At 34.9% G+C, this 72,089-nt stretch overlaps 1 protein-coding gene and 3 pseudogenes across 1 annotated transcript; 1 reads left to right on the top strand and 3 right to left on the bottom strand.

Annotated features, from left to right (window-relative positions):
- Positions 1 to 2,797: 2,797 nt before the first annotated feature.
- Positions 2,798 to 3,797, bottom strand: LOC150032605 (uncharacterized; annotated as a pseudogene).
- Positions 3,798 to 21,729: 17,932 nt separating this feature from the next.
- Positions 21,730 to 23,008, bottom strand: LOC150032606 (uncharacterized; annotated as a pseudogene).
- Positions 23,009 to 23,697: 689 nt separating this feature from the next.
- Positions 23,698 to 25,134, bottom strand: LOC150032607 (uncharacterized; annotated as a pseudogene).
- Positions 25,135 to 44,819: 19,685 nt separating this feature from the next.
- On the top strand, positions 44,820 to 50,195 carry LOC120091136 (2-oxoglutarate-dependent dioxygenase 19-like). Its single transcript, XM_039049001.2, has 5 exons — positions 44,820 to 45,528; positions 47,064 to 47,333; positions 47,479 to 47,714; positions 48,898 to 49,225; positions 49,842 to 50,195. Exons 2-5 carry the CDS (start codon positions 47,100 to 47,102, stop codon positions 50,094 to 50,096), a joined length of 1,053 nt encoding a protein of 350 aa, XP_038904929.1. The 5' UTR covers positions 44,820 to 45,528; positions 47,064 to 47,099; the 3' UTR covers positions 50,097 to 50,195.
- The last annotated feature ends 21,894 nt before the right edge of the window (positions 50,196 to 72,089 follow it).

Consider the following 72,089-nt stretch of genomic DNA (forward strand, 5'->3'; position numbering starts at 1 on the left):
TCCGACATCTGTTGAATACCATGTTTGTTTTGTAAGAATATTTTTACATATATCTGAGAATATTTTGATAACTGTGTTTGTTTCATAATATTTCAACTCCGAAATATCTTAAATTTACATAAAGTTTCAAGAATGCTCTTACGACTATTTATTAACGTATAATTAATTTGATATAATTTGAATTTATATAACATATATATATTTTGTCAATTTGAATTTCTTTTAAAATTAATATACTTATATTATTTTTATATGTTATTTTTCTCAACAAAATAATGTATTATAATTTAAGATTTTTTATAAAATAAATATTAATTTAAATATAAATTTGAATATATTACAAAAAAAAATAATTAGAATTACAATGGAACTAAAAATATATGATATTCAGTGTTGACAATATTTATTTTGGTCATATAATGTAAATGAAGATTAATATATATATATGTAAAATAAAATAAAAGGAATGACAAAAATATAAAATGAGAATGCCCTCAACTTGGAAATTTGAAAAACCCATATTTGCATCTAAAACTGTTCATGCCATCCGTCCAGGCATCTTAGGATATCCGAGAATATTCAGATGTCGGAGCATCATACAATGCAGTAAAATAAATACATTAATTCAGATGTCTACTCCATGAAAATCTAGAATGTCTGAAAACAAACGACCCTATCAAAATGTTTTTTTTTTTTTTTAAATTATTGGGCCTTTTAGGAACGAACCCTTCCATCCCATGACTTCCAACAAGCTTTCGATGGCTCCCACTTTTCTTCTTCTCCCACGTTCCCTTCTTCCTTCCTAATAGTTACATTTTCTCCATTTTCCTTCCTCTTAATCTCCATTTCTATCTTTCCATGATGACGTGAGGAGAAAGTTTTATAATTAACTTCCCTTCCCTTTTTTAATCCCATTAAATTTTTCTTTAATTCCATTCCACTTGCTAAGCCCATCAAATTCCAAACAAACGAACCCAAAGATCCCCAAAAACATGCACTTCAAAATTTTGGTCATAAATTTATTTAGCCTCATCTGTTAATTATTTTATATATTTTTTTTTAACTTTCGAAAATTAAGCCTATAGACATTACTTCTACTTCAAATTTTTTTACTTTTTTATCTACTTTTTACCATTGGTTTATAAAACCAAGCAGAATTTTGAAAACTAAAAAATGTAAGTCCCGTTTGATAACTATTTTCTTCTTTGAAAATTAAGTCTATGAAAACTACTTCTACATCTAAATTTCTTTCTTCCTTTGTTATCTACTTTTCTCCAATAGTTTAAAAAACAAACTAAATTTTAAGAACTAAAAGAAATAGCTTCCAAAAAGTTATTTTTGTGTTTGAAATTTGGTTAAGAATTCAACCATTGTATTTAAGAAAGATATAAATTATCGTAAGAAATGTGGATAAAATAGACTTAATTTTTTTTTAAAAAAAAACCCAAATGGTTACCAAATAGAGTCGTGGCTTTTAAAAAGTTGTTTTTGTTTTTGAAATTTGGCTAAGAATTCAACCATTGTACTTAAAAAAGATGCAAATAATGTAAGAATTTTGGAGGAAATAAGCTTAATTTTTAAAAATAAAAAACAAAAAATGAAATGATTACCAAAACGAGGCCTTATTTATTTGTTTTTCCTTCCCATTTTCTCTTTCTTCTCTTTCAATTTTTTTTTAAAGAAAAAACTCTTTAGAAACTCTACTAGCTTAATTTAACTTTCCATTTAAGTTAGGGAAAAGGAAATTAGGTGTTCACATATTATCATATAATTAAGGTCACGTTTACTAAATCGTAATAAAAATTAGTGTAACTATAATTGAATTCTATTGGAGGATCAATCGTAATGAGCCTATATCGCAAACATAATTGGATTGCTTTTGATTGCGCTTATTTAGAATTATGAATCTATCACATTTACTATTATCACTACTACAAAAACAATGTTTCTTGATGTTTTTTAAATGTCAAGAATGGCTTTTCTTGACGTATTTAAAAATGTCAAGGAAGCAAGTGTCAAAAATGTCGATTTTCTTGACATTTTAAAAACGTCAAGTAAAGTGACACTTGACATCTAAAAAAATCAAGAAACACAGACACTTGACATGTTTGAAATGTCAAGAATATGTGCATTCTTGACAAGGAAAAAACGTCAAGAAATTTTGTGAACTTGACATTTGAAAAACGTTAAGAAACAGAGACACTTTGCATTTTTGAAATGTCAAGAATATGGGTATTCTTGACAAGGAAAAAACGTTAAGAAATTTTATGAACTTGACATTTAAAAAACATCAAGAAATTTTCTTGTGATTTTTTTAGAAAATTCTACAATGTTGACATTTTTACCTATAATTGCTCCTGTATTTTGATCCAACAACCACATTTGGTATATATATGACATACATTCAACAATTAAATAAAAAATATACATGCATTGACAAACTTATATATCAACAAAAAACCACCAATATCTCTTTATAAAACTTAACTTCTTTAACATTGTCAATATATAAACCTAAGAAACATAATTCTAACAGTCAACTCATATGGACACTTCCAAAAAAATATAAGGAACATAATTCTAACAGTCAACCTAATATGAAGTGTTTCAAAAAATATATTTCCAAAACTTCTATCAACAAAACCATCCATCTACCCCCACATGTACCAATCAAAAACTATCCCCCCCTGTCGTGCATATTTGAACAATACCAAAAGATATTTACACCTATATGAATATGTAGTAAATCCAGAAATTGATCAGTCAGAACAAACACATCCAAAATGACCAACCACGATCATATGTAGCAACCTAAAAATTCAGCAAACTCTATTCGCACCTCATCTAACTCAATTTGTGAGTACGGTTTCCTTGTATCAATCTCTAAACATGGAAGCCAAATATTATAATGGATTCTATTTTTCTCTATGCTATTTGAAATGTCGAAATAACGATAACGTACCAAATCTGAGATGACAATGCTTCTTTTAGTCACAATATCCCTCATGTATCTCGTGACGTAGTATCTACATTCGATGCTCCCAACTTGTAGAGGACACTATAGAGAAAAAAACCAGTAAATAAGAATGAAGTAATCCTTACGCACTAGATGTCTACTTAATATAATGAATACATAGTCATTGTTAATTTATACTTGCCTTTACTATTCTCCATAAGGTTTATTTCTAACTTTTTTTTTTAATATTCTTTTGAGATTGAAACATCGCAATTGCCCTATTTGTCAAGAAATAACCACAAATTATTCTAAAATAAAGTACACTTTAAAAAAAATACTACAAATGAAAAAGGTTAACTTACGTGTCAGTTATATATCGTATATCTACCTGTGATGTTGTCCTTATTAAGTCTAGGTATTACACAGTATCATCGTATGCATTTATAGCGAATAGTGTCTAATGACCACTAGTTAATAAAATATAATTATTATTTTTATTGCTAATAGAAATTGATAAAAACAAAATGTATTTTAACACACCCAGGATTAAAAGGAGCAAGAACTAATTGGTTTGCTTCTGAGACCATCAGTCTACTACACAGGTTTCGAGTCTTAACTTCCTGAGAGTTATATCCAAAGGAAATGAGAGATGAATCTACAAAAGTGTATTGTGAACTTTCCTTTGAATCAATAAAGAATGAGTGCAAGTACCTACAAAAGATTTATAACATAAATATAGAGGACCAAAATTGGAAAGAAACGTCAAAACTAAAGTTTACAAAAGCAATAACATTACTTACACCATGTAAACCACAAAAGTCATTGTCTTGACTTCATCCATGTTACAGAAGTTAATTATGTCCTCTTGTAGGATACAACTCTTTCGGCTGGTGCCAAAATGTCCAACTGGAAGTTGCAAAGAAATACTAGACTTTTTGGCCATCATCTTTTTAGTGTTTGGAATGTTCTAGAACTCGCAGTTCGTGTTAAACATTATATTCATCAATAATAATAAATTGTTGATTTTGTATTCTATTATGAAAATCCAATAAACCTAGCCATGACTATAGTCTGAATGTTGTAACATAATGTAGTGACATAAACAGGATCATGTTAACAGTATATAGCCTAAATGGACTAGTAAGTATATGGATGAAATTGGGTATCTCATCCTAGTAACACTATTGGATGTGGCCCAATCTGTAGTTGTTACAAGAAGTTGTAAACTACTACAAACGGTGTGATCCACAGTTCGTTCATGTTGGCACATGTGAGTGGGGGCATCCTATGCAATGAGTTTGCATATAGATTAGACCACAAAAATAGTCACTTTTCTTTATAACGACCGTTTACTGTTAAAACTGACTATTTCATTTATTAAACAACCTAGGTTAACTCGATCTTAATCCTGAGCAAGCTATGAACTCCTGTTTGTTTGGAATTATTCTTTGATCTACAAATGGTGAGAGTAGTCCAACAGAACTGCTCAATAAGCCTCCCATTTTGGGCATAAGACCGAATGAATAGCTGGGGACATAGCCCTGGAAGATGGAATTCACTTCTACCTGATTTAGGGTTAGAAGATATGTTGTTCTCTTAAGTACTAATTCTAGGTCTTGAACAATCGGGGCCCCGCCTTCTTATGATAGAGAAAAGACTTGATTCATAAGGATTATGAATCAAAATTATTCATTAGAGGGTCAGTAGGAACTTAAGGAACAAGATGTATTCACAGGGGTAAAACGGTTATCTTAACGCAGCTGTGATTACGAACAACCTATGAAGGATCGACTTACTAATTATGGTTATATAAAGTGGACATAATATATATTCAGTGAGGGGAGTTCAACTATGGGCTATAGTGGAGTGACCCATTAATTAATGAATGGGGGTTAATTCAGTTTAATGAGTTTAGCCGATTAATCTTGGATAATTGGAGCCCATAATCTGTAGGTCCACGAGGTCTCCCTACTAGCTCGTAAATGGATAAGCTTTAGAGTAGCTTGAGAAGTTAATTTGAAACGTTCAAATTAGAATTAAATGGAATAGGAGAATATATATTTAAATATGATTTAAATATATGAAGATGGATTTGTGTAAAAAAAATCCATTTAATACTTGATATTAAATTAATTAGAATTATTTAAACAATTATTAATTTTATTAGAAAATTAATAATGTTTTCAGTTTTAAAATCAAAATTTATTTTGAAATCTTATTTGATTTTGGAAAAATTGAAAAGTTGAAAAGTTGAAAACATGCACAAAATGAAAAAACAGATTTTTCCATTAGCCATTTTCTACTAGCTCACACAAACACCACTCTCTTCTTCACATTTACTCCAAGCATGAGTTGCAACTCATGCAAGGTTCTTCTTTACATGTTCACCTACAATAAATAAAGAAGATTATAGTACATTTGAGGCAGACATTCAAAAGAAATTTTAGAGAAAATTTCGGGTTGAAGAAGAGTTCATCAAGCAGTGTGGTGCAGTGAGCTTCTCCTTGTTTATTCATTGCTTCAAGCTGTTCTTGAGTCCGACAACTCATTCTAAAGCTCCAAGAGGATAGTGAGGAAGATCTTGAGGTGGTTCACGGTGCATTTTGGAGAAGACAACTACTGTTGATCAAGATCTTGAAAAGTTCTACAAAGGTATGACTACAAACTCTTTTATTATATGAGCATGCTTTAGTTTCTATCAAAATTAGTGAATTTGAATGCTTATTCATCCTTGTTTCTTCCACTGGATGTTATACACTCTTACAATTGGTATCAAATCATCATATAAGATTTCAATTCGGTTTAATTTTTGTGTGGTGGGTGTTTATCACGAGATATATGAAACTGATGTACTAATATTATTTTCTGAGTTTTGGCATTTTATTTCTCTTTAATTTCTTAATTAAATTTGTAATTTACTCTTGATTCATGAGTTTATATGTGTTATCAAGAGTATGTAATTTATTTGGAGTCATTAGAGTTGAAATTGAGATGTAATTGAAGAAACAAGTGAAGAAAGTCGAGCTGCTATTTCCAAGTTTTCCAGCTTCTGCTCAAAATCGTAGTTGAGGATGAAATGCTAAACAATCGTTTAGCTCCAGGCATTACACGATGTGAAGAAAAGCTAGATGATCGTATAGCTACTGGCGTTAGTCGTTGTGATGTTGGACGTTAGACGATTGTGTACTTGCGGGAACTAAACGATGCGTTGAAATGCTATACGATAGCAATACGCGATCGTGTAGCTTTGCATGTGAACTAAACGATGCGTTACAAGTGCTATACGATGGCACTACACGATTATGTAGCTACGATGCGAGCTAAATGATGTGATGAAACTAAGTGATCGTGTAGCTACGGTGCTCAATGATGCGATGAAGTTCTATGCGATGGAACTAAGCGATCGTGTAGCTGAGGCGGACAGTAAACGATGACAAGAAAAGCTGGGTGATGGTGTTCGGCGATCGTGCAGTTCTACCCGAAAGCTAAACGATCGCACTATGCAAAAGACAGAATACACGAAGCGATCGTGTACCTCTGTCGAACACTAAGCGATGGTGTTAGACGATAGCCTATAGTGTTACACGATCAGCCTTAGTGAGATCTTGAGTTTGGACCGAGAGCAACCGATTCGACCGATTTTCTCGAGGTCCAATCTGGTTCAGCCTCAAAAGGTTTTTGGTTGGTCTGATTCAGACGTTGTTTTTTCGCTTCAGACTTATTCAGTCCGATTCAAGATGTTTGGGTTCAATTTGGAGCAGTTCGAGCGATTCAAAGACGGTTTTAAAGTTGTTTATAGTAGTTAGGCTTCTGTTTGCTTGTTTATGCCAAAACTAAAACCATATCAGTTAGTATTTAATTGTTTATGCATGTGATGTATGTAATAATTAAATAATTCATGTATATGCATACAGTATGCTATGTAGACTTAAAACTCCATTGTAGGAAGTATGTTACATGCATTGAAAGTATGTTGTAATTGTTATAATATATAGTATGCATGTTAGGATTATATTTAATATAATGGTTATATTAGATATTGAATACCTTTGTTGAATGTTATGGATGTTTAGCATGTTTAAAATTTTGTAAGCTGTTATAAAATTGGGTTAGATGTTTAAATTCCATAACAAAGAACAGTTACATGCTCACCTAGATTAACAACTAAGTTTTAATCGTTAAAATAAATTGTTACCTTATAAAATTTGGTTACAAACTCATATCGGTTCATAAACCTATCTAAGGCTGGGGGTACTTAAGTTGACGGTTTACGGAACACCTCCTACCTGGGGATAATGACCGAAAGATTGAGCATTGTTAACTAATTTTATGAGCTTACATGAGCGATGTGAGGTAATAAAATGGTTTATCACCTAGACATGGTAGGTTAAATCTAATTATAAGAGTTATACTTAGATAAACCACTTAGACTTAGGTTGTTTAAATTTAGCCGTTACACATAAGTAAAATACCCAAACATTTAGAACACTTCAGTGGGAGATTAACAATATTTTTGATATATAGTTATTAGCTATCATGTCCTCAAGAGTTCAAATTGTGAGATCCATGCTCGACTTCATGTCGCTTTTATCGTGGCTGCTCCATTCGAAAAGTGTTTGCATGGGTCAATAACAAGGTGAATGAGGGAGGTAGTTCATAGTAAGTGGGTGAAGGAAATGTGTCAATATTGTCCTATGGTCTCCTCCTTTAGTTTGAACCGTGAGATTCCTATGTTGCGTCGGCTGTCATTTTTAGGTAGGACTAGCTAATCGTTAACCGAAGTGATCCCCTCGGAGGGTTATAACATAGGATTCGAAACAACCCAGGCTTCAGTAAAAATGAATAGGGTCTTATAGTTTCGTCTTGGGTATTGTCTTCTATTTTGGAGGCATATTCATATCGTTCTATAAGATCTGAAAAGGGCAGGTCACACTTACAAGAATTACTAATTGCTAGTAAAGATCTTGACCGAAAACGATAACCAAAAGAACTATCGGAATATGAGTTATTCTAAAGATAGTATTTCGTCAGGAACTGTCTTGCTTATGTGAAGGAATTTTGACTGCCCCTCGGTAGCAATTGTTCTAAATCACTAAAGTATCGTTGCAAACAAATAAAGATATATTGAGTACTTTATTATTTTTGTTAAAAATGGATTTAGGTGCATATTTAATACAGTTTATTTAAAATGTTTCAGCAATGTCGAACTCAATCATACAATTGCTAGCTTCTGATAAATTTAATGGTGAGGGATATTCAAACTAGAAGTCAAACATCAATATGATATTAGTTGTAGATGATTTGAGGTTTTTGTTGGTGGAGGAATGTCCTCCAATTCCCAGTTCAACAGCCAACCGAAATGTTCGGAATGTCTATGATAGGTGGGTAAGGGCAAATGAGAAAGCTCGGGCCTATATCTTAGCGAGTATATCTGATGTACTTAATAAGAAGCATGAGGTCATGCCCACCGCCCGTGAGATAATGGCGTCATTACAAGAGACGTTCAAGCAATCATCATCCTCTATTAGACATGAAGCCATTAAGTATACCTATATTACGTGCATGAAAGATGGAACCAACATAAGAGAACATGTTCTCGGTATGATGGTTCATTTTAATGTTGCGGAGGTACACGGGGCGATGATAGATGAGACGAGTCAAGTAAGTATGATATTAGAATCTCTCTTGGAAAGTTATCTACCGTTTAGAACAAACGTTGTTATGAACAAAATCATTTATAAGTTGACCATGTTGTTGAATGAGTTATAGACTTATTAATCAATGATGAAACTGAAGGAAAAAGAAATAAATGTTGTTATTTCAAAATCTAAATTTTTTTATAAAGGGTCTACGTCCAGTATGAAACCCACTGATGATAAGAAGTCTGGTCCTTCTTTTTCTTATGACAAAACCCTACCAATAAAGAAGAAAGGAAAAGGGAAAAAGAAAGCCACTGCAAAGAAAAACAAAAACAAAACTCCCAAAAGAAAATGTTTCCATTGTGGAGAAGTTGGGCACTAAAAACGAAACTGCCCAAAGTATTTGGCTGAGAAGAAAGCAGAAAAGGAAAAACAAGGTAAATCTGATTTACTAGTTTTTGAAACATGTCTAGTGGAGAATACCCACCTTACCTGGATATTGGATTCAGGTGCCGCTAATCATGCTTGCACTTTTCTACAGGAAACTCGTTCTTGGAGAAGACTTTTTTAACAAGAAATGACTTTTAAAGAGGTTATCAGAACTTCGTTAGTTTTATTGATGATTACTCTAGATATGGCTACATTTACTTAATCAGTCATAAGTCTGAATCTCTTGAAAAGTTCAAAGAATTTAAGGCGGAGCCTTAAAATCTATTAAGTAAAAGAATTAAAACACTTCGATCTAATCGAGGTGGTGAGTATATGGATTTAAAATTCCAAAACTATCTAGTAGATCATGGAATTCAATCTGAACTCACAGCACCTGGAACACCACAACAAAATGGTGTTGCAGAAAGGAGAAATCAAACCTTGTTGGACATGGTTCGGTCTATGATGAGTTATGCTCAGTTACCTCAATCCTTTTGGGGGTATGCAATACATACTGTAGTATTTATTCTAAATGTTGTTCCTTCAAAAAGTATTTAAGAAACACTATATGAATTATGGAATGGACGCAAAACTAGTTTACGTCATTTCCGTATTTGAGGTTGTCTAACACATGTGTTGGTACAAAATCCTAAGAAGTTAGAAACATGTTCGAAATTATGCCTATTTGTAGGATACCCCAAAGAAACGAAAGGAGGATTGTTTTATGATCCCCAAGAAGATAAAGTATTTGTATCGAAAAATTCTACGTTCTTAGAAGAGGATCATATAAAAAACCATCTACCTCGCAGTAAACTAATATTGCAAGAAATGACTAAAGATACTACAGAAACATCAACAAGAGTTGTTGATTAAGCTTGTCCATCAACAACTGTTGTTGTCCTGTCACGTCCATCCCAAAAGTTGAGGATGCCTCGACATAGTGGGAGGGTTATTCAACAATCTGAACGCTATATGGGTTTAATAGAAACTCAAAACATCATACAAGATGATAGTTTAAAGGATTCATTAACCTTTAAGAAGGCAATGGATGATGTTGACAGGGAACAGTGGATAAAAGCCATAGACGATGAAATGGAGTCTATGTACTTCAAATCTGTCTAAGAACTTGTAGATTAACCACATGGGGTTACACTTATAGGTTGCAAATGGATTTACAAGAGGAAACGAGACCAAACTGGAAAGGTGCAAATCGATAAAGCCAATCTTGTGGCAAAAGATTTTACCCAAAGAGAAGGAGTTGATTATGAAGAAAATTTTTCTCCTATTGCCATGATAAAATCAATAAGAATACTTTTTTCCATTGCCACATATTATAACTATGATATATGACAAATGGATGTCAAGATAGCTTTTCTAAATGGCTATCTTGATGAAAGTGTTTTTATGTCTCAACCATAAGGGTTCATCGAAAAAGGATAGGAACAGAAAGTCTGTAAGCTTAAATGAATTGAAAAAAGCATCCAGATCCTAGAATATAAGGTTTGACAGAATGTTGACGAACTTTGTGTGTACAGGAAGATACTCAACAAGACTGTAGCATTCTTAGTTTTTTTATGTTGATGACATCTTGCTCATTAGGAATGAGATAAGTTTCCTTGCTGACGTAAAAAGATGGTTAGCAACATAGTTCCAAATGAAAGATTTGGGTGATGCTCATTATGTTCTAGGAATACAAATCTTAAGAATAGAACATTAGCACTATCTCAGGCATCTTATATTCACAAGATGTTGTCAAGATACAATATGCAAAATTCCAAGAAAGGTATGTTACCTTTTAGACATGGAATTCATTTGTCGAAGGAACAGTGTCCTAAGACACCTCACGATGTTGAGGAAATGACAAGAATTCCATACGCATTTGCAGTTGGGAGTTTGATGTATGCCATGCCATGTTGTGTACACGCCCTGTCAGCACGTTCCAATCCAAACCAGGACATAGTCATTGGATTGCTGTCAAAAACGTCCTCAAGTATCTAAGGATAACAAGGGACTATATGCTTGTGTATGGACCTAAGGATTTGATCCTTACAGGATACACTGATTCTGATTTTTAGACAGACGTAGATTCCAAGAAATCTACTTCAGGATAAGTTTTCACTCTCCATGGAGGAGCTATAGTATGGAGAAGCATTAAGCAAAGTTGTATCGTTGACACCCAATGCAAGTGAAATCCGTGGCTACACGTGAAGCTGTTAAAGAAGCAGTATGGCTACGTTGGCTAATTTGGAAGTAGTTCCAGATATGCACCTGCCTATCATACTATATTGTGACAATAGTGGTGTTGTTGCCAAATCTAAAGAACCAAGGAGTTATAAACGTGGAAAATATATTGAAAGAAAGTACCATCTCATTAAAGAGATAGTACACTGAGAAGATGTGATCGTCACAAAGATTGCCTCTGAAGACAACCTTGCTGATCCATTTACCAAGGCCTTCTCGGCTAAAGTGTTCGAGGGCCACCTAGTTGGACTAGGAATTCGAGTAGTATAAGCTAGGGCAAGTGGGAGAATATCTATGGTATTAGAGATGGCCTAGTTTATTGTATTTTTCCTTTATGTTTCTCAACATTATATTGTATATATTTGTTCTCACTAGAGTTTTAGTCCAAGTGGGAGATTGTTGGGAATGTCCTAGAACTCGCAGTTCGTGTTAAAATTTTTATTCATCAATAATAATAAATTGTTGATTTTGCATTCTATTATGAAAATCCAATAAACGTATCCATAGCCATAGTCTGAATGTTGTAACTTTATGTAGTGACATAAACAGGATCAAGTTAATAGTATATAGCCTAAATAGTCTAATAAATATATGGATGAATTGAGTATCTCATCTAAGTAACACTATTAGATGCGGCCCACTCTGTAGGTTTTACAAGAAGTTGTAAAGTGCTACAAACGATGTGATCCACAAATCATTCATGTTGAGATATATGAGTGGGGGCATCCTATGTAATGAGTTTGCATATAGACTGGACACAAAAATAGTCATTTAGCTGTATGACGATCATTTAATGTAAAACTGATTATTTCATTTATTAAATAACCTAGGTTAACTCGATCTTAATCCTGAGCTAGCTATGAACTCCTGTTTGTTTGGGATTACCCTTTGACCTGCAAACGGTGAGAGTAGTCCAACAGCACTGCTCAATAAGCCTCCCATTTTGTGCACAAGACCGAATGAATAGCTAGGGACATAGCCCTACAAGATGGAATTCACTCCTACCCGTTTTAGGGTTAGAAGATAGGTTGTTCTCTTATGTACTGATTCTAGGTCTTGAACAATCGGGGTCCCGCCTTCACGTGATAGAGAAAGGACTTGATTCATAGGGATTATGAATCAAAATTTTTCATTAGAGGGTTAGTAGGAACTTAAGGAACAAGATGTATTCACATGGGTAAAACAGTTATCTTGACCCAGCTGTGATTACGAACAACCTGTGAAGGATCAACTTACCGAGTATCATTATATAAAGTGGATATAATATATCTACAATGAAGGGAGTTCAACTATGGGTTATAGTTGATTGACCCATTAGTTAACGAATGAGGATTAATTCGGTTTAATGAGTTTAGCCGATTAATCTCGGATCGTTGGAGCCCATGATCTATAGGTCCGCAAGGTCCCCCTACTAGCTCATAAATGGATAAGCTTTAGAATAGCTGAAGAAGTTAATTTGAAACGTTCAAATTAGAATTAAACAAAATAGGAGAATATATATTTAAATATGATTTAAATATATAAAGATGGATTTGTGTAAAAAAATTAATTTAATATTTGATATTAAATTAATTAGAATTATTTAAATAATTATTAATTTTATTAGAAAAATAATAATATTTTCAGTTTTAAAATCAAAATTGATTTTGAAATCTTATTTGACTTTGGAAAAATTGAAAAGTTGAAAACAAGCACAAAAGGGAAAAACAGATTTTTCCATTTCCCATCTTCTACTTGCTCACATAAACACCACTCCCTTCACATTTACTCCAAGCATGAGCTGCAACTCATACAGTGTTCTTCTTTGCATGTTCAGCTGCAATAAATAAAGAAGATTGGAGTGAATTTAAGGCAAGCATTCAAAAGAAATTTTAGAGAAAATTTAGGGTTGAAGAAGAGTTCTTCAAGTAGTATGGTGCAGTTAGCTTCTCATTGTTTATTCATTACTTCAAGTTATTTTTGAGTCCCACAACTCATTCTAAAGCTCTAGGAGGATAGTGGGGAAGATCTTGAGGTGGTTCACAGTGCGTTTTGGAGAAGACAACTACTATTGATCAAGATCTTGAAGAGTTCTACAAAGGTATGACTACAAACCCTCTTTTATTAGTGTCACTTACCTTAAAGATTTTCAAGTCTTCTGCATTGCAATTTACATTAACCTTTATATTGTCTCTTCGTTTCTCTGGGGACTTATTCTTCTCCACCTTAATCTTCTCTTTTTATTTCTTTTCATATGCAATCTTCATCTTATCTTTTTGTTTATCGTGAGATTCAATCTCATCTGCTAAAAATTTATTGGAGCAACTTCCATGTCCAGAAAATGCTATAGAAGATGACGTTTAAAGACGAGCTTCTAATTCTCTAACACATTGACGAAGTGCTTCATTTTCACTTACAATTTCCTTGTTTTCATCCTTCCTATGTTTTGACTTTCGTTTCACTGTTTGAAAGTAAGTCGTTGGAGTAACAAAACCACCAAACCCACGCACACACCCATACCATTCTTGAGTACCCAAAGTTTATGTTAAGATGTCATTAGAAGAGTGAAGTTTATGGCATAATGGATCTGTATTATTCTTTGAGATCTCATCCTAAAAGGAAATGAAATTTAATATAATTAAGCTATATGTCATATACTTCATGTAAATTTAATACTTGTCTTACTATTTGATTGACGACTTCTTAAACATCTTCATTGTTGTATTCTCCTTTCTTATTAACTCGAGCCTTCTTCCATAGGTTAGCTCGATCAAAATCACTTTCATTTGAAGATAATTTCTTCTACATTCAAATGAAGAAAAAAATTAGATATTGTGATAAATTTAGGAATCATGAGAACATATACTAAATTCTTACCATCTCCTCAAGAAGGTTAGCATAACCTTTTCTTGAAATTCAATGATTATACTTATTCTTAGATTAGCGTTCTTATTGCAAGTATCTTTTTTCCTATACAAATGTAATGGTTATTAGTAGGGAATGACATAACAAATATTTATAAAATTAAATTAATAATTTACCTGAAACTTTACAAACAATCTCGATCTTACAAACTCTTCCCAATCACTTTGATCAATAAAGGAATGCTTTTCTGCTGGATTTATTAGAAGTTGAGATTCATCCTTAAATGGCATAATGTAGTTTGTTGTTAACCAATTCTTAAACTGATGAAAAGCTATGTCTGTAGTTTTCATAATGTTCATTACAAGAATTCTGGGCTTTAATGTCAGTTGGAAAAAACTAAAGCGAATGTACAATGTCGGTTTCTTAAAAAACAAAAAAGAGGATCTTTAATGTCAGTTTTAAACGGACATTAAATATGGGGCTACAATGTCGATTTAAAACCGACATTGTAGCTCTCTATTTATTGTTCTCCGTCAATTTTCACTTCTTGTTTCCCTCCTTCAATTTTTTACTACCCTCTCAAATTTTTGGATTTGGTTATATATAGGAAAACGAAAAAAGAAAGAGAAAACTTCAACTCTAGTCGTACGACTCCCTTCTCCCTCGCGAGTTCACTCACCTACGACCCTCATCGTTTTCATCTCCCTCAACTGCACAAGCACCGTCGGCCACATCTACGCCGCCACCTTCATCGATCATCTGAAGGTCTTCATCCGTCACTACTGTCGATTGCAGTAGATTTTAGTGGGTGTTTTCCTCTCTCCCTCATGAGCTCCCTCACCCAAACCTATGTTCATATGGAACTTCTTCGCTCACCTTCGCCGCTCGTACGCCTCCCATCCGCACCTTCGAACGTTGTGGATTGTCAATCATCGCCTACCTCGAACGATAGGTTTTTGTTTTTCTCTCATTCCCTTGATTATTTTTCTCTCTCTCTTTTAAATCTCCCTCACTACCACACAAATCTATAGATCTGTGGTTGCACCATTCTTTGAGTTGCCACCGATTCTATTGTGGGTGAGAGTTTAGTGAGTTTCTCTTTGACTTTCTTGTTTGCTTTTGAATATCTACTAAAATTTTGGCCTAATCTTGAACTACCTATAATATATGAATTATAGATTTCAGGTTTGGAAGAATTTTGAGTTTAGAAGTAGACTGTTCTACAGTATTAAAAGATTGCTTCATGTATTTTGAAAAGTTCTTACGATTTTATAAACTTTTTGGATTATTTATTAAGGCTAGAAATTGGGTCATGACCTCTAAATATTGTGTTTGGATACACTTGATTGAAGTTGTGTCCTTCCACTGGAAGAAAACACCAGGTACCATCCAGCACCTTAGAGCTCCAACTACTGCAAGTGTTGATCTTTTTTTCTATAGATTTTTGGTTGAATATACCTTGCTTTGTATGTGTTTAATGTAGCTTTGTGTGCATAGGTATTATGAACGCCTATAGTTGGAGACCATAGAAATTGGAAACCATTTCATTCTAATTCCCACAAGAATCAAGGAAAGAAACAATTCCTCCCTTTTGGTACTGAATTTGAAAGTGGAAGTATTGTAGAAAATAACCCTCAACTACACCTTCATTGTAAGCAACTGTCTTTACCAGATGTTTCTTTTGCAATGTTTAATGAATCTAAAAAAATCCTTATACAATTGCAGCTCCTCTATTAGAAAAAAAAAAGTTTTCTTTTGATTTATTTATTTAGTGCATATGAACTATTTGATTGTGGTTTTTTTATAATGTTTTGTTCAAAATTCTATACTACATGTTGTATCTAGTTTTTAGATGGTGCTAAGCTCAAAGCTCTAGTCACTATGCAAAGTTAAAGAATCTTTTGTTGTTCCCTTTCTTATTTTTCACCATTTTTGCATATACTACTTGTTCATTTGCAGGTATTGTGATTGTTTTGCCGTTGGGATATATTGTCCTAAGTCTTGTTCTTGTCAAATGTGCTTTAGCAACCCTGAGGATGTAAATATTGTTTTCCAGACCTTTCTATAATAATAGTTGAATATATAATAGTTTTTCTATCTATTTTTCCTTCATGTCCAAGAAAGCACTCCATATTTCATCTATTGTTCTTGTAGGTTCTTGAATATATGTACTTGAAGAGTTTTATAGGGGAAGGAGAATAATCAAAATGTTTAACATTGTAAGTCTCTATTTTGTTTGTTTGTTTGTTGAGAAGGAGAACGTTTTGGCATTATAAGAATTGAAGAGAATTGTGCCTGTTTCAAGAAAACTCCTGCTTCCTTAGTTATACTCCTACGAGTTTAGGTTTAGTTCATATTGATTGAAGTTGCCTTACATTTGTGTTCTCTCAATCTCTTCCTCTACCATAACATGATATATATTGAAACTCTCCTTGTACGTTGATCTTGGAATTCAAAAGAAAGTAGTTTGTTTATCCATTATGTCATCTCCCTCACCTCCATAATCTATTGATTTCAAAGAAGGTAATTTGGTTATCCATTATGCTGCCAGCAAAATAGATTATATTCATTCTATTGGATATTTAGTGTTGATAGGACCATTTCTTTTTCTACCTGAATGTCTCTTCATTCAGAGTGTGTGCTTGTGATATGACATGTTTTGGATGTTTTGCCTATTAGTTTATTCTACTGTAGGAAAATAGTACCCGTTTGTAGTATCAATTGGGTCTAAAGGGCATTGGACTGGCGTAGTTGGCTAGAGAACAATTCTTAAAGGTGCTTTTCTGCTTGAATGTCTCTTTGTTCTTGTTTTCTATCCCTAAAACTTGCCTGAGGATTTTTTTTTTTTTTTTTTTTTTTTTAAGTTTCTATATTGTTTGATTGTAGAGAAAAGACATCAAGAAAGAGACAAAATAAGTATATTCCTATAGTGGACACTTTGAATAAGTGGAAGAAGAAAGTGCCAAAATGAGTATTTAGGTTTTTTTCCTTGAGTATATTCCTATAGTGGACACTTTGAATGTCTCTTTTCTGCTTGAATGTCTCTTTTGTTCTAGTTTAGTACATGAGTATGCTTATTTCAAGTTATAATTTATAGTTTTGCGATGTTCGTTTAATAATTTTGTGTGTGTATATATAATTTTGGGGGAGGTTTCTTCAGATATTCTTCACATAGGGTAGTGTAAGGATTTGTGGAGTCATTTCGTAATTTTTGAGAAATAGAAGTGTTAAGTAATTGTTTCTATTATTGATTCAGAAGAATTTATGAACTTGAAGAAGCAAAAGATTTAATCTCTCAATATAGATTCTATTTTTATTTTTTCATCAAAATATAGTATTGCTTTATAAATGTATGACGACAATACCTTGAAACTCATAGCGAATACATCCCAAATTATGAATAAAAATGGTTAACTTATAGATTTAGTCTTTAAATCGTAACTCTGAATTTTGGAGAGAAAAGAGGACCCAACTGATCATCTGAGAAGTAAGCAAATAATGAAGAAATGATTGTGTTTTTGTGCTTCTTGCAGAACAAAAAATTGTACTGAGATGTTTGTACTAAAGTAATGACTATTTTCAACTTTACTAATCTATTAAAGGCTAACCACTTTATTTCAAAAGTATACCAATCTTGAGATGTTTTTCATCATAATATGTGGACTACATTCCCCTCTATGTATTTAAACTTCTTATTAGAAAAAAAATTCTTTTTCCAAATACTGTGGGTCTTGAAGAACATCGCTCAGAGAAGAGCAAATGTCAAGAACATCATTTTGATGTTTATGAGAAATGCAAGAAGAAAGAGGTATTTTCTATTCTTAGTTATGTGTAAATCCTGATCTATTGATTGATTGTTGGATGTTTAGATCTTGTTATTGCTCCATAAAACTACATGTTAAATTTGGATGGAGAAGGAACTTAAGTTATTCAAGTCTTGTTCTGTTTGTGGTATTGGCAACCACCAAAGTTTTTCTACATTTGACTTTATCTATGACTCATGTTCATCACAGGTGACTATCAAGAGTTTTTTATCCATTTACAACATTTTATTTCTTTTCTAAACTCTATATTATAGTTTTACTTTTCATCTCTCATACATTAATTTTATGGCCTTACCTAGTTGCAATGCTTCTTCTTCTTTTTCTCTCTCTTAAGCATATGGAGTCTAGGATAACCTCTACCTCTAACCTAGCAGTCTTAGTTCCTGGAAAGAGAAATAAGTTGAATCATTATGTAAATATAGTTTTGTTGAGAGAAGATTGTTGTTTGAAAGTAAAATTTTTTTGTATTGTTGTGGTAGTGCTGTTATGTTGCCGGAATTTTTCTAAAATATAAGAGTTATAAAGATAGTTGTAGGTTAAAATATGGTAATGTTCCTTAGTTTAGCACTAAAATTTGGGATCATTACAATGACGATTGTGCAGCTATGGTAGTTGTTTATGGGTTAAGTTCATTTCTTTCATTATTTATAAATTGCTTACATTAACGTAACTTATATTTGTTTATTTATACACTCTCATATCACATCGCTCGCACGAATACAATAAGGTTCTGGATAGAGGGCATACTTCATGTAAATTATTTTAGTATATGTTGTAGGAAGAAGAATTATTAGGGATGGGGTTGCGCACGCAATCATGCCTTAGACATGGCTTAAACTATTCGTTTACACCCATGCATTAGAGCTCATGCGTTAATCTAGTGTGCAATGACTATGCGTTCCTATCACAAGTTTTCTTATGCTCACGCAAGTATAATGTGAACACAAGTTTCTTGAGTAATCTGAGGTCGAACATAGGGACTTATCACTCAATAATGCGTGTGAAGCAATGCATTTGAGGTGATGAAAAGAAAAATAAAAAGAAGTTTAATGGATTTACACACTATTCCTACTCCTATCTAAACAGATTGCAATAGAAGACTTGCGATGAGAATAGATAGATACACAACAACCATTAACGCATAGTGATGTTTATTATCTTAAATCGCTCGAGTAATCCTAGCTCGTCACACTAATGCATTGCACATCTCTCGATGGTCAGCCGCATGACTATATCTCTATAGTGCATGATTGCATCGAACATAAGATTGTGCCTATCTCTAGGAACAATGCATACTTTGCTTTAGTGCGTTCCATCTCTTACCTTCTCAGGCAGTTAGACGTGGCTATTTAACTTATAGACAAACAATGCAACAAACCATATACAAGCGTTGCTACAGCCTTTCACCAAGCAAAGAGGATTAACTCAATATACTCGCACAACGCACACCTCTCGGTGGGTTGCTACATGTGTCCTATCTCTAGGTTACACGATTAAGTATGCGATCGCCTTTGATAAATAAATGATGAAGGTAAATGATGATAAAGATAAAGATGACGAAGAAGATGGCATTGAAGGAATCAAGAGATGCATTGATTACAAAATGTTTTAATATCTTAAGCTAAAATGTAATACAATACAGAGGGTAGAAGAGAAATGAAGGACTCTGCGTCAAGGCTGCCAGTGGTGCCATGGATGAATGGTGAAGATGTCTCTCTCGAGCTCTATCTCCAGTGAAAGCTACGGTCGTCACTCGGTCTGGTTTGTGAAGGTGAAGAATTCTCACTGAAAATCTTGCTCAAGCTCTCATCTGTGATCGCAAACCTCTGCCTTGAGGCAAAAGTTTAGATGCCTTGAAATGAAGGTCGAATGGGCTATTTATAAGGTTTAAACGCCGATAGCTATCATGATTGCATTATGTCTCACTACTGCCTTTGTCGCGGTATGGACAATGTCACATCGTCTTATCTTGTTGATACTTCCAAGGTATGCGTCCAGCTTGATTCAGCTGAAGTATCAACATGTTCTACCCATCTTGCGATCGTCCTTCTATTATGGTTGTCACTCCATGGCCGCAATCTCCAATTGAACACTGCATTCGCTTGATCACTGCAATTTTCATGCGATGGATGCATTCAATCATCGCAACTTTCATGCGATGGACGCATTCGATCACCGCAACTTCCATGCGATGGACGCATTCGATCACCGCATGCATTCGTCTATGCGATAACTCGGTTTTTAGCGCATGCGTTTGTCTTTGCGGTTGCCTGGCTTCAGCGCATGCGTTTGTCTGCGATTTCTTATTTCCAACGCATGCGTTTGATTCCTGCGATAGCTACAAAAATAGATACTTTGGCACGGAGTAACGTATAATATCGGGGTCAGTGAGGATTTAGGTGCTAATCGACGCAAAACTCAATTTTTCACAAATTCCAAGTATTATCACCGTATTTTCTAGTTATTAGCCCCCATAATTCTAAATAAAAGACTTATAATAACTGGCATTTCAGCCAGTTATCAGTATGATTCATTTATTTTTAAATTATCCTTGATTTTATATACTTAAGCAAGCATGTCTTCTTTGCAGATTTTTTGGGATAGTAATGACACACTAAAGTAGACAACTAGCTCTGTCAATTTTTAGTTAATTTTTTTTATTTGATGAAAGTTAAGTTGTATATACAAAAGCAATTAAGATTTTATTTTGGGAATTTTTTGGTACGTAAGCAGCCAACTATTGCTTTGTAAGTATAAATTTTGTTATTCTCTTTGAGAGTTAACTATTATTCGTACTTTGTAAGCAAGACTTAGATTTAAATTTTTGTGTTTGTTGAGATCTTAATACATAAAAACAATTCTTGTTTGTGTATAAATTATTATAATATCGTTTTTAACTTTTTGACCGACATTAAAAATGAATTCGACAACAGAATTTAAGAAAAAGGGACAATAATTAAAAAAAAAAATGGATAGGGATTTTGGGCTTCAATGTTGATTTAAAACCGACATTAAAGGGCTTTAATGTTGGGTGTCAACCGACATTAAAGATTATGTTATAAAAGGTCTTCGATGTCAGTTGTCTTTAATGTCGGTTTTAAACCAACATTAAAGAGGGTGTACATTAAAGACCTTTTATAATACTATCTTTAATGTTGGTTGTCAACCGACATTAAAGCCCTTTAATGTCGGTTTCCCAGAATTCTTGTAGTGGTTCTTCCTAGATCTTGTATCAATTATAAAGGCAGCCTAAACATTGCAAAGTTAGTGAAAACATTACATATACATCTACAATGTTGTCAAGATAAAAAGTTGAATATATATGCCTCAACTGTACTATATATCTCATCTTTCAACTCAATAGGCACATATTTCCAAGATGTATATATAATAGGTACATGATAATGCGTAGAGGAACCCAATGAAAGATTTTAACTTAGCTCCATTTTCACTAATAGGTACGCCTTCTTCATTATATTCCACAAACATCTTTTCTCCCATCACTCCTAATACGTGTTACATCAAACATAATAGTAGCTCTCTGTTCTATCTTCGTTTGATTGGTGGTTTCATTTTGACCTAACAACTACTATTTCATTGTCACCAAACTCTAAATCTTCGTCACCCACTGTACTATGCTCAATGTTGTATGTAAATTAAAAACTGCATTCAAATTTAAGAAACAATTAGCATTGTATACATATTAAGCAAACAAAAAATCAAATATGATTGATAAAAATTATATATTAAAAAAATCATTATCATATTACACAATATATAACCTACCCATAAAATGTTATGTAGGTATCCATATGCCTTCACAATCTAATCGAATATGTGTTGACATGTTCTCATCTAAGTCATTATGTACATCAACATTCGACATATCATTGGGTATTCCTTGATAGTGTAATATTGTATCTCCAAGTTTGTCATCATTATATCTATTTTCAAAGTCCCTTTGTGGTGGGGTAAGCACAATTGTCCATCTAACATCACTTGGATCCTCAACATAAAATACATGTCTTGCTTGGGTTGTTAGTATAAAAGAATCAGACTTGTGACCTATTCTATTTAATTCAACTAAGACAAAACAGAGCTCATCAATTTTGATACCACTATTGTTCTGAACCCAATTACATCTAAACACAACAAAATTAAACGTATGATAATTTAGTTCCCATATCTCTTGTATCACTCCATAAAAAGACATATCTCGAATGATGAGATTTTTATCTTTTGAACTAGACACTTGCATCGTTTTTGCAACTAATCTAACTCCACTATTTTGTACACTTCGATCCTTATCACAAGATTTTGTGTGATAGCGACATCCATTAATTATGTAACTACCATAAATAATCACAATGGGATGAGGACCATGAGCAATCCACCTCGAGTTATCTGAAATTTCAGTATTTCCCATTTTAAGCTCAGTTGTAACCTACCATGAGAATTTTCATTCCAACTCAAGCATTAAAAAGTGTATGTAAAATAATAGATTGAACATTTTACCTCTTCTCGTAGCCAAGATATAAAATCCTGATTATGTTCCTCTTGAATCCATTTTTTTATTTTTTGACTTATTTCGATGTTGCAATTGCAAAGCCATCATATGTTTTCTTTGAAGTGAACATTGAAACATTGTATAGTTAGATTTATATCATAAAACTAAATGAAAAATTAAAACCAAAATCATTGAAAAACTTACTCTAAATATGGTTGCACGTCAATTGTATTTTCTAAAATATACCGATGAGCTTGGTATAAAAGGTCTTGTTCAGGTTTGAAAGAAACTCTTTTGGACAATGGTCTATCAATATTTGAATTGTCTAAAAAATCTTGTGAATTATGAGTGCCACCCCAATAAGATCTACTCCAGACAAGAAATCAGAACAAAATTCAATGGCTTCTTCTAGTATATAACTTTTAGCAATACAACCTTCTGGACGATATCTATTTCTCATGGAGTTTTTAATGATTTTCATGAATCTTTCAAAGGGATACATCCATCGTAGATATATAAGCCCATAAAGTTTGACTTCCTTAACTATGCGTACCTTGAGATGCACCATAATTGTGAAAAATGAAGGAGGAAAATACTTCTCCAATAAACATAATATAAGCAATATCTTCTTCCAACTTTTCTAATTGCCACACATCTAGGACATTTTTGCATACCGAATTGAAAAATATACACAATCAAGTTATGGCATGCCGAACATGTTTTGGTAGCACTGATCTTATCGCAATAGGAAATAATTGTTGTAAGAGCACATGACAATCGTGAGATTTTAAACTATTAAGCTTTAAATTTGTCATCAACACAAGGTTTTTAACATTTGAAGAGTAACATTCAGGAACCTTTATTCTTGACAATGTTTTTAAAACACAACATTTTTTTTCCTTTATAAGAGTATAACACGCGGAAGGAATGAAGATTTTTTTGTCACGGATAACAGTTGCAAGCTCTATTCGAATTTTTAAATGAACTAAATCACGTCTAGCATTGAATCCATCCCTACTTTTCCTTGGAATATCAAGAAGCGTACCTAAGATATTCATGCAAACATTTTTTTCAATGTGCATCACATCTAAACAATGCCTGATATGGAGATCTTTCCAGTATGGCAGCTGAAAAAAAAAAAAAAAAAAAAAAAAAAAAAAAAAAAAAAAAAACATATTCCAACAAATCTTTGAACTTCCTTTTGTGGTTTTTTTTTATTGTTCTTCTTTCTTTTAGAAAATTCAAGATCTTTGATTTTTAAATATATAGCCTCCCCAGACAGTGGTTCTGGAATTGTACCAAGTTCCTTTTGACCGTTAAACGACTTTTTTGGTGCCGATACAGATGATTTCGTGCTAGAAATCTTCTATGTCCAAGGTATGCCATTTTTTCCCATATTTCAAGTTTATAGAAGACGTATTATCTCCACAAATTGGACACACCTTATACCCTTTCACACAACATCCACTTAGGTTACCATATGCAGGAAAATCATTGATTGTCCATAACAAAACTGACCGTAAGTTGAATAGTTCTTCTCCATAAGCAACATAACATTCAGCACCACTTTCCCATAAAAGTTTTAAATCTTTAATTAGTGGTGCTAAGTATGTGCCAATGTCGTCCCTAGAGGTTTTAGACCTGAAATCAACATTGATAGCATCATGTACTTTCGTTTCATACACAACCATAGTGGAAGATTATAAATAACCATCACTACAGGCCAACAACTACATTTAGAACTCATTTCACCATGTGGATTTACTCCATCGGCTGACAATGCTAAATTAAGATTCCTAGATTCAGAACCGAAGTCTGGCCATTTAGAGTCTACTAACTTCCAAGCCGGAGAGTCTACTGGATGTCATAACTTACCATATACTATTCTTTCATCAACGTGCCAAGTCAAGTTTTTAGCACAATTAATATTTCTAAAAAACCTTTTGAATCGTGGAATTGGTGGAAAGTACCATATCACTTTTGAAGGTATTTGTTTTTCCCACATTTTATATCCTTCTCGTTTTTCCACCTTGATTCACTACATTCAGGACATTCAATTGCAACTGCATATTCTTTTCTATACAAACAACAATCATTAGGGCATGCACGAATCTTCTCATATTCCATTCCTAGTGCACCTAAAGTTTTCTTTGCCTCATATATTGAATTTGGAAGCTCATTGCTAGTGGGCAAAATTTCCTTTAAGGTTTTGAATAGTTCTGAAAAACTATATCACTTCATCCATATCTAACTTTTAAATTATACAATTTGACTAATGTAGACAACTTAGTGTATTTTTTTCACCCTTCGTATAATGGTTTTTCAACATCATTAAGCAATTTCTCAAATCCATTCGGATCTCTTGAATATTCCTCGTAAGCAACTTCAACCATTTATTTTAAACTTCCAACATCAGTCTCTTCATACATATGGGTGTCAAACTTAGAAGATCTCCACAAAATGATGAGTTCGGAAGTTTTTCCCCATGCCAAAACCAAATTTTATAACTTGCATCAATCCCATTGACATATAAATGATCTCTAATATCCTTGCTACAATGTTTTCACAATTCCAACATTTCAAAGAAGGACAACGAATATAGGAGCTATTTGTATTAGAAAATCCAAATTTTATGAAGTTTTTCACACTCAATTCATAATCTTTGGATGATCTACTCTTATGCATCCATGATTTATCAATGATTATAAATCTAGTTAAAAAAAGATGATAAACATTATCAACTTCATAAAACAAGTTGTGGAAAACAAACAAGTTCCCAAGACATACTGTTGAAATATGGTGCATTAGCCTTAAGGGCATATTTGTCTTTTCCTTTATGCCTACTAAAATTAAGGTTTCCCTCATTCTATTTAATCTCAGTTTGGGGTCTCTTGTACGTATGATATTAAAATAATAAAACCTTTTCTATCGTGGTTTTTTCTCCCTGACTTATGGTTTTCCACGTAACCTTGTGTTGTTTCTTTTCCCTTCCCTTCGAATCGACAATCGCGCATCCTCCTGAGTTCGTCTCGCACTAGTTTGCCACCGATCCTTCTGCCAGCACGGTACCTGGACGTGTAGCTTCGAGTAGCAGTGCCGAAGTGTTTAGGTAGTACCCGGTTGAATCGTCTGGCCGGTTTTTTGGTTCCTTCCAGCAACATGGGTCTATCCCAAATGTGTATCTAGTTCAGCCTCGATATCAAGTGGGGTACTCTATGGGTGATAGTTCGATTCCTGATTCTTATAAGCAAAAACAGTCAAGATCAGAGACCCATGGGAAACTCCAATAGCAATTAGCAAGCCTCCAACAATAGATGGTGGTCCTTGGTTCAAAACTGATTGGCCATGAGTCTTCCAACCTTCCAATCTATTCAGAAAACCCAGTAACAATGTTCCCTACTTTACCTACTGCTAATTTGTTAACTGGTAATTTGGGAAACTCTATAGGAATGATCACAGGTGAGAAGTTGAATGGCCAAAACTACTTCTCTTAGTCCCAAACGATTAAAATGATCCTTGAAGGGCACCATAGATTTGGGTACTTAACTAGAGAAATACCGCAATCGAGCCTTGTGGATCCCTAAGTGCGGGTCTGGAACGAAGAAGATTCTTTACTTCGGTCGATGTTGATAAGCAGTATGAAACCTCAAATTGGGAATCCCCTACTATATTCAGCCACTACACGGGATATCTGGGATGTGGTCCGCAGGTTGTATTCTAAAAGACAAAACGCATCTCGCATGTATATTTTACGTAAACAGGTTCATGAGTACAAGCAATGGAGCATGGATGTAACATCCTATTTCAACAGAATGTCTTTGTTATGGCAAGAAATGGATCTATGTTGGGAGATCATCTGGAACTACCCACATGACGGAATTCGGTACTCAAAGATAGAAAAGGTTGATCGTGTATATGATTTTCTTGTAGGACTGCACCCCAAATTTGATACGGTTCAGAGTCGAATACTAGGGTAGAAACCGATACCGTCCCTCATAGAGGTATGTTCAGAGGTTCGATTGGAAGAAGATAGATCAAGTGCAATGAATGGGTCTGGGGTTACTATTGTAGAGTCAGCTGCCTTTGGGGTGAAATCCTCTGGATCTAATGGTGACAAATAGAATAGCAAAACACCTCCAATATGCGTGCATTGCAAAAAACAGTGGCACACGAAGGATCAGTGTTGGAAACCACATGGCCGACCTCCCAATGGTAAACGTCACTCTTCAAATGACAAGTCAAAATTTGGGCATGCTATAGTGAGTAAATCAGTTGAGGGGCCACACTACCTCAGGTACAACCTCAGACACAACCTTCGGTAACCAACCCAAGTGATTGGGTACCATAGGGATCAGAATAGTTGCTCAATCAGGTAACCCTCAATCTTTTAGTTTTCTCGTTGTAGGGAATGAGTTATGGATTCTGGATTCATAAGCGACCGATATTTGACTGGCTCATCGGATCAATTCCTCTCATATTATCCGAGTGTTAGGAATGAGAGGATTCGTATTGCGGATGGGTCATTTGCTTCTGTTGCTGGAAAAGGCAGACTGTCAACATTTCAGGTATTAGTTCTACAAAATGTCCTACATGTGCCAAAAATTTCCTACAATTTGTTATTAATAAGTAAAATAACAAAAGATTTGAATTGTAGAGTTTTCTTCTCACCAGATGCTGCTTTGTTTAAGGACTTGAGCTCGGGGAAGACGATTGGTACTGCCCGATATGACAGGGGCCTCTATTTCCTTTCTGAAGATGCTTCCTCCAGGAATTTGTTTAGGACTAGTTTTTTATCTTCATTTACTATGTCTGAAAAAGATCATCTATTGTGGCATTTTCATCTTGGACATCCAAGTTTTCGATATATGAGATATTTATTTCCACATTTATTCCATAATGTGAATATTTATTCTTTGTCTTGTGATGTTCGTATACATGCTAAACAACCTCGTGTTCTTTTGTCTCTCAGCCTTATAAACCTACCTAGCCCTTCCACTTGATCCATAGTGATGTTTGGGGCCCTTAAAATGTCTCTACCTTGTCTGGTAAATGATGGTTTGTCACTTTCATCGATGATTATACCCGACTTACATGGGTATACCTCCTTGCTGATAAATCTGAGGTTCTGTCTACCTTCCAACAATTCTATACCACCATCTTCACTCAGTTTAATACGAAGATTGTCATCCTTCGAAGTGACAATGGGTGTGAGTTTGTCAATCACACAATCCGAGAATTTCTAACGTAAAAAAGGATCGTCCATCAAAACTCTTGTGCTTATACTCCACAACAAAGCGGGGTGGCTGAACGGAAAAATCGCTATCTTATTGAAGTTTCTCGTTCCTTGATGATCCCTGCGTCTCTCCCATCATACCTATGGGGAGACATGGTCCTCACTGCAACCCATCTCATTAATAGGATGCCTTCACGTGTTCTAAAGTTCCAACCACCCTTTGAATGCTTTAAGGAATCATGCTAGTCTACGCGTCTTATTCCTGAAGTTCTTCTGCGTGTGTTTAGGTGTACAACCTTTGTTCATGATAACTGGTAAAAATACAAGCTATTGTAGCATCTTATTTAGAATTATGAGGGATAACAAGTAGAATATGTAGTGATTTCTTAAGAATTCATGTGAAAAGTGAGCTTGCGACGATCAGCATTGAAAATCACGGCTATCCAAATATTATGTGTTATTCTACGACAAAACGTCTATCTTTTGTAGCTATTGCAGGAATCGATCGCATGCGGTGAACTTCAGACCATCGCAAGGGTGATCGCGTATGCGTCCATCGCATGATTGTTGCAGCTATTGATCGCATGCATTCATCACATGGGTGTTGCGGCTACAAAGTAATAACCATGATAGAAGGGTGATCGCAAGGTTGGTGGAATGCGGCGATACTTCGTCAAAATCGAGCATGAACGCATACCTTGGGTGTACCAAAAAGATGATGTTGACATTTCACCTACCGTGCCGTTAGTGGTAGAGGTTCAAAGCTGGACCATCACGCTGTTAGTGGCAGAGATTCAGAGCGGGACCATTAATGCTGTCGACGATTGAGCTCTATAAATCGAGCCTTAGAGCCCAAATTAATGGCATTTGAGCTTCTGCCTTAAGGTAGATCCTTGTGATCACAGATGAGAGCGTGAGAAGACATTCATTGGAATTCTTCATTCATTCACCCATTTCGAGTGACGATCGGAGCTTTTTCGGAGATAGATCTTGAGAGAAACTACTTCATCGCCCTTCCATGGCACCACCGACAGCCTTGACACACATCTGATGGGAGCAAGCGATTGCCTACATCTAGCCATCCATCTCTCTTCTATCTCTGTATTGTATTACATTTTAGCTTAAGACATTAATACATTTTGTGATTAATGCATCTCTTTATTTCCTTCGACTCCATCTTCATTTACTTCTTCTTCATCATCACTTACTCCCATTGCAACGAACTAAGTAAGATTGCGAGAGTATCGCATACTCAATCATGTGGCATAGACATATGAAGCATGTAGCAAACCACCGAGAGGTGTGCGTTGCGCGAGTATAGTGAGCAAATTCTCTTTGCTTAGTGTGAGGCTGTAGTGACGATTGTCTATGAGCGGTCACAATGTTTTTCTATGAGCTGATCAGCGGCAACTAACTGCCCGAGAGGGTAAGTAGTGGAACTCACTAAGCAAAGTAAGCAGTGTTCCTAGAGATAGGAATAATCTTATGTTCAACCATGCTTTATGTGATCATCTTGTCTTATGAGTGCATCATTCATCATTTGGACATGCTTGGGAGAGTAGTCTAAAGACCAAATCTAGGCTTGGGAGAGTCAAATTGAATGGCATAAGCAAGAGTAGAAGCTTAGGAATAAGTTCTATTTGCTATTTACACAGCGCATGCGCCCTAGAAATAGGATGTGTTGGTATGCGGTCACCTTGTCTTATATGTGTTAGATCGCATAAGCAAGAATAGAGACTTAGACATAAGTTATATTGACATTTTCGCATATGCATCGCATGCGTATATTTGTGTATAGCATGATTGCATAACTTGTCCTGGCTGGGATTACCCTTGCGATCAAGCTTAATGAAGCGGTGAATTTATCCCCTCCATCATTTTATCTATTTTTCCATGCATCTTATTACACGTCAACAGTTGTCGTGTCTCTACCAACTCTCACAGTCACACTTCCATTACTTAATCTGTTTAGTTAGGAGTAGGAGTAGCGCATAGTCCTTTAACTTCATTATTCTTTTATTTTTCGCCGCAAACACATCACTTCGCAACATTTAGTTACAAATCCCTGAGTTCGACCTCGGATCACCCCGAGAAACTTGCGATCTCGTTATACTTGGTGAGAGAGCAAGAAAACTTGTGGCAAGAACACATGGCCATCATATATTCTTAAACGCATGTTGCATATTCCTTATTCCAACGCATGACTATCGACGCATGGAGAACGAACGCATATCATAAGTAGCACGCATATTTACTCTTCATTATCCACCCATCAAGTTTTTAGCACCGTTGCCGAGGACTTGGCAGGTAATAGTTTGTTGAGTTTTGTGTTTTTGCAGGCACCCTTTTTATCTTGGGCGTATTGTAGATTGTGCGACCAAGTTGCAGACAATATTTGAAGTGTAGGCGATACGCCGAAAGCCAGTATTGACCCTGAGATAGAAAGGCTATCTGTCGCATGAGCTGAAAGCAGTTATAGGCATATGTCAACCAATATACGACGAACAATTGCCGTAAGTTCCAATGATCAGGACAAGTCTCTTGACCTAAGCAGTTGAGATGAATCTCCTGCATAGAAGACTCCTTGCGGTGGCTTCACTCCAATTTCTCCAGGGACGTCTTCTACTCTATCTTTACTTTGCTTTCCTAGTTAATTTATTTATTTGATTATTGTCATTTTGGATTTGCGGCTGCTTTTTTGGATGTGGTGTGCATTTGTTCCTTGTAGGTGCGATAATAATTCTCCTCGGTGCGTAGTTTCAACGGAAGAATCCTTTTCATCTTTCAACGCATGGCTATAACCATATAAATTCTAAATTATGGTCGCAAGTGCTATTCTACTTGAAGGTTCTTTTCTTGTTATCTTTTATGCATTATCCTTTTGAAATTCTCTTTTGTCAGCTTGCCTACCTTTGCCTTGATAAATTAGCATCCATGATGATGCTTATAATTCACTACATTCACTAACTAAACATCGTAAGGCTCACCTCACTTTAATAGCTTCTTCAAGGTTTGACAGTTGTATCATGTGTAAATTTCTGCTCAAACATTTGTTACCGCATTCTTGATGATTTTGTTTTTAGCTTTTCGACAAGATCGCTGCCACTTTCTAAGTTTGGGGGTGGCAGTGGTCCGGGCAAATGCGTCCATCACATTGCGATGCTTGAATAAAAAAATATATGGTAATAAAAACTCCACTGTCAACACAGAGAGGAAACCCATGCCGATGAGAGTTAAAGTTGTGAAAGGCACTTACCCATAGTTGGATACTTCGTATGACACCCATGCAGGTAAGCTAAAACGAAAGTAAGTTGTCAAGATCAACGCATAGGAACAACTCCTCTGTTTGACGCAAGCCCAAATCAAGCCAAGGCAAGAGTTGAGTTGAATATGGCACGCAACTGAAGTTGGATGTCCGCATGACACCCGTGGGGGCAAGCCAAAACAAAGATCGTAGTCAGGTTCAACGCTGCACTTTAATAATATATCGCAAAGCTTTGAATTGTTTTAAATGAACACATTGTAAAAAGATAAATGCAAAGTTGCCAGGAATGGGTAAAAAGTTTTTTTAGCAGAGGCTTACCAGATTTAAACTTAGAAAATATCCCTTTGAAAAAGTAGCCAAAGTTGAGGAGAGCGTTGCTGCAAAGGTTAGAGGTAGTGAATTATGTTTTGAGAAGCTGGTCATCGCAAAGGGAAAGCTAGAGGATGAATTTTGAATTTCCTAAGTATAAGGCATTCTTGAGGACAAACATGATTCTAAGTTTGGGGGTGTGATAACTGATAGAAATACAAGCTATTGTAGCCTCTTATTTAGAATTATGAGGGCTAACAAGTAGAATATGTGGTGATTATATTAAGAATTCATGTGAAAAGTGAGCTTGTGTCAATCAGCATTGAAAATCTCGGCTAACCCAATATATGCGTTATTCTACAAAAACACGTCTATCTTTTGTAGCTATCGCAGGAACCGATCGCATGTGGTGAATCCCAGACCATAGCAAGGGTGATCGCATATGCATCCATCACATGGATGTTGCGGCTATTGATCACATGCGTTCATCGCATGGATGTTGCGGCTACAAAGTAATAAACATGATAGAAGGGTGATCGCAAGGTTGGTGGAATGCAGCGGTACTTCGGCAAAAACGAGCATGAACACATACCTTGGGAGTACCGAAAAGATGATGTTGACATTTCACCTACCGCGCCCTTAGTGGTAGAGGTTCAAAGCTGGACCATCACACTGTTAGTTGCAGAGATTCAGAGTGGGACTGTTAGCGATTGAGCTCTATAAATATAGCCTTGGAGCCCAAATTCACGGCATCCGAGCTTCTGCCTTAAGGCAGATCTTTGTGATCACAGATGAGAGCGTGAGAAGACATTCTTTAAAAGTTCTTCATTCATTCACCCATTCTGAGTGTCGACCAGAGCTTTGCCAGAGATAGATCTTGAGAGAGACTACTCCACCACCCTTCCATGGCACCACCGGTAGCCTTGACACACATCTGATGGGAGCAAGAGATTGCCTACATCTAGTCATCCATCTCTCTTCTATCTCTGTATTGTATTAAATTTTGGCTTAAGACATTATTACATTTTGTGATTAATGCATCTCTTTATTTCCTTCGACTCCATCTTCATTTACTTCTTCTTCATCATCATTTACTTTCATTGCAACGAACTAAGTAAGATTGCGAGAGTATCGCATACTCAATCATGCGACATAGACATATGAAGCATGTAACAAACCACCGAAAGGTGTGCGTTGCACGAGTATAGTGAGAAAATCCTCTTTGCTTAGTGTGAGGCTGTAGCGAGATTGTCTATGAGCGATCGAAATACTTATCTATGAGCTGATCAGTGGAAACTAACTTCTCGAAAGGGTAAGTAGTGGAACTCACTAAACAAAGTAAGCAGTATTCCTAGAGATAGGAATAATCTTATGTTCAACTACGCTTTATGTTATCATCTTGTCTTAAGAGTGCATTATTCATCATTTGGACATACTTGAGAGAGTAGTCTAAAGATCAAATCTAGGCTTGAGAGAGTCAGATTGGATCACATAAGCAATAGTAGAAGCTTAGGAATAAGTTCTATTTTCTATTTACACAGCGCATGCACCCTAGAAATAGGATGTGGTGGTATGCGATCACCTTGTGTTATGTGTGTTAGATCGCATAAGCAAGAATAGAGACTTAGACATAAGTTATATCAACATTTTCGCATATGCATCACATGCGTATATTTGTGTATAGCATGATTGCATAACGTGTTGGCTGGGATTACCCTTGCGATCAAGCTTAATGAAGTAGTGAATTTATCCCTGCCACCATTTTATCTATTTTTCCATGCATCTTATTACGCGTCAACAGTTGCCGTGTCTCTACCAACTTTCATAGTCATACTTCCATTGCTTAATCTGTTTAGTTAGGAGTAGGAGTAGTGCATAGTCCTTTTAACTTCATTATTCTTTTATTCTTCGCCGCAAACACATCACTTCACAACATTTACTTACAAATCCCTGAGTTCGACCTTGGATCACCCTGAGAAACTTGCGATCTCGTTGTACTTGGCGAGAGAGCAAGAAAACTTGTGGTAGGAATGCATGGTCATCATATATTCTTAAACGCGTATTGCATATTCCTTAGTCCAATGCATGACCATCGACGCATGGAGAACAAACGCATATCATAAGATGCACGCATATTTACTCTCCATTATCCACCCATCAGTTCACACTCATGGCTCTCATGGAACTAAGTTTGCCCTACGTGCTCAAAAGTGTGTGTTTATAGGGTATCCACTTCATCAATGAGGATATAAATGTTTTCATCCACTTTTTAGAAAGTACTTTGTCACTATGGATGTCACATTCCTTGAAGATAAACCATTCTTTCCTGTTAGTCTTCTTTAGGGGGAGACCACGAGTGAAGAGACTAACGTTCCACGTACTTCGTACCTATTAGCTTCAATCTTGACCCTAGTTCTACTATTCTTGAACCCAGTCCTGAATCCAGCCTACCTAGTCCCGAACCTATCCCTGATATCTCAGTGTCTGTCCTCTCCACAAGATAAATGTCCTGGATAACATACTATAGAAAGAATCTCAGAAAGGAAACCCACGAAATTCCTGTTGTTCCATCAGAAAGTGTCCAAGCATCAAAACTAGCTCAGGTTCAAGATCCTGTTGTTTTAAAGAAGATTCTTGAAGAGAAGCCTGGGTGTATAGAAGGTGGTGAGATAGACTCAGAGAAGGATGAAATAACAGGAGGTAATGAAGTGCTAGAAGACGCTCAGGAAGTTGAAAAAGTGCCTCAGAAGTTTGATACTAGAGAGAAACCGATGAAGATTGGAAATTATGATACCACTCTTGATATGGTAATTGCTCTTAGGAAAGGAACTAGGTCATGTACAAAGTACCCTATGCACAGTTTTCTGACCTATAGTAACTTGTCTCTTGTTTTTAAGGCTTTTACTACTCAACTGGATGCCCTAGCAATACCTACCAGTGTGCCTGCAGCCGTGGAGGTTCCCGGGTGGAGAGCAGCAGTAATGGAAGAAATGAGAGCTCTCGAGGCGAACAAGACTTGGGATTTAGTGACTCTCCCTAGAGGTCACAAGACAGTTGGATGCAAATGGGTATTCACAGTGAAGTATAAGTCTGACGAAACTCTCAAGAAATATAAGGCCAGGTTAGTTGCTAAAGGGTTTACTCAAACTTATGGGATTGATTATTCAGAAACTTTTTCTCCAGTGCTAAGCTCAACATGATCTGAGTTCTTCTGTCTGTTGCAGTGAATAAGGATTGGCCTATACATCAATTGGATGTTAAAAATGCCTTCCTGAATGGTGAGTTAGAATAAGAGGTTTACATGAGTCCCCCTCTAGATTTCGATGCTAAATTCGGAAACCATGTCTGCATGCTTAGAAAGTCCGTATATGGGCCGAAATAGTCTCCAAAAGTATGGTTTGTTAGGTTCACAGTATTCGTTAAGTCTCAAGGGTTTGTTCAAGGGCATTCTGATCATACATTGTTCACGAAAAGATCACTTTCAGAGAAGATTGTTGTTTTGGTAGTGTATGTCGATGATATCATTTTGTCAGGGGATGATACGGCAGAGATTGTTAAACTAAAACAGAGGATGACATGCAAATTTGAGATCAAAGATCTTGGTAGTCTAAGGCATTTTCTCCAGATGGAAGTGGCAAGATCGAAAGCAGGAATCTCAGTATCTCAACAGAAGTACACTCTGGACCTGTTAAAGGAAACAGGAATGACTGGATACAAACCTATTGATACTCCTATTGACATTAATGGCAAACTAAAAAACATTACGGAAGGAGTGCCTGTAAATAAGGAAAGGTATTAACACCTGGTAGGAAAACTGATTTACCTGTCTCATACTAGGCCCGACATCTCCTATGTTATGAGTGTGGTAAGCCAGTTCATGCAGAATTCGTATGAGGAATACATGGAAGCAGTGACTCGAATTCTGAGATATCTGAAGTCTACTCCAGGAAAGGGCTTGATTTTCAGAAAATATGACACAAGAAGCATCGAAGCATGTACTTACTCAAATTGGACAGGTTCAGTGACAGACAAAAAATCGGGATATTACACCTTTGTATGGGGAAATTTGGTGACCTGATGGAGTAAAAAAAGGTGTAGTTGCCAGAAGTAATGCTGAGGCAGAGTATAGAGCTATGAGCCTGGGTGTGTGTGAAGAAATATGGTTATAGAAAGTTTTGGCTAATCTTCACCAGGACAGTCCGGGTCCCATGAAGCTATATTGTGATAACAAGGCTGCCATCAGTATTGCCAACAATCCAGTTCAACGTGATAGAACCAAGCATGTTGAAATTGACAGACACTTTATTAAAGAGAAGTTAGACCACGAGGTTATCTGTATTTCCTATCTTCCTTCAGTCCAACAGGTTGCAGATGTTCTTCCCGAAGGATTACCAAGACAAACGTTTGAAGCTTGTGTTAGCAAGTTGGGTCTTGCTGATGTCTACGCCCCAACTTGAGGGGGAGTGTTGAAATATGATGCATTAGCCCTAAGGGCATATTTGTCTTTTCTTTTATGCCTACTAAAATTAGGGTTTCCCTTATTCTATTTAATCTGAGTTTGGGGTCTCTTGTATGTATGACATTAAAATAATAAAACCTTTTCTATCGTGGTTTTTTCTCCCTGAATTAGGGTTTTCCATGTAAACCTTGTGTTGTTTCTTTTCCCTTTCACTTTCAATACATACAACTTGTCATTTCTAGCTCTACAACATTCCAACCTCAAGAAAGTAAGACAAATCAGAGAACCTCAAGACAAATTAGAGAACAAAGACAAATACATAAAAAAAATTGATCTCAAAGTGTAATCGAACCTCAAAAAATTGAACCCAAGGTGTGCACGTGCTCTAATGTGCTAAACATATATTAATTCCAATAACTAAAAATTGAACCCAAGTTTGGCAAACCTTACTTAGTTTATAAAGCCGTAACAAAATTAGACACATTGACATATCTAACTTTGGCAAGCATTTAATTAAAGAAAAGTGGTAAGTTCTTGCAAGTTCTCTAAAATTAAAGCTCTAACTTTGGCAAAGTGGCAATCCCAACTTTGGCAAGTTCTCTAAAATTCAATCTCATTCAAGATCAATATGAAACAAGAGTTTATATGAGATTCAAGAATACACATGAGAGATTAAATCCTAACTTTGAAAGTTCAAGCCTCAAACCAAAATAATCAAGCCCTAACTTTGAAAGTTCATGCCTTAAACCAAAAAAATCAAGCCCTAACTTTGAAAGTTCATGCCTTAAACAAAGAAAATCAAGCCCTAACTTTGAAACTTCATGCCTTGAACCAAGAAAATCAAGCCCTAACTTTGAAACTTCATGCCTCAAACCAAGAAAATCAAGAACTAAATCTAATCTAAACAAGATTAAACCTAATCTAAACAAGAAAATCAAGATTAAGCCTAATCAAACAAAGAAAATCAAGACTTAAACCCAATCTAAACAAGAAAATCAACATTAAGCTCTAACTTTGAAAGTTCATGCCTCAAATCTACTTACCTCAATGAAGAATCTCTTCAAGATTGATGGAATAACAAAGATACATCAAAGGGAAGTGAAAAACCAAGAAGATTTTAAGTGTATTGCGCAAAAAATCGACTAAAAGCGTTGCAAAGGATAGACTGCTAATCGATTGCTGGAATTTCTTTTAAATCTGTCTGATAGCATCACGGCGCTACTAAAAGAGCGTTGCAATGTTTTCCAAGAGGCGTACAATTTTTCCATCAAAACATGTAGCATTGCAACGCTACGTGCATGAGGCGCGCACGTTTTTTATTTTCTATCAAAATCGTAGCATTGCAACGCTACTTTTTAGCCTTGCAACGCTACCCTGTATATTCTACAATTCTTGACGTTTTAAAAATGTCAAGAATCCATTAATTGAACTTGACATTTTTAAAACGTCAAGTATTGTATTTTCCAGGAAAAATGCACAACCCCTGCTTTTTAAAATCAATTCTTGACGTTTTTTTCTTTAAACTCACCTATTTCTTGACCTTTTTTTTTTGTTTATAAAAACGTCAAGTATTTATAACTGCAAATGTCAAGAAAGGTGGTTTTTCTTGTAGTGTATCGTTATCGTTACCATTATCATTTGACCCTAATGATAACTTTAACAATAACGATAAAAGTAAAGGTAACAATAAATATGATAGATTCACGTGTCTCATATAGTTACAATAACAATATCTATAACAGTAACAGTAAAGGTAATGGGTTTCACATAGTTTTCAAATACAATCCGATTGAGCACCCTTCATTCCTCAATTAGATTGCGCGATTTGATTACAGATTTAGAGGTGGACCCCACAATTCATAAAGATTATGGAAGATAAGTAAACAGGAATAAATGTAAACAGGAATAAATATAATAATCAACTGAGACCCACTTTTCCGTACCATTGTTGGATTACCTTTCATCTAGAGTAAACAAGACCAAAGTTTATTATCTTTCCAATTTTACTATTTCACTTTCTTTTTTTCTCTATCAAGAGCAAATTTCCTTCACTCTTCTTACTTTTCATTCAAAACCAACATTTCTACTTTAGCCTGTAAGTCTTTCCATCTACAATTTTTGCAATTTCCTTATTTTCCTTCTTTCCATCTAGCATTCAACAATTTTGTTCTTTACAAATTCTCTCACATCAACCTCAAACAATAATGGATAACTTTATAAAAGTAATTGGAAATTAAAATAGAAACCCATAACACTTACTATTTCCATGAAATCCATACTTGCCCCATTGTTAATTGAAGTTTAGAAGACAAGTGAACTAACCAATTCATCTCAACGCCTTCAATTTATTAGCTTTCTACTTTTTCACAATTTTGCCTTTTCACTTAAAGCAACTTCTCTGCAAGAACACAACCAATAAAAATCTATAATACTTTTGAGTACCAAGAAATCAAAAACTCACATCAAAGTGTCCAAACTCTCATATATTTCATCTAATTTTTCAAACTTTAGAGAGAGTGTTTTTCGGACTTGAAATATTTGTATACCAACTTCTTCAAGCCATTTTCAGCACTATTGACAACTTTCTTAGTGACCCCCAACGAACTATAACTTCTTCGATAGTTTTTCGGTAGCTTTCCAGTGACCTCCGATCATTTTGCTTCATCAACTCCCTCTTGATCTTAAAATTTGATATTAGTACATTAAAACATGACTTATAAACTCATACGTTTAAATCCTAACCTCACATATTTACTTAACTAAAAGAAAAAAAAAAAATCTGCTTGTCATCTAAAATCTAGATATTGTTGTCCTTGAGTGTTTGCAGTCACATATATAGTTTGGTATATTGTTTAGTTCACACATACAAGGCAATCAACCTAAACCTAATCAATTTCATGCATGTTTGGAATTTATTTTTTTCTTTAATTAGTACAACATGAAATATGAAGATTTGAGTCTCGGTTTAAGGAAAGGAATCTAGACAAATCGTCACTAGGTTGTACTCACTTGGGTGTCCTATCAATTTAAGCTCTTGGATTTGGTTGTTATATACGTGGTTTGTGTAAATATATGAATCCTAATACGAGAGAGTTTTAAGGGACCTTTAATATTAATATTATTGTTTTCAAAACTTATTAGAGAAATATTGTTGTTTTGAAACTTATTAGAGAAATATTGTTGTTTTGGGAGTTCAAGGCTAGAGGTCGAACGTTGAGAACTCGACTAATGTGGAGGTCGAACGTTGAGAACTTGATGAACAAAGAAAAATTTGGAAACAATACATAAGCCGAAACTTCAACCCTCGACAAGGGAAATCTCGCGAATCTCGCTTAGGTTGTCGAAGGTTGAAGTTTCGACACACATCCACCCTCGAGATTGCAAGTTTATTACTTTTCTTTTTCCCTCATAGAGGAAATAAAGTAATGAGATGGTATACTATATGTATCTGTGTACTCGAGCTGCTTCTAACAACCTATACATTTTGTTATCATTTCGAATTAGACAGAGGCTTGTGGGATTGACGTGAGGGGGTGGGGGTGGCTATATTTCTGGGAGCGAACTCCAGGAAAATATGAAGCGCATGGATACAAATTATGCCTTGGAATGAAAGACAATTCCGAATTAACTTTGTCTACGAACAAAATTTTGTATATTAGGTTTTTGAAGGTTACACACATGTCGAAACTTCAAAGCGATTAAGGAGATAAGTGGGCTAAAGCAGATTAAGGAGAGAGCGAGATTCAAAGCAAGATAGTAGGGGAGAGCGAGATGTTGAACGAGATTTTAAGAGAGAGCGAGATTCAAAACGAGAATGTTGGAGAGAGCGAGATTTAGTTTATATTGACTAATCTGACTAATATTGAACTTGGTAAAATGAAATGGTTGAATAATTGAAAATTGAGATTATTCAGGAATACACATTGAATGCTAAGATTACACATTGAGTTTCTGGTAGTAGATCCATAATTAAAAAAGTGTTTGTGATTGTTCCAGAAGAAATGAAAGCTAGTAATCATTAATGGAAAAATAACAATAATAACAGAGAGAACGAGATATTGAGAGAGGGGGAGAGTGGGAGAGCAAGATCTTAGGAGAGAGCGAGAGCGAGATCTTAGGAGAGAGCGAGAGTGAGAGAGCGATACTAAGAAAGCGAGATATTGAGAGAGAGCGAGAGTGAGAGAGCGAGATCTTAGGAGAAAGCGAGAGTGAGAGAGCGGGATCTTAGGAGAGAGAGAGTGAGAGAGCAAGATTAGGAGAGAGCGATACTGAGAGAGCGAGATCTTAGGAGAGAGCGAAAGTGAGAGAGCGAGAGTCTTAATTTTATTTGAACTTTCCATAGAAATATATATAAAAAAAAGAGAAAAAAGAGCTAATAATCATACTATAATTGAATAATCATTAGACTATAATTGAATATATTAGATTATTATACTATAATTGAATAATCATTAGACAACAAATTGAATATATTAGACTATTATACTATAATTGAATAATCATTAGACAACAAATTGAATATATTAGACTATTATACTATAATTGAATAATCATTAGACAATAAATTGAATAAATTGAATATATTAGATTATTATAATGTAAAACTTTATTGATTACAAAAAAAAAAAAATTGAATATACAGTAGATTATTATAAAAAAATTGAATATACAATAAATAATAATAAAAATTGAATATACAATAAAATGAATATATAATAAAAAAAAATTAGTTATTATTCAATCCCTAACTATCTTGAGCCCATCTTAGTAACGAAGGATACTTCCTTCAATTATGTCCTAACTGGTTACAAAATCCACATTGTTGTCGAGTGGCTGGTTCTGTCCAATCCATCTCGTTGTGATAACGTGAACTTTTCGGTCTACCAGGTCTTCTCAACAACGATGGATCAGGATGTAAGACAGGCATATTAGGGTGCATGATTCAGTAATCTTCATGCGGTACAGGTTGAAATTGAGGAGAGTAACATTCAGCATACGTTGACAATTTGTAGTAGTCCTCAATAAAATCTTCGTAGTTCATGTTAAAATGTGAGCAAACGGCCATAAAATGCGAGCATGGAATGCCGAATGCTTGCCACTTGTTACATGAACAGTACCGCTCGGTATGATGGCTTGTTCGAGATCACTAAGTCATTTTGTTCACTTGATGTTCCTGCCACTGTTAGCTTACCTCCATGATGCGGAGCGGTATTCGTGGGGTGGAGCATGCTTGGCATAGTTGTATAGACAACTATGCAAAGCAACAAGACTTGAGGTTCGAGAGATAGCTAGGCCTCTCATACTTTTGCAACTATGGGCTTGGGAGCGATTTCCAACAATGGTTCCACAGCTACATCATGTTAATGACGCTCAGTTAGTTGGACGAGCCTACGGTTCTCGGTATATTGTTTTAATTCAATTTAATTTTTATATCACTAATCTAGTTAATTTAAATTCTAAATTATCAATTTAAAAATTTAGGTGGAGAGACAAATTTCGTGTGACTAAGATAGCTACACATGTAGTCAACCAGTATAGATACATGTTTGATCTACTTCAACCTGAACAGGTACATTACACTAAACCTAATGATTATTTTATTCACATTTTTATTGTATTTGTCTTTAATATTATCTAATATAATATTTTGTGTTTCAGGTTATTTGGGAGTCGTACAAAATTATTGTGCATACTTTGCCTAATTTTTGCCTAACTTTTGTACGAATGGTCAAAACATATGGTGGACAATGAGTCCTCTCATATGTTTTCACATTGGTGAGTGGCATCTTCCTGACAGGGTGATGAGACAATTCGGTTTTCAGCAGGATGTCCCATTGCCTTGTAATACTGAACCCGTACTGCATGATATTGACCTAAGGACTGGAGATTGGTCCGAAAAAGTTGCACATTTGGTAGTTCGATGGCACTATCGTGCAAGGTTTATTGCAGTGGGGGTTTCTCTTGAACAGTTTGACACAAATCACTCCAGAATATATTCATTAGTATAATAATATCACAAGGCACTACGTCACTCGTCCGGGAGCAGCTGTGGGTCATCTGGTAAATTAATGAATATTATCTAATTTTTTTTAATTTAAATTAATTTTAAATGTTGTCTAATTGTTTTATAATTCATAGAGATCGAACAATAGTAGACTCCGTGAGGTTGTGAATGATCCGAACCAGGTTCTTGCTATATGTAGTGACAACCAAAGCTATATGGAGGAAATTCATGATATACCTATTGTTCCTCCATCAGCTCCTAGACGTAGAGGACCTATTCGGGAAGAGGATGAGTTTGATGAGGTTGCACATAATGTGGAAGAGTTGCCCCCTATGACGCAGACGTAGAGTCAAACTGATTATGTTAGTCCGATAATGATGATGCTAGTATTTGGTTCAAGACAATATGACTCAGAGGCTGGTCCTTCATCTTCATACGTGATATGGTCGGGGTCGTGGAGAGCATAATAAATATTTATATTATGAAGCGCCTGCAGAGGTACCAGAGCAACATCAACAAAAACCCAAGCAACCTCAAGTTCGAAGTCGACGACAACAACGACAACCAGCTAGAAATCGACGACGTCCGCCTTGTGAGACACATTGATTTTTGTAATTATTTTTATATAAATGAGATATTTAATTTACATTTTTTTATTTTTATGAGTTATTATTTTTTTTTAATTTATTCTTTTTAGAGTTTAAATAAAATAATAAAATATTTTTAGAAATTGTTTTTATATAATGGAAAATTAAAAAAAAAAAAAAAGAATAGAAAGAAGAAGGTGGAATGTGTAATAATTAAAAAGGAAAAAAAGGGGAAATTTGTATGGTATTCTCGCTCTTTATCAAAATCTCGCTATTTCACTTTCGCTCCCGCTCTCGCTCTCGCTCAAAATCTCGCTCTTGTTCTATCTCATAATCTCGATCTCGAATTTGATTGGGAAGTTCAGTGGCAAAAAGGATCAGACTTGCTGAGATGACAAAATTCGTAAAAATTATTCAACAAGGTTTGGAAGGAATTCCAGGGGGACCTTATGAAAATTTAGAAATACGATCTATTGATAGAGGAAGATCTCCGGAATGATAATTAAACAGACTCGATAATAATGTTAGGAAGGGCAAGGTTGAGGGTTCAAAGTTCGACGTGCAAATAAAAGAAAGGTCGAGAGTTCAAAATTCGACCTATCTAGGTTGAATTTTCAACCCTCGACTTAGGTTGAATTTTCAACCCTCGACTTATTTTTTTTTCAAAAAAAATAATAACAACAACAATATTTTTACAAATAGTTTGAAAACAACAATATTTTCTTAAATAGTTTCTAAAAGTACAATATCCTTTTAATTTTTTCGAGTTTTAAGAATATAATAATTTAAATTAAATTATATTTAATATCTCTAACTTTTAAAGCTTTCAATTATATGTAAAATAAAAGTTGGAAAAAGTATACTTTTAGTCTCTAAGTTTTAAAGAATAGATGCGTTTGGTACCCAAAATTTAAAATTGACCAATTTGATACTTGAATTTTAATAAATAGGTTGTCTCTAGTATAGTAATTATGTATTTCTTTTATTATATTTATAGTAATATTACATTTTTAAAATTATATATATATATATATATATATATATATATATATAAAGAAATGTTTTCTCTCTCCTCCCTCGATCTCTCTCCATCTTTCCCTCTCGTTCAATCCCAACACTCTATTTTCTTCCCATTCTTACTCTTCTTCAAATTAAAATGTCCCTCCTACTCCAATTAGAGCCCCAAATTTAGGTGAAATACTATGAATGCTCACTAACTACATTTCTTGGAACTCAAATCCAAGGTATAGAGCATCCAATACATTATATTTAGCAACAATAGCTAGAGATGTCCCAAGGCGGAGCGAGACTAGGGATGTCATTCCTCGTCCCATCCCCACTCTTCATTTCATTTCTCATTTCTGTGAAATTTTGAGATCAAGATAGGAATTCTCCGCAAAAAATTCACGAGGATCGGGTTACATACGAATAATTTTTTCCCATTAGTTATTTTTTTGGAAAACAAGTTAAATCACTGATGTAAACAAATAATTAACACTATCACTAAATTATTTATTATAATTATTTTACATGACATTCTGAATTTAAAGATAAATTACTCAAATTTTAACTTCAAAAACTAATCACTTGTCTTTATTATAAATAAATAAATATAAATCATATCATTCACATATATAATCTAAATGCAAATATTCAATTTAAACATATTCATTATCTTGACCAATAAATAATCAAACTTGACATTTAAATATAATATTTATATAACAATAATAATAACACAACATCAAATAATTATACTAAATAAATAAAGGTTAATCGGGAATGAACGAGACAAGAGTGTAGATGGGATGGGGAATTTTTCTTCATTCTCCCCCCTATTCCTCGGAGAATTCCCAGGTGAGACCCCATAACTGTGGAAAAATTTGAGATCTCTGACAATAGCAACTACTAAAAGGAAGGAGGGGTGATAAGGGGAAAAGGAAAAAAAAATAAAAATAAAAATAAATTAAATTAAAAACGAAGCTAAAACTCGAGACGACGACCAAAAAAATTGTTCTGCCCCGTTACAAACTCTACAAATTCCAAATGATTCAAATTTTCATGGTGAATTTTGTCGGTAAATCAGTTTTCTACATATTCAAAGAAGAAAAATCCTCTCAATTAAAATCCTCTGCTGGAAAACCCATTCTTCAAAAAGTCCATCACCTCCAAATTACAAACCTCTGTAAATAACGTCGACCAGATCTCACTGGAAAGTTGATTCTCCCATGCTGAAAAAAGCTCAAATCCTTAAGCTTAAATCGGAGGGACAGTGGGATCATATTTGAATTTTGAACAAAAACAAATTGTACTGCAACATCGGACATTTTTTTTTTTTTTTTTTTTAAATCTCAAAACTTATTGTGGGATTGAAGGAGAGGGAAAGATGGAGAGAAACCGAGGGAGGTGAGAGAACATTTTTTTTAATTTTAAAAATGTAATATTAATATAAATATAATAAAAAATATTACTGACCTTTTAAATCTATTTATTAAAATTGAGGGATCAAATTTGGCCCATTTAGAATCTTAAGGACCAAATGTCCGTATTATTTAAAAGGAAAAATTGCAACTTTAATAAGAAATAAATTAAAAATTTTGTGCGTCTTCTTAGATTTTGTTTTTTTTTTTTTTACAAACATGAAAACAAAAATTTCACCTAAAAATTTGATTATCATCTAATTTTTATGTGATTGTCACGTCTGCAATTACAAACAATAAATGAAATCATGACTAATTTTTTAAAATTTATTTATCATACCAAACAATTTCGCTGTTTACAACTTAGCACTAGAAAGATATTTTTTTTAATAAAAGTTTTTTTTTAAATTTGATTATTTTAATCTTTTTTATTCGAGATTATTCTTAATCATATGAAGTCTAATAGGAGTTTTAAAACTAAAGAGAACGGAAAGATTAAAAAGCAAATCAAGGAACTCTATTTTTTCTACCCCTGCACAGCCGCCTAGCCCCTCTCTTCTTATTTCTCCATCTCTTCCGGCGACTGTTCTCCAACAGCGACGAACTTCCGGCAGCTGCAGCTTCAACAACGACCTGATTCCGGCGGCAGAATACTCCTATCCAGAGCGTTTCTTGCTAGCATGACGATCTTCAGCTGTGACCCATACCCCAATCGGCCTCAGATCTGACTACAAAGTTCAGATCTGCAAGTTCCGAACCATTTTGAACACAAAACAAGAATTTTTCCGAGTCTTTTGGAGAAATTTTGAAGGTAACTTTTCGGTTACTCGTTTCAAATTCAATTAAAGTGTTATCATTCAATTCCATGTTGAATTATGACTGCACAGATGTTCTTCATAAAAGTCTATGATATTGAATTAAGGATGGGGTTTTTGAGTTGATTATTATATTGGGTAGATTATAATAGTATGTGTTTTGAAGTATAGAATATTTTAATTTAAATTATAATAGTGATGAAAGGATAGGTAGAAAATAGTAACCACTATAAAATTATAGTTAATTGTGAGTAATAATAGTTAAAAACACTAACTATTATAATTGGAAGTGCAATAAGGAATTGACTATTAGTCCTGAAAAACTCCCACTAAGCAAAAAATAATAGAGATATTAAGGTGGAGTCTATGACTTTTTTAAGCCTTTTGGATGTGGAAATTGCAGTTTTAATATTTTAAAAAAATCTAACGCACTTTATTTAATTGTGATGATTGAGAGAATATTAGAATTAAGATGTTGCGGTTTATAAAAAGAATTTTAGTCAATATGATTTAATAAAATTCTTATAAAATAAGGATAATTTTATTAAATTATAGAGAATATTTATGAACATTTATCAAAATGGTAAGCTTTTAAACAGAGATGCTAGATGATATATTTTCCCAGATCATCAAAATTCGTCAAAGAAAAAACCATGTAAATTTAATAGAAAAAGGACAAAGATGGAAAGGCTCCATTTTGATGTGAAAGAATGACGATCTGTCACTTATTTCCTTGATGTCTCTGGAAGGCAAAAAGATCATACTCCTGGCTCTTTGATAGAGTAGGTTGTGTGTTCAATGTAGGTGGTGACAAATTTTGTTATTTTCTTCTTTTGAATTTTAATATTTTTTTTTTTATGCAAATCGTGAAAAGTGATACACAAAAATGAGTGTGATGTTCGGGATGCACTGAAATATTACCCTCAACAAAAAAGCACAATGTTACACTTGTGAAAGATGTATTTATCAAGTATATCTTTACAAGAAACTACACAGGAGTATAAATACTATATTAACACCCTATGAATAGAGCCTAACCAAATTAACCAAAACTTAAAGATTCTCAAAAGGAGACCTAGTATACAGGAGACTTAGTATACATTCACAACACTTAATCTTATACCGTCTTTTTTATACCGAGAGAGACAGAAAAAGATAATAATAAAAATAATCAATTTTTTAAAAAAATTATCACATAACTTATTGACATTAATATAAAATCCAAAAAAGTACAATAGTATTAGAAAAATTATGTAAGATTTATTGAAGTGTACTGATATAAATTTTCAATTTTATCAAGTGCCAACACTACACTTTTAGTATTGAATTTTCTTGATAGGAAAAAAGGAAAATGAAAACTAAGGAAAGAAAATAGTGAAAATAATTTGTGACCTCAAATTTTTATGAAGATAGGTTTGAGATATTTACACGAATAAGGACATATATGAAAAAGGATCAGCTCGTGAAATAATAATTGGAAAAGAAAATGGTGGGTCATCTACGTCCTTTAACATTTGTTGTATATTAACAGGTTTATACATTCAACTGTGTAACCCTGTGTATCCCAATGGCGATGGCCAGTGTTAAATCCCTTGCTGATACACCCAACTTAGCCTCAGTTCCTTCATCTTTCATGTTCGCCACCGACGACGACTCCGACAGTGTCACTGCAGTATCGCAAGGTGCAGAAGATTCGATTCCCATCATTGATACGTCTCTCCTCATCGACGGTACTCCGCATCAACGAGCCAAAGTCATAAATGAGCTCGGTAAGGCCTGTGAGGATTGGGGCTTCTTCATGGTACGTGTGTGTAAAACTCTGTTAAATTATTATTATGTGTTTTTTGAGAGATTTTATTATGATATCATGTTAAATTATTATTTAATTTCGTTTGAAAAACGCGTACTTATACTGAAGAATAAGGAAGTGTTGGAGATGTGTATAGGTGGTGAATCATGGAGTGGGGGAGAGGTTGATGAGGGAGATGGTGGAAATTTGCAAAGAATTTTTTGATCTAAAGGAGGAAGAGAAGAGAGAGTATGAAACAAAGAGTGTGCTTGACCCCATTAGATATGGCACCAGCTTCAATCCTAAGGTGGAGAAGGTCTTCTTTTGGAGAGATTATTTGAAAATCATGGTTCATCCCAACTTTCACTCCCCAACTAAACCTACAAGATTCAGGTTTTGCCTTTATTTTATTTTATTTTATTTTATTTTCCTTCTTCTGGTTCCATTTTGGTAAGAGACCGAACTTTCATAAAGCAGAACGAAAAAATATAGACGGATAAAAAAGAAAAAAAACCACCTACCAACTACAAAAATGAACACTAATCCGACAAAATCAAATTAAGATTATAGTTACATAAAAAACACCTAATAACCAATTTTTTCATCTATCTAAATATCCTATTGTTCCCCTCGAACAATACTCCCTACATACAATAGTAAAAATTTATTTTAAATAATAAAACTGTTAAAAATATTTATAAATAATAGTAAAATATCATAGTTTATCTGCGATAGACCGTGTGATAAACTACTATTTGTATCTATCTTGATACAGATAGTAGTCTACTGCGGTTTATCATGGTCTATCGCAACCTATCACAAATAGACAATGAAAATTTGTCATATTTGTAAATATTTTGATTCATTTTTCTATATTTGAAAACAACCCTAAAATAGCATAAGACCTTATCCCTAGGTCTGCCATATATTTTAATAGTAATGTACATATCTGTTTGAGAAAGTAAGAGAGTTAAATCACAAATTTAATACCTATAGTTTGATAAAGCCTTGTAAAATAGTTTTTATGGTATGATAAAAATTCTTAGAAATAGGGACTAGCTAAATTCGAACGTAACTTTCTTTAAATTATAAAGACCAAATCATATATGGGCTAAAGCCTAACTTTAGAATATACGAAATTTACAAACTTATTTTGAATGGTAAAGAAGACAATAAAACTTGATTGGACAGCATTAAATGGTTTCATTTGTTAGGATATGATAGATTCTTTTTGTGTTGATAAAGAATGGGGATGAATTTAGAAAAATTCTTTATTGAAGAAAAGACACATAGATGAAGATGAAGCAAACATCATATGTGTATAGTATATTTCACTATTTTCTTTCTCTATAGCTTATAGCTAGAAAACTCTAAATTGAACTGCATTTAGCTCTTGGAAGCAATTATTTAATAAATTGAAGGTTAGGTATTAGATGGAGGCAATGTATAAAATGTTGGTTGACATATCGAGATGTCGAGCACCTCGACTCCTCAACGAGGGGAAAGTGTCGCGTTCTTCCCCCCAAGTGAAACTAAATTCGTAATCATTTTGTGTTTTCTCTTATCGTCTTTGTAGAGAGATCTTGGAAGAGTATTGCAAAAGAATTAGAGAAATGACAAGAGAATTGGTGAGAGGAATCTCAGAGAGCTTGGGATTGGAAGAATGTTGTTTGGATAAAGCAGCAAATCTTGAGTCATGTTCAATAGTATTTGCAGCAAATTTGTATCCACCATGTCCACAGCCAGAGCTTGCAAGGGGTTTGCCATCTCATTCTGATCATTGCCTTCTCACTATTCTTCTTCAAAACCAAATTGCTGGCCTTCAAATTTTACATCATGATAAGTGGCTGAATGTCAATCCCATTCCCAACTCATTACTTGTTAATGTTGCTGATCAACTTGAGGTACACACCCCACTTGAATCTTTCCTGTGCTTCAAAATATATCTTTTCCCTTAAAATAGAGGATGAAAATTGACGTAAAAGACAAACACGATATTATTTACAACTATATAGATGATTCAAGATATGGTTAATGATCTATTAGAAAAAATATTATGAATCATTTAATTTATATAAACAATTTTTATACCTTAGCTATCATGTCAATTTATAATTAGGTATTTCGTGGTTTTACAAAACTTTGATCTATTCATAGGAAGGAGACCCAAAATTCTAGTATCTAATGTTAAGCACAGAAGCCCTTTAGATACTCGAATTTTGGAGCCTACTCCTAAAAATTGCTCAAGGTCGTATAAAATCACAAAACTATCCATAATATGCAGATTATGTATAATTTAAAAACCTCTTTAATATGTAGGGTGTAACAAACCCGAGTGTCATGGATTCCTGAACACTAAAATGATGTGTCATATTAACCTTCATTTTCTATACATTAATCGTCATGTCAAGAAAAAACTCTCCAATGGTATTCAAAGTTGGTTTTTTTTTTTTTTTTTTTTAAGTTATTGCAAGATTGATTTTTATTTATTTATTTATTCTTTAATTTGGGGTGTGGTAGATCTTGAGCAATGGGAAGTACAAGAGCGTTTTGCACAGAGCAATTGTGAATGATAAGGCCACAAGGATTTCAATAGCCATGGCAGTTGGGCCATCACTTGAAACAGTGGTTGGTCCTGCACCTCAGTTGATAAATAAACACACCAATAATCCTCCTTTGTTTAAGAACATCAAATACATAGATTATATGGGAATTGTGCAAAGTAACAAACTCCAAGGGAAATCTACCTTGGATCGTATTCGTTTGCACATTTGAACCCTTTTGAATTATTGTAATCTACCATGGGATTGTAAATACAACCTTTAATTGTGTGTGGTTTGAAATTCCATTTTATAAAAAGTGTTGATGTCAAAATCTGAACAAGGTAAAAGAATACTTGACCTTTGCATGACAACAATCGTGAATTTGTTATTCAAAAAAGAATATGACATGCAAGATGAAAAAGGATCTACATACTAATGTAGTACTTACCACTGCTTACCACTCAAACTCTTAAGTCCATTCTCTGATTACAAGTCATGTCGGGAATATCTACCCAAATTATTTTTGAAAACTTGATTAGGTTTTTGGTGCACATTCACCATAATTAAGCAACGTTAAGCATAAAATACATATCGTGCTCATCTTTTTTGGAGGGCATAAGTATACCAACTTGGATTTTTTGGTCAACCTTGGAACAAGCTTGATTGGGAATATTGTCTGAATTTTCATTGTTCCATCAATTTTCAAGTTTTCATCTTCTATAGTTAAGTGGAGTTAGTCTATTTGCCTTTCTATGGTGGGTTTCAACATTCAATTTAAATCTGACCAAGTAAAAACTTAGATTTTGGATTTTTATTCCTATGATGCTTTGTTTCATCCCGCTGCCATCATTTCCTTCACCTTCCTCCTCCAACAATTCTGATGCCCCCGTAATGAGAAAAATGCAAATAGCTTCTCAATCTACCACGTGTTGTTTTTCTATTGGTCGGCCTCGACAAAGCCCAATTGTTCTCTCTTTCCAACACTTGTGATATGGATCAACACCATTGAGTTTTCATTGAGAAACTTTATTTATGTTTAATTAATTTCTAACTTTTAAGTGTTAAATTAAAATATTGATCTTTTTGTATTTAGTTTTGGGCATTTGAAAGGTTGGAAAAATGGAGATTGCTTTATTTAATAGAGATGTATTAAAGAGCGTAGTTGGAAAGATGGAGGTTGTTTTTTGTTGGAATACCTTGAATATGTTATATGGCACTTCAAATGACCAAGTATGGGGTCTTGTTGATTGGTCAGTGAGCCGGGGTCCAGGGGCGCACTACAAGAATTTTGGACTATAATGTCGGTTAGAAAAAACTAAAGCGAATGTACAATGTCGGTTTCATAAAAAATAAAAAAAAGTAGAACTTTAATGTCGGTTTTAAATCGACATTAATGGTGGGGCTACAATATCAGTTTAAAACCGATATTGAAGCTCTCTATTTATTGTTTCCCCGTCAATTTTCACTTTCTGTTTCACTCCTTCAATTTTTTGCTACTCTCTCAAATTTTAGGGTTTGGTTATATATAGGAAAACGAAAAGAAAGAGAAAACGTTAACTCTAGTCGTACGACTCCTTTCTCTCTCGCAAGTTCTCTCACCTACAACCCTCGCCGTTTTCATCTCCCTCAGCTGCACAAGCGTCGTCGGCCACATCTACGCCACCACCTTCATCGATCATCTGCAAGTCTTCGTCCATCACTGCTGTCAATTGGAGTAGATTTTAGTGGGTGTTCTCCTCTCTCCCTCATGAGTTCCCTCACCCACGCCTGTGTTCATATGGAACTTCTTCGCTCACCTTCGCCGCTCGTATGCCTCCCATCTGCACCTTTGAACGTTGTGGATTGTCAACCATCGCCTACCTCAAACGATAGGTTTTTGTTTTTCTCTCCTTCTCTCAGCATTTTTCTCTCTTTCTCTTTTAAATCTCCTTCACTATCGCACAGATCTGTGGATATGTGGTTGCACCATTCTTTGAGTTGCCACTGATTCTATTGTGGGTGAGAGTTTAGTGAGTTTCTCTTTGACTTTCTTGTTTGCTCTTAAACACCTACTAAGATTTTGGCCTAATCTTGAACTACCTGTAATGTATGGATTATAGATTTGAGGTTTAGAAGAATTTTGAGATTGGAAGCCGACTGTTCTACAGATTAAAAGATTGCTTCAAGTGTTTTGACAAGTTCTTAAGATTTTATAAACTTTTTGAATTCTTTATTAAGGCTAGAAATTGGGTCATGACCCCCAAATATTGTATTTGGATGGATATATTTGATTGGAGTTGTGTCCTTTCACTGGAAGAAAACACCAGGTACCATCTAGGGCCTTATTGCTTCAACTACTACAAGTGTTGATCTCTTTTTGTATAGATGTTGGCTGAATATACCTTGCCTTGTATATGTTTAATGTAGCTTTGTGTGCATAGGTATTATGAACGCCTATAGTTGGAGACCATAGAAATTGAAAACCATTTTATTCTAATTCCAACAAGAATCAAGGAAAGAAACAATTCCTCCCTTTTGGTATTGACTTTGAAAGTGCAAGTATTGCAGAAAATAACCCTCAACTACATCTTCATTGTAAGCAACTGACTTTACCAGATGTTTCTTTTGCACTATTTAATGAATCTAAAAAAAGCCTTGTACAATTGCAGCTCCTCTATTAGAAAAAAAAAAATCTTTTGATTAATTTTTTTAGTGCAAATAAACTATTTGATTGTGGTTTTTTATAATGTTTTGTTCAAAATTCTATACTGCATATTGTATTTGAAGGAAATCGAATACGAGGATTTTCATGGGCAGCAGAAGGATCTTACCAAATTTCAATTGTATATGAACATTACATTTACAATCACAAATGGAAACATACGGTTATGCGTAAAATATGAACTACAACATGCTTTACTACATGATCAAGGGAAGGAATCAACAGACCTTTAAAGACTCATCTTCAAGTTCCTTGATCACAAACGCTCAATCACAGCAACACAACAAGACACAAACGTTCGTCCAACATAACCGCTACACTGCACGATCACAGTGAACTCAAACTAAGCGATCGTCAAGGTCACAAACACCCCGAACACCGCGAAGGGCCTCTATAGAACCTCTACTGGGTCGAGTTGAGTATAACACAACAAAGAAGGTTACCTCATTATTCTCAGTGTGAGAATCCAGAGGGTCGGCTTTGTGTGGACTTGGTTAGAGGTAGAAAACCGGAGGAAGAACAATCGTGTAAACGATTGAGCAAGTGGGAGGAGAAACAACCTATCGTATAGATCGATGCCCAATCGTTTAGTAAAAGCTATGTGATTGTCTAGCAAAAGCTATGCGATCGTTTAGCTCATCGTCGAGCTGAGTGTAGTCAAAGCTATGCAATCGTCTAGAAAAAACTATGCGATCGTTTAGCTCATTGTCTAGCTGAGTGTCTATCGTGTAAGAACACTCCATGATCGTTTAGCTAACTCTAAGTTGTCGCTTAGTAAATCTGATTTACTTAACAACTCTCTATGAGTAATTTCCAAATTTTGAAATCTCAAATGAACAATTTTGCAATTCTTACTAAAATAAGGAAAACATTTTTCCTTTTATCTCACAGTTATAATGAAACCACCAATAACCTCTCACTCAATTGGTTATTAGAGAAAAAGAGATAATTATTCAATAATTAATATTATTATAAATATAAATGATAACCGACTCATCATACTATATTTATAACCTATAGTTTTAATATTTCATCTCATGAAACATACAAACCATAGCTCTTTTTCTATTCCATGGCTCTTAATGCAAATCTCATTTACATTAATCATCCATTAGATGTATCTCATACACCACACCGATCTTATCATATATAATCAAATTAATTCTTGTCAATTTGAACAATTCAAATCAACACCAAGAACTGATCCTTAGTTTGAATCCATTGAGCTGCCAATGGGACGTTATGGACCTGTAGCTCGAAGTTCCAATGGTACGTGAATAACTGGCTAAACTCTTTAGTCACAGGATCCACCATCCGTTAACTGCCAGGCTCTCCACTAAAGACCGACAACTGAACTATCCTTACTACAGATATATTATAGGTCCATCTTAACCAATCAACAGTGCGACAACCCTTCGCAGATCGCTCGTAAGTACAATTGGGCCAATAACCGTTATGCCCCTGTAGTTACATCTAAATTCTTAAGTACCAATGATCCCTCTAATAAACATAAGTCATAGTCCTACTATGACTGATTCCTCTCTTCCAAAGAGAAGTTGTGGCCACTATGTTCAAGCCCCGGAATCAGCCCTTAAAGAAGCAATCTATCTACTTACCCCTGCTTCGGGGAAGGAGTGAATTTCATCTTGTGGATTGAGTTCCCAACTCTCAAATCAGACAAGTCCCCAAAAAGGTAGGCATGTTGAGTTGGCAATCTGGCGACTCTCACCCATACTAATCAAAGGACCACCCTCGAACGCAGGAGTTCTCAAAAAAATCAGGATTAAGGTCGTGTCACCTGTGGTTGTTTAGGTAAGATGTAAATCTCCAGTATTAACAGCATTATATACAGAGTCTAGTCATCTCATGGTCTGGTCTTATACAAACTCTTTGTATAGAACACCCCACTCACATGTCTCCACATGAATGGTCAGGAGCTACCATCTGTAGTAGTTTACAATACTTGCAAACCCCTACAAAGTGGGTCGTATCCGTAGTGTCATCAGGATCAGGAATCCCACCTTAATCTTTATACTGAAAACCTATTTAGGTTATCACTTAAGGCATGATCCACTTGTATATCTCATATACATGCTTAAGTTTATATAAGATAACCATGGAGCTTCGTTTATTGAATATGAGTAAATGCCAAAATAAAATAACAATTATTTTATTCATAAACAATGTGCATAAGTACAAAGAACGAGACTCTGGGAGAATTAGAACATCAATCCCACAAATCTCCCACTTGTCCTAATGTCTCGGGAGACTAATGTACAATACAAGAAAAAACATGTACAATATACAATAAACTAGGGCAGTATCATCTCCCACTTGCCCTAGACAAGATGTCGCATGTCCCGCAGACCCAGACTCTCCAGGTGACCCTCGAACACTTTAGCCATGAGAGCCTTTGTAAAGGGATCAGCAAGGTTATGCTCTAACACAATCTTCGTGACTATCACATCACCGAAATGCACAACCTCCCTAATCAAATGGTATTTTCGCTCTATATGCTTACCTCGGCAATGACTCTGAAGCTTCTTCGAATTTTCCACAGCCCCACTGTTATCACAATAAAGAGTGATAGAAAAAACCATATTTGGAACAACTTCAAAATCTGTATGGAATTTCCTAAGCCAAACACCCTCTTTAGTTGCTTCACAAGCGGCTACGTATTCAACTTCCATAGTGAAGTCCGTGATGCATCCTTGCTTGATGCTTTACCACACTACAGCCCCTCCATTCAGAGTGAACAATAACCTCGATGTCGATTTGCGAGAATCTCTATCGGTCTGAAGGTCATAGTCTATATATCCTGCAAGGATCAGATTCTTATCTCCATACACGGGCATGTAGTCCCTCATTCTTTGAAGATACTTGAGGATCGTCTTGACCGTCGTCCAATGATGAAATCCTGGATTGGACTAATACCGACTAACAATCCCTACTGCATAGCAAATGTTGGGTCTGGTACACAACATTGCATACATTAAGCTTCCAACAGTTGAAGCATAGGGAATCTGTCTCATCTCCTCAACTTCTTGAGGTGTCTTAGGACATTTATCCTTAGACAAAATGATTCCATGCCTGAAGGGTAACAAACCCCTCTTGGAATCCTGCATCCTGTACCTGATCAACACTTGATCGATATATGGTGCCTTAGATAGGGCTAACCTTTTATTCTTACGATCCCGAATGATCTGGATCCCTAGAATATACTGTGTCTCACCCAAATCTTTCATCTGGAACTGGACAACTAGTCATTTCTTAATGTCAGTCATATATCCTACATCATTCCCAATGAGTAGGATATCATCCACATACAGTACTAGGAAAGACTGAGCTGTTAATGATCTTCTTGTAGACACAAGGCTCATCAACATTCTGATCAAAGCCCAACTTGACCGTAGTGTCAAATCTAATGTTCCACGATCGAGAATCTTGTTTCAGCCCGTAAATGGACCTATTAAGCTTGCAAACTTTTTGCTCTTGATCTGGAACTATGAACCCCTCTGGTTGAGTCATATAGATGGTCTCCTTAAGATTACCATTAAGAAAGATAGTCTTGACGTCCATTTTCCATATTTCATAATCATAAAATGTGGCTATGGACAGAAGTATTCTAATAGACTTGAGCATGACAACAGGTGATAAAGTTTCTTCATAGTCAACTCCCTCGACCTGGGTATAACCCTTTGCCATAAGTCGAGTCTTAAAGGTTTGCACCTTTTCATCTACACCTCTCTTTCGCTTATAGATCCACTTACACCCAATTGGTCTTACCCCATCAGGTGGATCAATAAGCTCCCAAACGTTATTGAAGTACATAGACTCCATTTCCTTGTTCATGGCTTTAGTCCATTCATCCTTGTTAACATCCTCTATTGCTTTCTTAAAAGACAATTGATCCTCGACTCCATCACTGGAAATGACGTTCTGGGCTTCAGTTAAACCCATGTAGCGATCCGGTGGGTTCATAACCCTCCCACTATGTCGAGGCAGTCTCAACTCTTGAGCTGGTTGACTAGATACACCGACCTAAACAACTATTGTTAATCTGTCAATCTGTTTAACAACTCTTGTTGAACCTTCAATAGTCTCAGTCTCACTGAAAATCTCCCGTAAAATGAGCTTACTTCGTGGCTTATGATCTAGGTTGTGGCCTTCTTCTAAGAAGATAGCATTTGTAGAAATAAACACTTTGTTCTCACTCAGATCATAGAAGTATCCACATCTCATTTCCTTAGGGTAGCCTACAAAGAGACAAACCTTTGAATGCGTTCCAACTTCTTTGGGTTAGTCACTAGCACATGTGCCAGACAGCCCCAAATTCGGAAGTGGCGTAAACTACCTTTACGGCCTCTCCATAACTAAAAAGATGTTTCAGAAACACTTTTTGAGGGAACATTGTTCAGAATATAGCATGCAATCTCCACTACAAAACCCCAAAACAAGTCTGGAAGATGACCAGAACTCATCATAGACCGAACCATGTCCAACAGGGTTCTGTTTCTCCTTTCTGATACACCATTCTACTGAGGTGTACCTAGGGCCGAGAGTTGGGATGCAATCCCATGTTTTATCATATAGTTCTGGAATTGGAGGTCCATATACTCTTCACCACGATCAGATCGTCGTGTTTTTATCTTCTTTCTTAACAAGTTTTCAACTTCAGCCTTATACTTCTTGAACTTGTCAAAGGCTTCAGACTTACGTTGCATTAGATAGAGATACCCGTACCTTGAATAATCATCTATGAAATAGATGAATTATTCCCCATCCCGAGCCCTAACATTCATTGGACCACAGAGGTCAAAATGTACAAGCTCCAAAGCTTTCTTGGCTCTGTAACCTTTTCAAGTAAAAGGTCATTTGGTCATCATGCCTTCGAGGCATGATTCATATACCAGTAAGGAGTTTTCTTCTAAGCTCTTTCGAAGTCCACTTTTTACCAACTTCTCAATCCTATTGAGGTTGATGTGACCTAACCTTAGATGCCAAAGATGGGCGTTTTCCTTAGGAGAAACCTTTGGTCTTTTAGCTATTGTTTTCGTACTGAATATTTCATGTTAAACAACGCTTTTATGACTAACAGCCTCAGTACATATAAGTTACTTTTCATTGAACCATAACCAATCTCCATTCCATTCTTGAAAATAAACACTTTATTCTCAGAAAAGGAGTGTTGTACCCTTGTTCAATGAGACAAGAAATCGAGATTAAATTTCTTTTAATATGAGGAACTATGAAAACATTATCCAGTAACGTTTCTTGTCAACAAATAACTTCAGCCTGCCTACAGCAACAGGTGAAACAACCTTACCAGTGCCGACTCTAAGAGTCATCTCTCCCTATGACAACGTTTGCCAGGAACTTAATCCTTGATAAGAGGAACTGACATGATTGGTAGCACTCGAATCTAGGATCCAGGCAGAATCACCATTCTCTACCAAACACGTCTCCAAGATCAATAAATCAGATTTACTGTCTTTCCTCATCTTTTGAAAAGTAGTGGGATCAGTGTCAAAACAATTGACACTACTGGTTTTGTCATCCATCCTTTCGTGCTCGAAAAGTAAGAACTGACGTTCAAACAAATCATGCAATGAGTCCATGATCTCGCGTGCAATGACCATGTTCTCAACCATTTTGGCCAAGATATCAGGTATGTTAGCCAGTATGTGAAGCCAGACCAACGAATTAGCCTTCATCCACAACTCATATGCATTACGAACACTTCGCGGTGCATCAAAGGTCGGGACTTGAGGACATTTCTCAACCATGACAAATTCGAGGTCGTTTGCCACGAAATACGTTTTACACGATTCTTTCTACTATATGTAATCGGTCATATTAAAACTAAACGAAAATACTAACGAGTTGCTGAAGAAAAAAACATATTGACCTACGTTAGGTTTTAGGCAAATACCCATTGTAAAACAAACAAGATCCAATAAAGTTTTAGCAAAACTAATATGACCCCGTGTGACATCTAGTTTCACAATGACGCTTCAAAAGTTTAGGACAAAAGTCGCCGAAGAGAGGTCAATTAACCCTCCTCTCGATTGAGAAGTTCTCAACCAGCCATTAATACCAGAACAACTCTTGTTCCTATACGACTGGCCATCATTGATTTGGTTAAGAGATCATTAACTTACTTAAAAATCTCCCGTAAGTGTGACCCACCATTTTAGGCCCTAAAGATCCGCCTCAAGCAGCCAATCCAAAGGGAAAAAATCCGATTGGGGCAAAACCTAAAGCGACCCAATCTATTTTTGGAGTTCACCTTTATTTTGACCAACTGCATAAAACCCATCCGAAGGGGGATGCTTTCAAGGCGTCATGAAGGAGTACAGAATGATCTCACGGTGTGAACCAATGACAGAGACCATATAACGTGTTGACACACACTCTTTACCCACTTACTATAAACACTCTCTCCATCCACCTTGATATTAACTCATGCAAACACCATCCGAAGGGAGATGCTCTCAAGGCACCACGAGGCCAAGCATGAATCTCACGGTGTCAACATACAGGGAGAAATGTGAGTGGAATCATAGACATATCAAATACATCTCTTCCTCCTACTAAGTATTTTATAACCTAGGGTTTAGTTTACTTTGAAAAAACATGGCTAAGGATTTTAACTAAGTGACTTTTAGGTTTGCCCAAGAGTAACATTTACCTTAGATAGTTAAACAACATTTGATCATCATCCATTAAACTCTTTAACGGAGTCTTTGAACAAATTGTCGCATGCTTGTAGAAAATCTATCTAATTCACCTTTCTAGATAGGTTCTCAGGTAGGGGTGTTCCATTTCCGTCAGCTTAAAAATCCTAGCCTAGACAGAACCCACCTTAGACAAAAGGTCCATTATAGATATAATTAAAGCAAATTTAATCTTTTATGTCAATCAATTTAATCCTATTAAACCGATTTTAAAAGATTAATTTAGGTTACTAAACTCTTTAGAACCATTTGAACTTAGGCTATCTCAATCCAATTTTAAAACCCTTTTCAAAACTTGAGTTTACCCTAAGTCTACATGCAACTCTTTCTTATTGATTTTAGTTCTAATTTCCTTTATCACGCTTATAAACAGAAACAACCAAAACCACAACGCAAAGCTAAACACATGCAAGGCATTCATAACGATTATAAACAGCCTAAGTGTCATGCTCAATGCATTGTTCATTCATTGCTGCTTCTTTTATATAATGCTTATACAAAACAGCAACGAAACAAGCACAACATGCTCCCATTCACCCTTAAACTATAACAATTATAATAAAAGAATGATGCATGAATATGCTCACTACATGCATAATATAACTCTTATATTTCATGATGCATGCGCATGCTTTCATGTAATTTCTTCATACTAGATTATAACATTTATAATACATGATTCATGAATAATTGCACAACCTAAGGTGGGCCTTAAACTATATGTCAAACACTTTGCCATATATCATCACATGTATAAAAAACAAATGTTGATGAACTAGGTAAAATTGCCTCAAATTCACAAAACTAAAGCTAACTATTACAAAACAAGGCGTCTTCGGTTCAAACAGGTGAACCGGGTCTTGAATCGTCTGGGCGAAGCAACGCGTCTCCAACCATCGTGCACCAAACTCCCGCGATCGTCTACATGAAAGAACAAATGCTTTTCTCTATCATTTACCAACGCTCCCAGAGCTAAGTGATCGTTTAGCAATGATTGTGTACCTTTTACTAAGCGATGAAGCCTGAGGTACGCGATCGTCTAGCGCACTCCGCACAACGCAAGCCTTACACGATCGTCTTAACGACTACGATGCGGCGAAGCACCATCGCCTAAAGGATCGCTGAACAAGCGCCTTCATATCGTATACCGCGTGATCGTGTAGGTAGTAACTAAGCGATAAAGCATGCTAACTACACGATCGTTTAGTGCACGCCTTCTACTAAATGATAAGCATCGTATGCTCCCACTACGACCGTCTACCTTAGCGTCTACGTGATCGGGCAACCAACACTACGCGATAGAGTAAACGATTAATCAATTCTAAATGATCGTTAGTATATACTACACGATCGCTTAGAAAAACTACACGATCGTTTAGATAAATCCAAACGATCGTTTACCTGAGGCTACACAATACGACCAACTCTTGGTCTTCTTCTTCGTTGAGAACCGCATCGCCTTGCTTCGAAACTTCATCACTAACGACTCGACTAATCCAAACACATTGAATTACAGACTCGATAGCATGTTAATTACGCCCAAAAACACAGGGGCCCTTACAAATTAACACTTTGTAATTAACAGAAAGCTTTAAATAAAGGAAATTAAACCCGTAAATATCCATCAACGCCATCCACAAATGCACTTAACAATTAAGCACAAATGCAGAAAACCCACCAAGACTGTAAAAAAAGTTCAAAACAGAATTGAAATTTGGAATACAGAACAACCTGGCTCTGATACCAATTGAAGGTAATCGAACACGAGGATTTCCATGAGCAGCGGAAGGATCTTACCAAATTTCAATCATATATGAACAATACATTTACAATCACAAACGGAAACATACGGTTGTGCATAAAACAGAAACTACGACATGTTTTACTACATGATCAAGGGAAAGAATTAACAGACCTTTGAAGACTCATCTTCAAGTTTCTTGATCACGAACACTCGATCATAGCAACACACCAAGACACGAACATTCATCCAACACGACCGTTACACTGTACGATCACAGCGAACTCGAACTAAGCGATCGCCAAGGTCACGAACACCCCGAACACCGAGAACGGACTCCACAGAACCTTGACTGTGTATGACACCACCAAAAAGGTTGCCTCAGTATTCTCGGTGTGAGAATCCAGAGGGTGAGCTCTGTGTGGACTTGGCTAGAGGCAGAATACCGAAGGAAGAACAATCGTGTAAACGATTGAGCAAGTGAGAGAAGAAACAAACTATCATATAGGTTGATGCCTAATCGTTTAGTAAAAGCTATACGATCATCTAGCAAAATCTATGCGATCGTTTAGCTCATCGTCTAGCTGAGTGTAGTAAAAGTTATGTGATCGTCTGGCAAATGTTATACGATCATTTAGCTCTTCGTCTAGCTGAGGGTCTATCGGGTTAGAACACTCCACGATTGTTTAGCTAACTCCAAGTTGTCGCTTAGTAAATTTGATTTACTTGACAACTCTCCGTGAGTAATTTCTGAGATTGCAAATATAATATTTAACAATTTTGCAAATCTTACTAAAATTAGGAAAACATTTTTCCTTTTATCTCACGGTTACTATGAAACCACCAATAACCTCCCACTCAATTGGTTATTAGAGAAAAAGAGATAATTATCCAATAATTAATATTATTACAAATATAAATGATAACCAACTCATCATACTATATTTATAACCTATAGTTTTAATATTTCATCTCATGAAACATACAAATCATGGCTCTTTTTCAATTCCATGGCTTTTAATGTAAATCTCATTTACATTAATCCTCCATTAGATGTATCTCATACACCACACCAATCATATCATATATAATCGAATTTCCTCTTGTCAATTTGAACAATTCAAATCAATACCAAGAACTGATCCTCAGTTTGAATCCATTGAGCTACTAAGGGGACCTTATGAACCTATAACTCGAAGCTCCAACGGTACGTGAATAACTGGCTAAACTCTTTAGTCATGAGATCCACCATCTGTTAACTGTCAGGCACTTTAATAAAGACCGACAGCTGAACTCTCCTTAATGCAGATATATTGTATGTCCATCTTAACCAATCAACAGTGCAACAACCCTTCATAGATCGCTCGTAAGTACAGCTGGGCCAATAACCGCTATACCCTTGTAGTTACATTCCTTAAGTACCACTGATCCCTCTAATGAACTCTCCTTATGACTGAGTCCTCTCTTCCAAAGAGAATCTGTGGCCATTATGTTCAAGCCCCGGAATTAGCCGTTAAGGGAGCAATCTATCTACTTACCTTGCTTCGGGGAAGAAGTAAATTCCATCTTGTGGATTGAGTTCCTAGCTCTTAAATCAAACAAGTCCCCAAAAAGGTAGGCATGTTGAGTTCGCAATCTAGCCACTCTCACCCATACTAATCAAAGAACTTCCCTCAAAGGCAGGAGTTCTCAAAACACTCAGGATTATGGTCGTTTAGGTGAGATGTAAGTCTCCAGTATTAACGGCGTTTATATACAGAGTCTAGTCATCTGGTGGTCCGATCTTATACAAACTCATATTATAGGACACCCCCGCTCGCATGTCTCCACATGAATGGCCAGGATCTACCATCTGTAGTAGTTTACAACACTTGCAAACCCCTACAAAGCGGGTCGTATCTGTAGTGTCAAAAGGATCGGGAATCCCTCTTTAATCCTTATACTACAGACCTATTCAGGTTATCACTTAAGGCATGATCCACTTGTATATCTCATATAAATGCTTAAGTTTACATAAGATAACCATGAAGCTTTGTTTATTGGATATGAATAAATGCCAGAATGTAATAACAATTATTTTATTCATAAACAATGTGCATAATTACAAGTAACGAGACTCTGGGAGAATTAGGACAACAATCCCAACAGTATCTAGTTTTTAGATGGTGCTAAGCTCAAAGCTCTAGTCACTTATGCAAAGTTAAAGAATCTTTTGTTGTTCCCTTTCTTGTTTTTCACCATTTTTGCTTATACTACTTGTTCATTTGCAAGAATTGTGATTGTTTCACCGCTGGGATGTATTGTCCTGAGTCATGTTCTTGTCAAATGTGCTTTAGCAACCATGAAGATGTTAATATTGTTTTCCAGACCTTTCTATAATAATAGTTGAATATAATAATAGTTGTTCTATCTGTTTTTCCTTTATGTCCAAGAAAGCACTCCATATTTCATCTATTGTTCTTGTAGGTTCTTGAAGATATGTACTGGAAGAGTTTTATAAGGGAATGAGAATAATCAAAATGCTTGAAATTTTAAGCCTCTATTTTGTTTGTTTGTTTGTTGAGAGGGAGAATGCTTTGGCATTATAAGAATTTAAGAGAATTGTGCCTGTTTCAAGAAAACTCCTGCTTCCTTAGTTATACTCCTATGAGTTTAGGTTTAGTACATATTGATTGAAGTTGCCTCACATTTGTGTTCTCTCAATCTCTTCCTCTACCATAACATGATGTATATTGAAACTCTCCTTGTAGCTTGGTCTTGGAATTCAAAAGAAGGTAGTTTGATTATCCATTATATCATGTCCTTCACCTCCATAATCTATAGATTTCAAAAGAAGGTAATTTGATTATCCATTATGCTGTCAGCAAAATAGTTTATATTCATTCTATTGGATATTTAGTGTTGGCCGGACCATTTGCTTTTCTACTTGAATGTCTCTTCATTAAGAGTGTGTGCTTGTGATATGACATGTTTTTGGATGTTTTGTCGTTAGTTGGTTCTACAGTGGGAAAATAGTACTTATTTGTAGTATCAATTGGGTCAAGAGGGTGTTGGATTGGCGTAGTTGGCTTCTTAAAGGTGCTTTTCTGCTTAAATGTCTCTTTGTTCTTGTTTTCTATCCCTAAAACTTGCTTGTGGATTTTTTTTTTTTTTAGTTTCAATATTGTTTGATTGTAGAGAAGAGACATCAAGAAAGAGGCAAAATGGGTATGTTTCTATAGTGGACACTTTGAACAAGTAGAAGAAGAAAGAGGTAAAATGAGTATTTGGGTTTTTTTACTTCAATATTTTTTTTCTAGTTTAGTACATGAGTATGTTTATTTCAAGTTATAACTTATAGTTTTGTGATGTTAGTTTAATAATTTTATGTGTATATATAATTTTGGGGGAGGTTTCTTCAGATATTCTTCACGTAGAGTAGTGTAGGGATTTGTGGAGTCATTTCATAATTTTTGAGAAATAGAAGTGTTATGTAATTGTTTCTATTATTGATTTAGAAGAATTTATGAACTTGAAGAAGCAAAAAATCTAATCTCTCAATATGGTTTCTATTTTTATTTTTTCATCAAAAGATAGTATTGGTTTATAAATATATGACGATAATACCTTGAAACTCATAGTGAATACATCTCAAATTATGAATGAGAATGGTTAACTTATAAATTTAGTCTTTAAACTGTATCTCTGAATTTTGGAAAGAAAAAAGGACCCAACTGATCATCTGAGAAGTAAGTAAATGATGAAGAAATGATTATTTTTTTGTGCTTCTTCCTGAACAAAAATTTGTACTGAGATGTTTGTTACTAAAGCAATGATTATTTTCAACTTTACCAATCTATTAAAGGCTAACCACTGTATTTCAAAAGTATACCAATCTTGAGATGTCTGTTCGACTTCAATAAACTTGAGATGTATGCCTTATGGAGAATAAATTGATTGATATTATGTTTTTCATCATAATATGTGGACTACATTCCCCTCTATTTATTTGAACTTCTTATTAGAAAAAAAATCTCTTTTTCCAAATACTATGAATCTTGAAGAACATCGCTCGGAGAAGAGCAAATGTCAAGAATATCATTTTGATGTTTATGAGAAATGCAAGAAGAGTGAGACATTTTATTTTCTTAGTTATGTGTAAATCCCGATCTATTAATTGATTGTTGGATGTTTAGATCTTGTTATTGCTCTATAGAACTACATGTTAAATTTAGATGGAGAAGGAATTTAAGTTATTCAAGTCTTGTTCTCTTTGTGGTATTGGCAACCACCAAAGTTTTTCTACATTTGACTTTATCTATGACTCATGTTCATCACAGCTGACTATCAAGAGTTTTTTATCCATTTACAACATTTTATTTCTTTACTAAACTCTATATTACAGTTTTACCTTTCATCTCTCATACATTAATTTTATGGCCTTACCTAGTTGCAATGCTTCTTCTTCTTTTTCTCTCTCTTAAGCCTATGGAATCTAGGATAATCTCTACCTCTAACTTGGAAATCTAAGTTCCTGGAAAGAGAAATAAGTTGAATCATTATGTAAATATAGTTCTGTTGAGAGAAGATTGTTGTTTGAATATTGTTGGAAGTGCATTTCATTTAACAGATGTTAAAGTAAAAATTTTTTGTTTAGTTGTGGTAGTGTTGTTATGTTGCTGAAATTTTTCTATAACATAAGAGTTATAAAGTTAGTTGTAGGTTAAAATATGGTAATGTTTCTTAGTTTAGTATTGAAATTTGGGATCATTACAATGACAATTGTGCAGCTATGGTAGTTGTTTATGGGTTGAGTTAATTTCTTTTGTTATTTATAAATTGCTTATATTAACACAACTTATATTTGTTTGTTTATACACTCTCATTTGACATCGCTTACACGAGTACAAAAAGGTTCTAGATAGAGGGCATAACAAATTCATCCATAGAATAGAGAAAAGAATAGTAAGTTTTGCATTCATTCTTTTTGGTAAGTTTTTATAAATATAGTTTTCATACTTCATGTAATTTCTTTTAATATGATTAAATTATTTTAAAATTATCCTTGATTTTATATACTTGAGCAAGTATGTCTTCTTTACAGATTTTTTGGGATTATAATGACACTCCAAAGTAGACAACTAGCTCTCTCAATTTTTAGTTAATTTTTTGTATTTGTTGAAAGTTAAGTTGTATATACAAAAGAAATTAAGATTTTATTTTAGAAATTTTTTTATACGTAAGCAGCCAACTACTGCTTTGTAAGTATAAATTTTGTTATTATCTTTGGGAACTAACTATTATTCGTACTTTGTGAGCAAGACTTACATTTAAATTTTTGTGTTTGTTGAGATCTTAGTACATAAAAACAATTATTGTTTGTGGATAACTTATTATATTGTCGTTTTTATCTTTTTGACTGGCATTAAAAATGGATTCGACAACGGTATTTAAAAAAACGAACAATAATTTTAAAAAAATGGACAGGGATTCTAGGCTTTAATGTCGGTTGACAACCAACATTAAAGATAGTGTTATAAAAGGTCTTTAATGTCGATTTTAAACCGATATTAAAGAGGGTGTAAAATGTCAGTTTAAAACCGACATTAAGGACAACCAACATTAAAGACCTTTTATACTACTATCTTTAATGTTAGTTGTCATCCGACATCAAAGCCCAGAATTCTTGTAGTGGCGGCACGTCCTAGTAGGGGATCGGGGCAATGCCTCTAAAACATAAGTTGAATTTAAATTTAGCATATTTTATTATTTATGGTTAATTACAATTATGACATTGAAGTTTAGAAGAGTGCACTGTATAAACTCTCTAACCCTAGAGATGTCAGTCATTCTGTATTCCATAACATTCTCTCTAATTATATTCCTCTCACTGCCTTGTGGATGTAACTTGTATACTGTTAATGACCATGTAAATTTGTGAGTCGATCTTCTTTAGTCTTTTATGTTTTTTTTTTTTTTTTTTGTATTCTTTACTTGTCGATTTCGTAACATTTTCATTAATCATTAAAAGAAATCTAGGCTTTAATGTCGCTGGAAAAAACTAAAAACAGATGTACAATATCATTTCTTTTTTTAAAACAACAGATCTTTAATGTCGAGTTTAAACCGACATTATAGTCGTCCTTATAATGTCGGTTTAAAGCTGACATTGTAGGTGATCCTCTCTTTTGAATCCCAAACAATTTTTTTATCTTCATTTTTTATTTCCCTCCCTCACCCATTTTTATTTCTCTCTCAAATTTATTTCCTTTTTCCCTCTTTCGTTACCTGCATCACAACCCCCTTCCCCTCTCCTCCTCCCTCAAGGTTCTCGTTGCTCAGTTTGTCTTCCAGCACCGTTCCACCCAAGTCTTCTCATTATAGCCCATGATATCGCCGTTCTAGGTTGTCTTCCAGCATCGTTGCCCACAGATCCTTGGTGACACGAGCTTTAGTTCTACGGTGAAAATGCTCGCTTACATTTGATCCACACAACCCCGACGGCGTCTTGTTGTGCATGACGACGACAACCTCAACGTTCAGTTTTAGAGACGCTACTTTCCAGCAATTTTTAGAGTTCTCATTGCACTTCGGCACAAGTAGCTTCCACACACGAACAATAATGACCCTAAGCTTGCCGACTCCACGCGTTTATTGGCTAAATAGAGACATTCAGCTACAACCCAATCCTTAATTGACTTCGATTCGGCTTGCCCATATTTCGTAGGGGTAACATTGGTGATTTTCAACTCAATCACGTTCTAGCAAAGATTCAAGTCCTTTTGGTAAAGTTTCATGGTTAAATTTGCTCTAATTTGTTTTGTATTGAATTTAAATGTTTGGTCAAGCTTGCTAGCATGTTTATTTTGGTTGTTCAAATTCTTATTTTCCAATTTATTTTATAGGTCATTTATTTTAAGCTTCTGTCGTGATGATGCATTTAGATTGATGGTTGTTAGGCTTCTTTTTTCTTGTAGCATGAAGAGTTTATTTACACTGTTCAAGTTGAATTCAGAAGAAAGCAATGGATGTGGGTCCTATTTGGGTGAGTTTTAGTTGTTGAAAACTCTTTTTAGACCCTCTCAGATTAGATTTAGATTCTGTAAATTAGTCATTAACTCATGGATATACTTTAATTATAGTTTAGACTTGGTTCTAGGTGTATGAATTGATGTTTAAGGTTGTTTTGGGTAAGATTACCCATTCTAAATAATTTTTTAGTCTTTGAATCAGTTCTCGAACTAAGTTCTAACATTGGGACTTTGGTTTTATTATTTCAGGAGTCTTTTGATTATTTTAGAAGTGCTTTTTAGGTAAGTAGAATTATAGACAACTCAACACATTTTAAGGTGTTTTTGGAGTGCTTTAATTGGTACTTTTCTTAGAAGTGTTTAAGGTATTGAAATAGGTACTAAATGTCTTTCTTTGGTAGAGACCTAATTTTTTTGGTTGTGCATTAGCTCATGTTGGTGGAATGGACATGTTGCGATTCTATAGGTTGATAATAGGTTTGTTCACACCATAAAACAACATTGATTTCTATGCATGAGTCGTGTGTTTAACCAAGTAACTGGCTTTAGGTTATGTCTGGTCTTTTGGTTATGGTTGTTCATAACATTGAGGAAGAGTTCGTGACTAATCAAGCGAGTGAAATTTTATTCTCTTTTATCAGTCTCGAATTTTAATGCCTTTTACTCTTTATCGTGTTCATATGTATGACTCCCTTCCCTCGTATTTATAGCTTTGAGTTATGTAATCTTGCGCTAAAAATTATTTGTTTTCATGCGCTCCTTGCCATTGTTACATCTCTTCAGGCTAGCACATTGGCTTGGAGATATTTAGTGGTAACCGACTAGCTAGAAGCATCTAAATTTGTTGAAATCTATATTTTCTTAATATAATCAAGTTTGTTGCATTTGTACGGAAGGAATCGAATTCTCACGTAAGTGTGTGAACGCCTTGCATTTAGACATTCAATTTTTATTGGAAACAAAAATTATAAGCATGTTAGAAAAGAGGAAGAAGAGAAGAAATCAAAACTCACCTTTGTCGATTCTTCTAATTTTTCTCTTCCACCGTTATCAATGATCTCAAACTTCTCTAATAAAGAAAGACACCATCAACAAAGTTACCTTGCTATTCTCTAGGATTCCAAAGAACTTGAAAGAGTGGTTTCCAAGAACTTGGTATAGAATTTTTAGAGAGAAGTTAGAGAGAAGGTGGAAGGTTAGAGGCTAGGTTTTTTTTGTTTGTTGTAATCAAAACCTTTTTCCCTAAGTGGGCTATAAGGATATATTTATATGGAGAAGGGTTAACCCCTTCTCCATGTATTTCCGTCTATACCCTTAGTGCTAATTAATTAAATAACCCTTGTTTAATTAATTAGAATATTAATTAAATGACCATATATTAAATCATATTTAATATATATTTAATTAATTATCATAAATATCATCTATTTATACTAACCTCCCATCTCCATTATTTCTTAATCAATTAATTAGCCATTAATTAATCAACTAAATTATATTCAATATGGAGTTAATTAATATATAAATATCATATATTTATATGTATACATCTCTTTATGAATCCAATTCATATAAATCTAATATTTGAATCTTATTCAAATATATTTGTTCTACATAATTTGGATCATAAATCATATCTATAATTAACCATTAAATATTAGTTACATTAATATAAAATTCTCTCATTTGATTTGAACAATTTAAATAATTCCTCATTACTATGCTTTAGTGAGCTAACAATGGGATCTTATGGACCTATAAATTAGAAGCTCCAATGATATGAGATTAATTGATTAAACTTCTTTAATCCAATTAATCAATATTCATTAACTACCAATCATACAACCAAAGCCTGATAGCTGCACTCTTCACATTATACATATATTTATGTGTCCATGGATATAACCAATCAACATAGCGATGATCCTTTACAAATGCTCATAACTACAGCTAGGTCAAAATATCGTTTTATCCTACAGTTACATCTAAATCCTTAAGTACCACCGATTCCTCTAATGAACTAACAGTTTATAGTCCAACTATAAACTAAGATCTCTCGGGCCAGTGAGAGGTTAAGGCCTCATTGTTCAAGACCCGGAACTAGCTATTAAGGGAGCAATTTATCTACTTTTCCAAGGAATGAGAATGAGTGAGTTTCATCTTGTGTAGCTATGTTCCCAGCTCCCTAATCAGACAAATCCCAGAAAATGGTAGGTTTATTGAGTCAGCTATCATGGCCACTCTCACCCATACAGATCAAAGAACTGCCTTCATAGGAGTTCACAACTCACCCTGGATGAAGGTCAAGTATCTTATGGTCATCCTAGTGAAATATTAGTTTCTTCAAGTAATTGTGTTATAAAGATAAACTAATTATTTCGTGGTCTGGTCTATGTATAAACTCCTTTATACAAGATATCGTTACTCACATGTCTTTAAATGAACAATATGGTTCATATTGTTTGTAACAATCACATCTCATGTAACAATTACAAAATGGGTCGTATCTGCAGTATTACCAGGATAAGGTACCCAACCTTCATCCATTTAATAAAGACCTTTTAGGTTATTACTTGAATATGAACCACTGGTATATCAACCACATACTACTCAAGTGACATCATATATCCTTAGATCTTAATTTATTGGATTGAATTAATGTTGTCTAAATGTCAAATAAAATACCTCTAATTCTATTAGATAAATAATTTGTGTTCACAAAACTACAAACCACGAGATACACGAGATTTAAGATATCAATTCTAACAATCTCTCACTTGTGCAAAGTTAATGGAATGTATCAAAATACAATAAAAGACGAGTGAGAAAGAAAAATATCAATATAAAAATTAAAGTAAAGTATCAATATATAATACAATAAACTAGGACAGACAATATAGCCAATAAAATCTCCCACTTTCCCTAGCTTAGACGACTCATATCTCGTAGACCCAGACCCTCCAGGTGACCATAAAAAACTTTAGTCGTGAGAGCATTTCTAAATGGATCGATAATATTGTGCTCCAAGGAAATATTTGTGACAATTACATCTCTCCGTTGCACAATCTCTCTAATAAGATGATATTTGCGCTCTATTACGTTTCACGTTTATGGCTACGATGCTCCTTGGAGTTGGCCACAACACGATTGTTATCACAATAAAGTGTGATGGGTAAGGATATATTTTAAACAACTTCCAAATCTGTGAGAAATTTTCTAAGGCAAATGACTTCTTTAGTAGCTTCACAGGCAACTACATACTCAGCCACAATACGACCTTGCTTAATTTGCACCATATTATAGCTCCTCTATTCAGAGTGAACATTAATCCTGATGTGGATTTCCTTGAATCCTTATCAGTTTGTAAATTAGAGTCAGTGTATCCTATAAGGATCAAATCCTTAACACCATACACAAACATATAGTTTCTTCTCCTCCTAAGATACTTGAGAATAGCTTTAACTGTTGTTCAGTGATCAAATCCTAGATTGGATTGATATTTACTGACTACTCCCACTGCATGATAAATGTTGGGTCTACTACACAACATGACATACATAAGGCTACCCAATAGTGATGTATGGGGATTCCATCTCATCTTCTCTACCTCTTGTGGTGTCTTAGGACAATGTTCTTGAAACAAGATAATTCCATGCCTGAAAGATAACAAACCCTTGTTGGAATTTTGCATTGAATATCTGCCAAGCACTTTGTCAATATAGGATGCCTGAGACAAGGTTAGTGATTTGTTCTTTCGATCCCTTACAATTGCTAGAACAAATTGTGCTTTCCCTAAATATTTCATTTGGAATTGAGTAGTTAGTCATTCTTTAGTGGTAGTCAGGTAACCTACATCATTCCCAATGAGTAGGATATCATCAACATACAACATAAGAAAAGCTACTGAACTGTTGATGATCTTCTTGTAAACACAAGACTCATCAACATTTCGATTAAAACCATAAGATTTGACTGCAGCATCAAATCTTATATTCTAAGATCGAGATGCTTGTTTCAATCCATAAATGGATCGAAT

This window comes from Benincasa hispida, chromosome 11, assembly GCF_027475165.1.
Source record: "Benincasa hispida cultivar pf3 chromosome 11, pf3_genome.v1.1, whole genome shotgun sequence".
NCBI classification, from domain to species: domain Eukaryota; kingdom Viridiplantae; phylum Streptophyta; class Magnoliopsida; order Cucurbitales; family Cucurbitaceae; genus Benincasa; species Benincasa hispida.

Excerpts from the sequence above, each read along its gene's own strand:
- LOC120091136 (XM_039049001.2), top strand. The coding sequence starts at position 47,100 with ATGGCGATGGCCAGTGTTAAATCCCTTGCTGATACACCCAACTTAGCC. Across the intron at positions 47,334-47,478 it reads AGGATTGGGGCTTCTTCATG|GTGGTGAATCATGGAGTGGG; the intron begins GTACGTGTGTGT and ends AGATGTGTATAG. Across the intron at positions 49,226-49,841 it reads ATGTTGCTGATCAACTTGAG|ATCTTGAGCAATGGGAAGTA; the intron begins GTACACACCCCA and ends GGGGTGTGGTAG.